This window comes from Mercenaria mercenaria, chromosome 4 (genome assembly GCF_021730395.1).
Source record: "Mercenaria mercenaria strain notata chromosome 4, MADL_Memer_1, whole genome shotgun sequence".
In the NCBI taxonomy this organism is placed as follows: Eukaryota; Metazoa; Mollusca; class Bivalvia; order Venerida; family Veneridae; genus Mercenaria; species Mercenaria mercenaria.
The window spans coordinates 61,085,739-61,157,827 of NC_069364.1; the positions used below are offsets into that span (position 1 = coordinate 61,085,739).

The following is a 72,089-nucleotide window of genomic DNA, read 5'->3' on the forward strand; positions in this document are numbered from 1 at the left end:
CGCTGGAACTTTTGAAAAGTGTACATACCTTGAAATCTTACTTCTGGACAATAACCATTTAAATACTATGGATGCACAGTTTCCAGTATCACTAAAGGTACTACACCTTTCTCGCAACAAATTTAGTTGTGAATGTGCTTTGGCATCTTTCGTAGACTACCTTAAGTTACTGAAAACAGATAACATTACATGTGCTGTAAATGGCAATGACGTTGACATTAAATCAGCTGGTATTAAACCCTGTGTAAGCAATACACTTTTGCATGTTCTTATTGAAAGTCTAGTTCCTTTTGCAAGTGTTTTACTGCTAGCTGGAATAATATCTGTGTTGATATTTCGGTATCGATATGAAATTGAAGTAATAGCATTCTACAAATGGAACATACGTTTTCGTTGTTGCTGCAGAAAACGAAAGTCTGAACCTGTGAATTATAAGTATGACGCCTTCGTTTGTTTTGCGGAAGAGGATATTAACTATGTAAGAAGCACACTTGTCCCACTTCTTGAGCCTAAGTTTAAGTTGTGTATTTACTACAGGGATTTTCCAGTAGGTGAAGACATTGCAGAGGCCATTTTGGATGTCATAGAATCCAGTGCTGTCACTCTCGTAGTTCTGTCTCAATCTTTTATCCAGAGTCGATGGGGGACATTTGAATTCAGAAATGCACATCATCACAGCATGCGGAGTCACGATAAAAAGCTCTTAATTATTGTCCTTGAAAATTCAGTTTTGGAGATGAAATTAGACCTTACACTACGAAGTATCTTGTATTGTAAGACCTATCTCACGAAAGATGACAAACTATTTGAACAGAAACTTTTGCATGCCATGCCAGACCATGCGTTTGAAGACCAATCCCGTGTAAATTTCGAAAACGAACAATTGATAAATTGACCGAAATCACAGAGTTATCAGCATTGGTCGTGTTTAATTCATCTTTCTGAAATAGTCTGAATTTTTCAGTTTGAACTATCACTTTTCAGTCAAATCTATAAGACTGTCCTGTTGAAGTACAGAGCCTTATGTAGCTAATAACCACAAACTGAATTTGATTATACATATGAAGTATATTACAATTTAATCGTTTGTATATTTCAAAATGACTGTAAATAAAACTTACCCAAAAGAAATGTGTACTTGTGATCGTATTTGCATATTGAAGATTCTATATTTTCAGAAAGATTTATTTTAAAAGATATTGAAAGCTCAGATTGATTTAAAGAGAACTTAAAGAATTTCAACACAGTTGCACTAGGTATAAGTAGAATAAGAGATATATAAAAAGATTCTTTTTTGCCACTAAATAAACCATAAAAAACACTACGCCACCATAAAGATTATTTAAGTAAATAAAGATAGTTTCAAGATACAAATATTTCGTAATATACTTAAACACCCGAAAAATTTTGGCGAAAATTACTGAGTGCCAAGGCAAAACTTGAGTCTTATTTTTGCAATACAAAACTACAGCTCAGTTTGTTCTATTTCACAGTGAAAATCCTCTAATTTATAAAAAAATATGATCAAGAAACACCATAATGGTAGTGTCTTTTACAAATAAGCAAGTCCTGAGTGTATAAACAGTGTTATTAAAATATGTCAAATATTGATGTCTGGCAAGCTCATAAAAGTTTCGTATCATTTGAAAGTGTATTGTCTACTGAAAAAAATATAAATTACATGACAAAATATGTTATAGAACTTTATTTTTAATTTATAGTTTTCAATGATAGATCTACTTCAACAGAAATCCAGTCAGTTATTACAGTGTATGATTTATAATTTCGCAGTCAAAAACATGTCCGTAGTGATTCGTGCATAATATTATGGTAATCTTATTTACTAACGCCTGTTCAGCAGGCACAACTCTTTCAAATGATACCAAAAAAACATTGGGTCACCAGGCATTGAAATGTTATCTATTTGTGGATCGGATACCTTAAGGTTGTTCGCTGGGTTCCTAAGATAATTTCAAAGTATGAGATATGACTGATATTACGTAAGACATTAGAGCTAATAAGACGTATTTCATTTTATGCATGGCCTTTCATAGATTCTACTTGATGTCACGATGTAACAAAATTAGATGAAGCTAATTCATTTTATTCAAAACTGGTCGTTAAGACTATACTTTCATAAAGAATTGTAAACAACTTAATTGCATATGCATATATATTTTAAATAGGCATTCAGCCTTTTTATTGAAATTCCACGTACGTCTATAGTAGTCGCAACTTGACCGCGATGGTTGACCTTAGGCTGATTATTCATATCAATTATTTCATTGTAGAAATCAAGGGTGCTTAGGGTAGCCGTGTATATTTATATGGAATTAGTTTGTATACAGTGCAGTATCAAAGTATATACACTTACATTTGATCAGTTAAAACTTTCCAATACACTAATTTATATTTACACAAATTTATATTTCCTTTTTCTCGTGCAACATGTGTTTTACGTACACTCCTTTTCAATAATAGGTTGTGCCTTATTATGTATTATAATGCAAAGGTCAACCATCGGGGTCAAGTTGCGTCCACTATAGCATCTTTAAAACTGACACGCGGTCGAGTTTTCGCAAGTAAAATGGTTTTCTTTTATTTTTACTGCAGTGATATAAAATACAGACGATGCTGAAGTGATAATTAAGTGACATGTCTTTTCGATGACGTCCGTCTGTAGGAAAACCCCGTTTCGGACATATCTGCTAGCAGTTTAAGAGCGGATGCAGTGGTCCAGTGGTAACACTGTCTGACGACGAACTTAGGGTGTCGTGAGTTCTAGCCCCCGCTTCTCCAACTAAAAATTACTAACATTGCAAGAGTCCCGTGTACTAGTGCTTTACACCTGGCACACTAAAGGACTATGGAAGCTTCTGGAATTGGAGTGTCTTCTTCTGTGTCTTGTACCATCCTGCCATTAATAACGTTTAACTCTAATTTTGTTTACGATTCTTGAACAAACAAAAAAAATAACAGCGCTCTTCTAGTAAAAAGAAAATTTGAAAACTATAATTCTAAATATAACTTCTAAACTGTTTTCTGCTCTAAAAAAGAGTAAAATTTTACTGGAAAGATATGAAAAGATGGCTTTGTATAACCGCCCTCAAATTTTACAAAGAAAATTTGAAAACTATAATTTTAAATATAATTTCTAAACTGTTTCTGTACTAAAAGAATAAAATTTTACTGGAAAGATATGCTCCAGATGTAAAACTGAAGACATTTCAGAATCGAAATCACTTAATTCACGTACTTTAAATCGATTATTAGGCATGCAGAATAATTCTCTCGATGTCTACGCACTCTCCAAAACCCATTTCATCCATTAAAGGATATATTAGAATTAAAATAATATACAGCAGAACCAGGTTTGAATATATTCAAATTCTGATCGGTTCTATGTGGCATAGAATTATTCAATAGGGTTATGTCATCGTGAAATTATTCTGCAGTTTTAAATATGTATTTAAAGAAAAATTGGGAAAAGCCTTATTATGAGAAAGGTGAATGAATTAGGATATAAGCAATATACTTACAGGATATGATACGAATATACTGCTTGCATAATTTAAGTCCTTGAGCAGACTATAAATATCTTGATTCTGTTTACACGGATCGCGTTTTCTTAACAATTTCAGAGTACCAAGACTAGGGTATTTTTAGAAAAAAATGTACAAAGCGTAAGAAAATAAAACAAACCATTTTGTAATGACATAGTTTAATTTCTATACAAAAGTGTATTTCGAAAATCACATCAGAAATGCTGAAATTTGTAAATATAGTTTAGAAATTTTCAGTCAAATAAACACTGAAGTTTAGATATTATTCAAATAAACATTTTAACATGTTCAACAACATTATTTGTACATTTAATGTTTATAATAAATTTTTATGTTCAAATCCAATAACACATATGTTTACACACAGCTACATTTTGGTAAAAATATCACAGTTTTACAAAGTGCTTCAGCATGTACAATGAATATTGTTCATATAAAACTATCACAGTTTAACACAACATACTAGAAAAAGAAAATAAATATAACATCATTTTTGATAATCCCAGATTCAAAAATTCAAAACAGAACTTTGAGAGACAGACTCTGTGTTAATAAATTTCTTTTAATGCAAGAACAGTATAAAGGAAATAATATTATTAAGGGAAGCTAGCTTGATTTACACTTCGAAATAGCGAGCATAGAAACGCTATGATAAAATAAAACTAAAAGCATGTTTCCTTAAGGAATAACAAATAGATGATAATAAATTGTACTATCTTTGAGTAGTTGATTTATAAGTTTTGTAAAAGCAAACAATTTCATTTCAGTTTAAACCATAAAACCATTATAGATAAAATATTAATCAGTCAACTTAGACCTCATATAAAAAAAAGTAAAAACTGCATAACTCTCAGAAGATACAAATGTGCAAGTTAAATTTTAATTGACAAAATATACGATTTACATAAACAAGGATTTACATGAACCTTAAATTTTAAATCAAACATATTTCTGTTACAAGAATATACTTTATAACCATGTTGTTATATCAACAAAAAATGTTGACATTTTGGCAGGATATCACTATCACAGTACAAAGCACTTGGGTGATAACAAATAGGTCACAAGACATAACAACAATACTTTGATGGTAAATATTCATGTTTACAAAATACTGTTCAATATTAATACAATAAAAGTTTAACAACAGCTTTACATAAAATGTAATCCATACAGTTACATGATCTGAATTATATCTTGCACAATCTCTTAAAACACATCTATTTTTGTTCATTTTTCACTGTTTTGATCACTGATATTTAAGAAATTTTTAGTCTTTGTAATACAGGTGCCCCTTTAATTGGCGACGAGACGGCAGTAGTTTTTAGTCTTATATTGTCTAAAATGTAATTAACTCTCTGTCCCCTCATTCTGGGATCTGGGTGTGGTCCTCTCATGGGATGGGAGGAGACTCCCCTGGGTGGGGCATAATCTGGCAGTACTCCACGTACATTGTAACTCCACTGCATATCTGGTGTCTGTAGAAAAGAAAGCAGGTTTAGAGTTGATAAGGGAAAGCTGATGAAAAAATGCAAGCATTTACTGCACATGTAATTAATTTTGGCAAATAAATCAGCAATTATTCACATACCCAAGGATATAATAAGACATATTTAGCTTGCCTAAAGCAATATGCTCTCCTATTCTGATATGGACATTTATCTCTAAAACATACTTTCAAAAGCAAAAATTTGCAAAGTGTTTCAGCAATGATACAGTCTAAGGAAAATGTAAAATGTCCAACCTGTATAATAAGTTTTCCAGTATATATTTTTCCATACACAGATGGACAGAAACCAACTCTTACAAGTGTTCCATTACTACCTAGAGGAAGTAACTCTCCTGTTGCTGGGGAAATGGTGAATTCTGGATCACTTCCAGCAGAGAAATATGCATTGTATTGTAAAGGATACCTGGAAATATAAGTATGTTTATGTCATTGTTTTGTTAGATTAAACAGTTCCTATCATTTCTGTTGATTTAAGTTTTGTAAGAAAAGAATGTTAGACACTTTTGATATAATTCTCTAATATAATTACACTGACATTAATACCACCTCTGTCAATACTACCGAACAAGTTATTTGTTTGTTTGTTTTGGGTTTAACTCCATTTTTCAACAAAATTTCAGTTATGTAACGGCAGGCAGTTAACCTAACCAGGATCCATGCTGTTCAATATTTGTTTTATCTAATTGCAAATAGCTTTGAAAGCGAACAGCATGGATCCTGACCAGACCACGCAGATGCGCAGGCTGGTCTAGATCCATGCTGGTCGCAAATGCACCAAGTTGGTTTTCTCATGGTGCGGCTCATTTATAAATTAGAATTTCAAACAGAAAGAAAAAGGTATAAAACTCACTTAGTTTGACTAGTGAGCCGGAAACCAACAGATGACTCCTTGCCAAGCCCAGTTGCCTCAATATCTATAAGATCATCTACCGGAGGTTCCAGTGCCAGGAACCGGATTGGAAACTTCCAAACTCCACCCTGTGAGGCCTTCACTTCTAAGGTCACCCCATAGCTGAAAGTTAAAATAGAATTAATTGTTTCTGATACCTAGCTACTTCTTGCACTAGTATGTTTTTGTATTGTTTTAAATAATCTTTGTGGTTGAAGCCTAAAAGCAATTTCCTGTGGGCTTCATCTGTGCAAACAATTTTGAGAACTGAAAAAAATTCTTCATTGGTAATGTGACTGTTTCTAATGATTTCTTCCATTTACAAAAATTATTTACACGAATTTCCTTTTGCTTTATAAGTGACAATATTTATGATATATTCACTTATGCCGTAACTGGCCTAACAACATATAAAATTTTCAAATTGATAATAACTGAAAATTAATATACTGTTTCCTACAATAAAGCTTATCATCTTTACTGAATTAAAAAAAATAGAAACAGAATATTTATTTTGAACAAAATTTGTCAATGAATATTACTGAAATCACAGAATTTTAATAGAATATGCATTTTTTTGCCATATTTAGGCATTTATGATTGTTTTAAGACATGGACCACAAAAAAATTTGACCATAGGTCCAGCTTTTTTTGCTGTTGTTAACAGCTACACTCATAACGAAAATTTAAAATCTGTAAATTTGTTTGAATATCAGTTAAAAACATAAGTCACCTGTTATGTCAAAAATGCTTTCATATATGTCAGATATTTCCTTAAAAAAAAGAATAAATTCTAAAACGATGTGTTCAGTTTTATATACAACAGCTTCAGACTTTTGGTCATTTTTGAGCTAAAGCTAATTTTCTTATATGAGCCGTACCATGAGAAAACCAACATAGCAAATTTGCGACCAGCATGGATCAAGACCAGCCTGCACATAGTGCAGTCTGGTCAGGATCCATACTGTTCACTTTCAAAACCTATTGCAATTAAAGAAACCGATAGCGAACAGCACGGACCCTGACCAGACTGCGCGGATCCATGCTGGTCGCAAATGCACTATGTCGGTTTTCTCATGGTGCAGCTCATATCAAATGCTACAAATGTAAACCACCAATAAATGAAATCACTTACTCCATAGTTCTGAATGGATTGAAGATCACATTGAATACAAGCACCACAAGTCCAGATGCTGTGTCTCGGTGCTGGCGTACCAACTTGAGGGCAACAGAGTTCTGAAGATTCTCCTTGGTCTCGGGGTCCTTGTACGACAGCTCATATGTAAACTCTTCAGCTACTGCTAGTGCTGCAAGTGAAAATACAACCCATTTATTCTAACAGGACACAGAAATTATTGCAAGTTGTAGCATGACCTTAGTTGGCTTAATATTCATATTTTATATAAAACTACAAAATCAAATTTCATGAGTCATGCAATAAACACTCCTTGTCAGAATTTCCCAAAATAGCCATGCTTTTTGGAAGAAAACTTACTTTCTCCAACCACAATTCCATCTGGTAATTTTGGTGACTCATTCTTTGGAGTGATGGATCGTGTATAGATTGACCTCTGTGGACCTGAAGTTACAGGGGCAACTCCAGCCAATGTGACCTCTAACCTCTCCTCCAGTCTGTCCCTGGCCTTACACTCAATAACAGCCCCATATGACTCCTTGATGGGTCTTGATTCAGGGATACCCTGGATAGGAAACACCCAGCGCACTTCACTGACCCCTTCACTGCCTGTCCTAGACAACTGGTACCTAAACAGATAAATAATTTACTGAAATTAGTAATAAGTAATATACATATTCAAGAGTTCTTAAGAAAAACAAGGTCACTGGGGAAGAAATATGGTGCTTAACAGCAGAAACAAATGTTAAACTTTTCAATTCTATGATAAAATTAGGATTATATTAAAACTAGCATATACAGTGTTACATACCCTTGTGTATCTCTGGGAGCATACTGCCATTTCTCACCATCTTCTCTTGTCACAATCACTGTGCAGATAGCCTCGTACATTTTCATCTCTGTTGGAGCAAAGCATACCGGGATATCTAGGGTAGATTTTGGGCCCACACGAATCCCTCCTTTACGTTTAAGCAGCAGACAGAATGGAGAATTTTCTTCTGATGGACTACCTTCTAACGTTTCTTCAAGGGTGGAGTTCTTGTCTGAAATGTAACAAATAAATTAACAGACTTAACAGACAATCAAAACTACAAGCCAAAGACATTAATATAAAGCCACTGTCAGCAGTGATTGTTTTTAATGATATTACAAGTCACTTTGGTAGAACCACACATTTGGCAAATTTTCAAATGAACTTAAAAAGGGTTCAACATCATGCATCTAACATATGGTATTAAAATTTCTCCCCCGATGACAACAATAATGAAAAGCAGTCCATGGAGCTTTTTAAGAAACTATATAGACAGGTACCAGAATGTAAGAATGCAAATGTCATAAAGAAGTACAAACCTCTAAGCATAACTTCACAGAGTACAGCTTGGTCCATGGGGTTTCTAAATGGTATGATCAGAGTTGTGTTTGAGCCCGCAACAGTAAACACACTCACAGGGTCTTGGGTTTGTGGTAACAGTCCAGTGCCAGATGCCACAAACACCCACTCTCCCAACTGCAGAAAGAAACAAATAGTGTCAAATTATTTGGATACATAGACTTAACCTTGAGCCTCATAAAAGCATCATACCTGTACTCTTTGTTTTTGTCTATTTTGCCTTGATAACAAATCAGAAAGATAGCCAGAACAGTAGACTTCACTCGGTGGTTGTGCACACATTTGAAGCAGAGGTTTGGTTAAGAATATTGCATCAGAAACTAATTTCTCTTAGACCTACTTACTATACTTATAGTTTATCCTTTACCCTGCTAAATTTCTAAAATGGACTGGTCTATAATTCAATTTGGGCATTATCATTCATTATTCAAAGAAGTGTTCACTAAAAATTTACTGACTGAATACCGGTAGCGAACAGTGCCAAGGCAGAGTCACATAAAGCCAGCAGGCTAAAGGTTTAACTATGTCAAAAATGGTTAAACAAAACATACCTTAATGTCAAGGAATGGCTGATACAGTAGTATAATAATTATATATATTACCTGTTCACTCAGGAAGCAAATCTTTGACAGATGGTCTCCCTCTCCAAGTGCTGAAGGCATAAAATGCAACGGTATCTCAAGTCGTGAGTTTGGTGCCAGGATGATTGGTCGCTCATTGTCGCGTTCCAGGGAGAAATTGTTTGTATTGGATACCGAGGGGATAAGTTCTAGGGTCTCATCTGTTGGGTTATCAAGTAATATATTCTGCTTTGTCCACCTGTAAATAAATGAAAATTTCTTTACTCAGCAGCACTCTGGATATGCCAAGCAAAACATACACTTTGGATAGACAAGGTATTGCCACTAAGACATCAATCTATATTATGACTAGAATGCAGTTCACCAAGTTCATTGAATCTGAAATACATGTTGAAAATGTTTTACAATTAGACATTTATTCATACCAGTGCCGAGACAAGCACTTTTCATACTATAAGACATGTTTTATTTTATATGTTCTGTACCTGCCAAGTTCACACTGCATGTGTGGAAGTGTAGTCTGAGTCGGTGATTCTGCCATTAACTTCAGCAAATACCAGAACTCTCCTACCATCTCATGGTAAAATATCAAACTGAAACATAATCAAACAAAAATTGTTTTTTTAAAAAATACCAAATTTAAACAACTCAATGATTATAAATGTATGTTATTTTATTGGTGTGAGTTGCAGTTTTAAAGACACAATTTAGGAATGTTATACAGTCAATTCAATTTATCAAATCAGTATGATAAACATGTCACTATAACAGTGAGGAAAAGTAGTCAACAGCAGAAATATTCACTGTAATAAATAGGCTTAAATGAAATTTTGTTTTATTTATATCATGTTATCTGAAAAAAGCTCGTAACTCCCAAGATAAACTGGGATCTGTAGTACTGTAAATACTGTTTAAATGCAGGCCTCTGTGACTAAGTGGCTAAAATTGCTCCTCAAAGCTGTGGGTTAAAAACCTCAAATGTGGAGTAGAGTTGTATCATGTGAGAAAGCCATCTACAGGATTAAATAAAGGTCAGTGGTTCCACACAGGTGCCCGTCCCAGCCTAGCATATTGCCTGGAGGGGCTCCTTAGGGTCTTCCTTCCTCATCAAATGGTGGAAAGTGGCCATAAAACCTATAATTTTGTCAGTGTGATGTTAAACTAAACAAAGCAAAAAAAAGAAGTGCTTACCTGCCCTTGGTTTGTCCAATCACAGCTGGAGCATACTGTAATGTATAAACATCTTTGGAGCCAGCTGGAAGTGTGATAGATGGGGCACCAGACAGGTCACGCCCAGCTATTGTAGCTTCCAGAGTGACCTCGTGCTGTGTGGGGTTTCTCACTATCACCTCCAATAACTGCTTCTTCTGTAAGCCAGAAAACAGCATTTCATAAACTAACTTAACTAGGCATTATTAACCGCAGATAATACAAATTTACTATTGAGCAACATAATAAAGAAAGCTGCATCTGCCTATAGTCATCAAGTGCTCAAGTCCCATCAATACAACTGAACTAATACTGTTGTCTATACATCACAGTCTAATTTAACTCTGCTGTGAACATGTACACTGTCTGTCACCTGATTTGTTAGGTACTGAGAATTCATTTTATGTCTTTGCAATGAACTTCTGTAGTTTTAACAAAGGTAGCTGTTACAGAGAGATATGAATCTGCTGAAGATTCACTAAATTAAAATTTTAATATCTGTTTTCCTGGATTTAATTTCCTAAATTGACACTAACATGAAATAAAAAAAAACAACAACAGCAGTCCTCTTTGTAAAAGAGCACTTACAAGATTTTGCAGAGCTGTAAAAAATAGTAAATTTTGATTACATTACCTGACAAGAACAAGTGACCTCTAGGACACGTTCTGGTGGCGATGGTTTGACATGTATCTCTAGGGAGTACCACACCCTGTAACCATAGAACTGTCTCGTCTCCTCATCCTCGTCTGGCATCTCATCACCATCACTATCTACCTCACTGTAACAGACAATCACAATTTATTACACCATCCAATTCATATAGTCCGGAAGGTTCAGGGGGCAGTTTTAGAATACAACACTGACAGTGGTCAAAATTTCATGTTTATGCTCACTGCTTGAATTTTGAAACTGGTATAACTTTGGCCTATAATTATTATATAATTTTAGAAAAGACTAGATATTTTAACGCACAGGTTTTTACCTTGAATGCATAATTCTTATACCATGCAAAATATATTCAGGCTACTACTTCAACATTATTCAGTCAATATAATTGTTTCTGTTGCAAGTATAGAGTTCACCTGTTCAGTATCAAAGAAGCATTTTCATTTCACTGGTCACGTAAGCTTTGAATGTATACCATACAAATCATACTTACACTACTGGATTTTTGCCAGCTACGAAAGCAATAACCCCCTTGAATACTCCACGTCTTACAGGGGCTACTGTCATTTTGTACATTGTTTGTTGCCCTGGTAACACACTTATAGACTGGTTACCACTCACTATTGATAGGTCAGATTCAACCTGAAAATAGTGACAATAAAAATCTAATATCTGACTTTCTAAATTCTGACTTTTCCCTTAACTTGATCTTTTTTGACGTTACTTAAACTAAGATGACAACCCAACTAAGTTGATATAAATGAAGTTCATATTTTATCTTTAAACCACAAAGAAGCCGACAAGTTGTTGTGGTAATATTATGAACCAACAAAAATCTAAATTGTAACAGTCAACTACTTAAAGTAATATAAGTATTCAACTGCTATGAGCTCTAAACATTTTGTAAAAATATTTTCCATGTGAAGTGCAAAGTTCTAGCCAGCCTTTACCTTGTAGCATAATTTCTTTCTAGTCACATTTGGAATCTTCAAATCATATGTTAACCTAAAAAATACATGAATCATTCAAACTTTTAATGTATGTAAACACATAATACACAATTACTTAACATCTATAGGTATTTAACCCTTACCCTGCTATATTTCTATAATGGACTGGTCCATCTTTCAATTTGGGCAGTACCACTTATCATTCAAAGGGGGTTTTCACTGAAAATTTACTGACTGAATAGCGAACAGTGCAGACCATGATCAGACTGCACGGATGTGCAGGCTGATCTTGGTCTGCACTGGTCGCAAAGGCAGAATCATCTGCCGCCAGCAGGCTAAGGGTTAATAGTTAAACATTGTCTGAAAAAAGCCTCCATTTTGTTTTCAATATAATAAAAATTATTTTTCTGTTAAAAATAATTCAATTTATTTTTGGAGAAATTGTCATCTGTCTGCAATTGACGATCATTATCAGCTGCTATGTATTCAAATATGTAATCAAATAAAAATTTTCACGGTATTCAGTATCAAATATAGAAAGTCAACATACGTTTTCTTGACCTGTGACTTGAGCACTACATGTTCTAGAGCCAAGGGTTTCTCTGCTGTTCCACTCAAGTGGAACACATGTTCAGTACCATCCTCCCTGTTTGTCAAAACAAGCTTGCCCTGAAGGATAATAAATTAAACAATTTCATATCAGAGTATACACGCTTTTGATTATTTCTTATAAAGAAAATTGTATCTCCTACATTGTTTTATCAATTCATACATAAAACTGTGAATACTTTTTACTGTAACATTTTTATATGAACCTATAGTTGACGAAATACAGTCTTACTGCAAAAAACTGTTTGGAAAAAAAATGAAATTAATTTTTTCAGCTAAAACACTTCGATATAGTTAACAAAAAATTTATGTTGCAAACTTCATAATGATTTCTTTATGGTGTCATCATTGGTTCTTCATTAGATACATACAGTGACAGGGTTTTCATTCTGTGGCCTGAAAACAAGTGGATATTTTGAAGTCTGGTAAGCTTTTGCTAGGATACTTGATGGACCATGGAACCCATTTCCTGTTATATGTGCCTGAAGTGGCCAGTCATGGTTGGTCATGTTTACCTGAAATTTACATCAATATTTCTATTAAAATTTCTGCCTATTTGTTTTCAAGTGAATAAAAAAAAAGCAAGACATTAAAACAATGTAATTGTTATTTGTATTATCAAACTGACCTGATGTTTTAAAGGCTATAACTATTTGCAATCACTTTTTATCTGATGGTGACTTTGGTCAAGTCGTAATTACTTGAAAATGCCTTCTATGATTTTTTTCACAATTGAGAGAGCCAGTTGCTGAAGGCAGTTTTTTTTAAATTAAGTAGAAGTGAATATGCATATTTAATAGAACTGAGATTCTAGTATTACATTACCAGTGGTATTTCCTGTGTAACATTCTGGTGTACAGGTGATGTGAAGTTTATTTCTGCAGTGCTTCCCTCTGGGTTAACTGTACATTCTATCCTGAACACTCGTACATCATCCGTACCTCGCAATATTATTTCAACTGGGTAGTGACCAGGATCCTCAGCGTAAAATTTCACTGGAATCTCAATCTTTCCATGCCTATTTGGTGAGGCTGTAATCCGTAAAATTTTGTAATAAATTTTTCAACACTATTTTATATGGTACAACTCAGTTAAAGGCAAGATATACTAATTTGAATAACTACTAGCAGAGGTAGTGGTGTTCACTGTTAACTTTCTTCATTACTTTGTATGATAATCAAAACTTTACAACTTTAAACATATTGTATGCTATTCATGTAATTGTCTATGTATACATTATACAGGTACATGCTAAATTGAAGTTCTAAAAACAAGCCTCGTTAATGCTAAAACAATTACTCTCAAACTGGATATTTTTATAAATTATACCAGCACAAAATTAAATGGCATTGGTCAATGTACATTTAATAACAATAAATGGTATAATACTCCAGTATATGAAAGTTTTATATAAGTTTTGGAAATGCGTGTAACTCTTATGGGGAAAATTGTTCTATGAATTTTAATTTGGCACATAATTGTACACAGGACTACAGCCTTGAACATTGACTTGAATAAGGTTGGATTAATAACCTGTTATGTAAGCAAGTTTTCAAGCAAGTAAGTACATTTTTTTCTGTTAAAAATATTACTGATAATTTCCAATATGAGCAAAATAATGTAAATTTTCCAAGAGAAGTTATACATTATATCTGTTTACCTATATAGACATTCTTGCCAGTTGGAGCACTCTGTGACCTTTCACCTGATGGGGGAATAAACAATTTATCTGGCAGTTTGAAATGACTGGAGTCAACCTCAACTTTGTAAGTCTGGCCTCTAGGTCCACGTTCCTGAAAAATCATGTTATCAGTTTTCATACATCTTTATGGACTAACATTAATTAGCAACATTTGTGAATAAAAATTTAAACTTCCACCAAAATCATACTTTTTTTATCAAGTTCATCCACCTCTTAAAAACATAAGTGCCATAATAATTTTATATGTATATGTGATTTGAATATAAACACAGTGTGCAACAATACCAAAATACCCTTGTTTTATGCATTTGAGAGTTTCATGCAGTCTATACCTCTATGATTAAATTCTGTACATCGGTGAATTTACCACTGACTTACCTTTATTCACAGTCATGTATTGATAAAACCTATGATATTAGTTTGGCATTAAGATTTGAATGCATACATCATCTTAACCTTTAGCCTTCTGGTGGCAAGTGAGTTTGCCTTTGCAACCAGTAGTGCAGACCAAGATCAGATCATGGTCTGCACTGTTAGCTACTCAGTCAGTAAATTTTTGGTGAAAAACCCTTGAAATAATAAATGGTATTGCCCAAACTGAATGTTGGTACAGTCCATTTTAGAAATTTAGCAGACTAAAAGTTAAGATATATAACCATTCACAAAACAATTCTCACATATTTTATGAAAATGTGTGCATGTATCAAGATGGCTTTAATTATTTGTACATAGGATAGAACTAAGAAAAACTTTACAAACACATCTAAATCATGGTGTGCATGCAACAGTTAATTTAATAAGGGGGGATGATGGCCCTAAGATTCACAGCTGTATTGAAAAATTTTGGTAGGGGATCACCCAAGAAATATTGTTTCGAAATCATTTTGAAATTGTACCAAAGGTTTATTGGAAGATCAAGCCATATAGAGAAAACTAGTCCCACCCCTTAGTGGTCACACTTTTTGGAAAAATCAGGATAACTTGCAGAAATTAGACAGAGCATTACCCATCAAACATTGCTGTCAAATTATTTTAAAACTGGATCAGTGGCTTCAGTGATTTTTTAAGATTTCCAAATAAGGAAAACAAGCCCCACCAGAAGGTAATCATGTTCTTTAACAGAACATAATTCCATGAAGGAATCTGGTCATAAAAACGACACTGCTATGACATCATTTCCAAATTGATTAAGTAGTTTTGTGAGGAGAACATATTTAAAGTTCTTCTTACTGGTTGCTATGGCAACTGGAACTCTGTATGAATGACCTATTTTTTGAAGAAAATGGAAAGGGAGCCGGGGAAGAAATAACTCTGTGAAGTTTGGTTGAAGTTGGCTTGGTGGTTTAGGAGATGTTCTTGTGGATGACAGACACAGACTGAGAGCAACTGATTGTTAAAGCTCCCCATGAGCACTTAATGCTTAGGTGAGCTAAAAATCTTTAAGTAATTTAAAACAGGTATTGTACTATAAAGTAATACATCTCACATCTGCATGACAATGATCACTTCTAATAAAATAGCAGCCTTACTTTAGCTTTCTTGATTGCTGTTTGTGGGTCACTAGATAATTTTGTGATAGTTTGTGCAGCCACATTGCTACAGTGCAGTGTTCCCGTGGCAACACGACGTGTAAACTCAACATCTGTCATGCGCTGCAAATAACACAACATACAACACATGTGCACTACCTACACCATATAATATATGTGCTAAAACATGTAAATAAGGGTGCAACACACAAGACCTAAAGCAACAACATGGACCAAGTAACAACATCAACAACAAAACTGACACAATGATTTTGATTAAATAAATATAAATGCATCAGAAAATTTTAAGGCCAAGTAACTTTTTAATCAAGTCTCAATGCCATCAAGTAAAATATTTCAGTTAACAGATAAGCCTTTTTACAAGTGACCCGAGTGTTTATATTCACACTTTTAACAACAGTTAATTTTTTTTAAAAAGTTAAATTCCAAGATTTTCTATTAAGAAAAGTCTTCTCATTCAATTTAGTAACGCTGAACGTTGGAAGAAATTAATGAAGGCTTAAAGTAAACTTTTTAATATAGTTGTTGCAGAAAAGTAAATATTCTATTTGACAGAAAACTGTCATGTATCTACTGGCAGCTATATTCTCTCACAGGAACAATGTACATACCTGCTGTGAAGCTAGTAGGAGGGCTTTTTCTCGAGCCTGATTAGTAAATGGTACAGTCAGATATTCCTGTAACTCCTGTCCAGCCTCACACTTCCAGTACACCACACGTTCGTCTCCTCCAAACAGTCCCTTTCCTGTACCTATAATATAAGTAAATGTTACACTGTACAATAAACTACTTCTAATTAAAGATTAATTCAGAGCACATTAGCTATGTTTTCAAGTCTGTAACACTTACTCTCCAACATTTAAATGTTTTTAGCCTTTTTCTGACCAAAATAAAAAACAACCTTGGTGGGAGCAACAAAAACAAAAATATTTAGAAGTGAGTCATATACAACTAGAATGCCTGGACAGCATGTTAGTGGAGTTTTTTTCTTTGTGTCCGAGGTTATTTTATAATATATCTATGCATGACAAAGTTTCAGTTTCAGTTCAGTCACAAATGTAACAGACTAATGGACTAATGGACAAATGGACAGATGGAAACAGCACAAACCTATAATCTCAAAAACTGGTTTTCAATCAGTCAGGCACTAATAAGCAGATTGAACATTATGCACTAAAATAATTATCATTGTTTTAACCACTTAAAGATTCTTGTAAAGGAAAAGTTTCCATCTCAAATATATACTACAGATCAAACAAACCAAAAACAAAATCAGGCCATTTTTTAACATTTTACCTGCTGCAGCAGCACTGCTTATCCTAACACTGTGTGTTGTCTTCACAAACGGTACAACATCTGGGAGTGGCATGGTTGACTTTGCCTCTATAGAGTACAAGAACTCGCCTACTTCCTCATTTAAGAAGATCACAGAGCACTGGCGCTCTCCAACATTGAAGGGCAGGAAGTGGATCTCTACTGTTGTACTGGAATAAGCATCCAGGTAAACACTGGATACTGGACTGTAGAAGGCACTCATCATGTTTTCATCATCTGAAAATAAATTTAGTGAATTCTGAGTTGATATGTCAAGCAAACATTTCTGATAATAAACTACTAATACAACATGCTCTATCGTCCTTATGAAGTATTTTTTACATATATATAATCTCCAATATGTGACTTTTAGAATAACTGCATACAACAGTTCTGTAAAGTTACATATTGACCATACTGTAACATAGTACTTTATCTAAAATAGAAATATACAGTAAAACTTTGTTTTGCTTGAACTTGGACAATTCGAACATCGGCCTTTGCTCCAACTCATCGTCAGGTTGTGACAAAAACTACGTATAATGTAAACCCTTTGATGGCTTGAGCTACTGATTACTCAAAACAAATTTTGCCGGTCCCACAGAGTTCGGGCAAAGGAAGTTTGACTGTATATGCTTCTTAACAATTTCAAGTAAAGAAACATTTAAAGATGTATTATGCTCATCTTTCACTAAAAATTCTATCATTTGACATTGAATTAATCTTAAAAATTCTCATCAAATATGCTGATATCACAGAACATATAAACTGCGTATGTAGAACTAATATCAAAATAACAAAATCTGTTAAAAACACTTCAATCCACTTTTTTATGGCATAACATTCACATACTGTGTTTACATATATATTTATTAGTGTGTAGAATTTCAAATCAAACACACAGTACTGTTTATACACTGTTTATATTTACATAGATCCAGTGTAGTCACTGTTCACATCTTTTTACATTAAATTTGGATAAATACAGCTTTTAACTTATAATCTAAAGTAATTCATAGTTTTGTTTCTTTTTTTCTCATGATATTTACCCTCTTTCTGCATCTGTAGTGTATCAGAGATCTTTGGAGGTGGAGAAGGTGGGGTTTCTGGTCGTACAATACCTGAATCAATCTTTGACCTAATTCTTTTTCTCTTTTTCTCCTTGCGTTTAAGTATCGCAGCACTCTTGCCAGGATCCAGCAGGGCTCCACTGGCCTCTACAAGAACAATCCTGAACTCTCCAGCCTCTGAGAATGGGTTTGTGACATCAAGGTTGATCTTCTCAAGCTCATAGCATGGTGACTCACACTTTATCACTTTCTGCAAATATCAAATATACATCTTTATAACACACTACTTCCATTTACAAGTTGCCAGCATGTTTACATATTCAAAGACCATATATGGATTTATGACATCATATAAATGCCGAATATTCCAGAGGGCACAATGCTTGTTTGGCTACAACTTTTTACATGCATACTGTATGTCATCATGAGATTAATGCATTGTACCTGATGTAACCCAAGGACAGGCTGTGTTGTGACTTACTTTTCCAACAGCTATTTCGGGCTGATGACTTTATTGTTTCAGAAATCTATGACCTCAGATATATGCAACATTGGATCAATTAAAACTATGTGAAACAAGCAAAAATCAAAACTATAAATATAAGATATAAATCACAGTCACAATTTCAATTTGTGTTGAAATACATGGTTATAAATAAAATACACATGGAGGCCTTCATTCACTTTATACATGCCAATATACATTCTATACCCACAGGTATTCTCTTAAACTGCAATTTTATTCTTAAATAAAATAGCTGAAGAAAAATCCAGTCAGCATTTATACCGTTACCTCATCAAATTTGAATGCCAAAAACTCTTAGCAGTTTTGTTTGCATGAGGAACAGAACAAATTACAGGGAATTTCACCTTAAACAGAAACTATACATCTGAAAAGAATTTAAGGAATCTTTGAAAGTGTTCCCACTTTAATAATGTGAAAGAATATTCAAAATATTATTAAAATTTACCCTGCTAAATTTCTAAAATGGACTTGCCTATCATTCAATTTGGGCAGAACCACTTATTATTCAAAGGGGTATACACTGAAAATTTACTGACTGAATAGTGAACAATGCAGACCATGATCTTGGTCTGCACTGGTTGCAAAGGCAAAATCACTTGACACCAGCTGGCTAAAGGTTAAAAAAACCTACACATATATCTACTTAAACCAGAGCACAAAGTTACAAAGGAAATCTTAAACAAACTAACACAACCAAATTATAATAAAATGATCTAGGAAATTTAAAACAGAATGAGTCATAAACAATCAGTTAGCAAAATACAACTGAAAAACAATCACTACATATTTTCCACCAGTTTTGCTAAAACATGTCCTGGATAATCTCTAATCTGCTTTATGAAGAATAACGTACATTCTATATATGTTTTGTGGACTTGGTACAAAAGGCTGTTGGATATTTTTTGCCAGAAGGAAAATAATTCCTTTTTTTTTTTTCAGGCGGAAAAAATATTATGTTGTAGGTATTTGTTTCTTTTTTTCTTTTTTTTCTGTTGGGTTTAATGTTTCACTGACACAATCAAGTCAAAGCAAACTTTCCAGCTTCTGATGGTAGAGGAAGACCCCAGGTGCATCTCCTGGCATTATTTTAGACATGGGCTGACACTGGATAAAAACACTGACATGACTTCCTCACATGAAAAATTCTACAAACCAAGCTAGGTTTCAACCCCACAACCCTGTTAGACAAGTAATTCAAAGTCAGTTCCCTTAACTACTCAGCCACAAAAGCCCTGTCTCTTTTTTGCTATTCTGATACATTTTCAAACACAGCAGAATGCACAGTGCACTAGGAATTTTGTATACTCCACATATTTTTAAAATCTGCTGTTTCATGAATAAAAACTGGTGGAAAATAACACATATATAAAATACCCTAGCACATAGAACAAAGGTTTACCTCTGGATCTTTAAATTTCTGAAATTCATGTGATAGCAGTGCAAAAAACAAGGTGCAACAAGACAACGGCATAAGCCTGACCAGCCACTACATACAGTAAATCTTCACAAAGAGCACTCAACAAAAATATATCTTTTTTTTATTTCTTTATTAGGACTTCTGATTTCTTCATCAACAAATTTTGAAACAAGAGTGCCAGAATGTCATAATATACGCCCGTCACAGCAAATTAGCAAATAGCACCTGTATTTGCAAATGGAATTTTAATTTTGTGGTTGTTTAGTAATTACTGTAAATCTTTTGTTTTTCTAAGTCCACAAAAAAACTCCTTACCAGGTAGAGATACCTTAAAATACACCTAAAATTTGAAAGTAACATCTATGTTGTACCACAGAAAAGTGGTCTTGGTTTTTCCCCACGGTCAATTATAAAAAAGTTACAATATAAGTTATTTATAGTAACAACTAAGGGTAGTCAATCTTTAAAAAAAACAAAATCCAAAATAAAAATTGTAAGTCCACATAAAAATCCTTACCAGGTAGAGATAGGTCAAAATTCACCTCAAAATTGGATGTGACATGCATGTTGTACTACAGAAAAGTGGTCTTGATTTTTCCCTACGACTAGTAATGAAAAAGTTACAATATAAGCTATTTATAGTAACAAAGGGAAGTAATTCTAAAGAAGGGACCTGTGCATGACACTCCGTCTCATGATGGTGTACAATTGTGCCAAGTTACATCAAAATCCCTCCATGCATGAAGAAGAAATGCTCCGGACAAAGTCATTCTTGTATCTGACCTTTGGCCTCTGTCACCTTGACCTTAGACCTAGAGACCTGGTTCTTGCCCATGACACTCCGTCTCGTGGTGGTAAACATTTGTGCCAAGTTATATCAAAATTCCTCCATGCATGAAGAAGAAATGCTCCGGACAAAGTTTTCATTCTTGTATCCTTTGACCTCTAAGTGTGACCTTGACCTCAGATCTAAGGACCTGGTTCTTGCGCAAGACACTCTGTCTCATAATGGTTAACAATTGTGCAAAGTTACATCAAAATCCCTCTATGCATGAAGAAGATATGTTCTGGACAAAGTCATTCTTGAATTTGACCTTTGGCCTCTAAGTGTGACATTGACCTTAGCCCTAGGGACCTGGTTCTTGCACAAGACACTCCGTCTGATGATGGTGAACAACTGTGCCAAGATTCATCAAAATCCCTCTATGCATGAAGAAGATATGCTCCTGATAAGTCTGCAGACGCCGCCCGCCCATCTGCCCACCAGGGGCGTTCCCATAATACGTCCCGTTTTTCAAACAGGCGTATAAAATGTATAAACGATTCCAAACAATTTCGACAGACAGAGCTACATAAAACACAGTAAGTCTTGTAGAGAAAATGTAACTATGAGAGGTGCATTGTGCAAGAATTTCAGCAAGCTAAGATATAAGAAATACTGTATAAGTGGAAAAGTTTGGCGACGTGGAAAAGTTCACCCAAACACATTTTTATAGTCAAGTAAAGATAAACAAACTCGGCTTTGCCACTTCAGTTTTCAGCCATTCATGAATATTCCCAATGGCAAAGTCTCTGGAATAGGCAAAAGACCTTTTTTTTACCCACAAATATATCCACTTATACAGTATTTTGCAGATAGACATTCAAGAAAAACAGAACTAGTATTTCTGTGAAATCATCTGAAAGTACTATATACTTCAAACAAAAAGCTTCTTAAACAATTTTAGTGTAATTCCTTAATAATAAATGAAGCTGTAGAAAAATTCTCACCTTAGGAGCAATGTTTTCAACCTGGGTGCAGAGACTGAAGGTGAGGGTTGATCCCACAGCTGACCCTTGTCTGCGCCCAACCAGAACAAGAATGGCCTCAGAAGGTCTCAGGAAGCGGCTGGTGAACTCAACACTTAGAGGCAGGGTAGACTTGGGTGGTATTGACACAAAGTCACCTTTTGGTACTCGGAAGTCTCTCGCATCATGACCCGCTAGCAGGACCTGGTATACTAAAGGCTTTCCACTTGGATTGCTCAACTTCACCTGAAGTAATAATGAATTGTCTTAGACAGTAATTATTCTTATAACATATAAACAAATACTGAAATCTTGTTTTCTTTTATATCTGTATTTAGATAAAGTTTTTATTTTGATTAAAACAATATCAGTATTGAAAAGTGGAGCGCAGTATGCAAATTGAAATTTGTCAGCTCATAAAATGGCTAGGAAATGTTGCTAGTTTCTATACAGCATACCATCTTTTTGGGAACCAGCCTTTCTGAATTTTTGACTATGAATATAAATAACTGATCCATTGATTAATGAAGCTGAGGCAGGGTAAATTACTAAATTTTCAAAGGAAAGGTCTTACCTGTCTGGATACAGTATTATGCAGTGGTCCTGAGAATTCAACAGTAGCTTTTGGTAGATACTGCGGCAGTCTCTGGTACAGATTTGCACACAGTAGAAGCAGGGCTATAGGGTTTGGATCTGTGATGTCTATAGCCTGGATGTCATAGTCTATACCAGCATATCTCATTGCATTTGTCACTTTGAGAGCATTGTGTAAACACTGCTCAGCTGTCGCAGGTCGTGTATACATGTCCTCAAGATGTGTTTTTATCTATTTATAAATAAAATGCCATATCATATTGAATATATATCTGACATAAAGAATTTTTTCATTACAAATTTTATATTGGCTACACTGAAACTAAGAACAGATTTTAGAGAACTCCTGAATTATTTTATGTATTTAAAGCCACTGAATAAATATCTTGTGGTATATGCTATCCTACATAAAGCCGAACTGGGCCAGGCTAATGATACCAAATAGAGGAAATTTGTTACAGATCTGATTCTGTTGCATTTTTCTTTGACTGCTTTTGAAATAAGACAAAAATATAGCTAGCCTGCAGAAGTATCATAACTAAGATTGGTAATTTGCACTGGAGCTGATAGATACTGGTCTAGAATGTGTACATACCAAGAAAGGCATATGAGCTCCAAGCACAGCACCCAGTACCAGACCATCTAGTAGGTCAAAATCATAGTTCACTATCCATCGAGCAGGAGGTATCCCACCTACAACATAAATACCAGTACAGACATTATTTTCATGTATACAAACTGTAATTCACAAACAATTAACTGACTGTTTCATAGAGTGACTTACATGCCAGGGACCAATAACAGCTTTCCTACAATTTGTGTAACTATTTACCTATGGCACAACTACTTCAAAGTATGAATGTTTATCAAACTAGAAGCAAGGACTTGTTTGTATCTTTTTTGCAAAGTATCTAACATATTTTTAATAAAGCAAATTTGCTGCCATGGTTTCTGACAACCTCCAATTATGGAACATATGAAAGGTAAATGATTCTACACAATGCTCTTATTAAATTTACTAATTAAAGATCAACTGGACTGGACATGCCATTCTCATATGAAAACGTAATAAGATAATGTGATAAACCAACCTTTCTCACAGTTGAGCCAGACTTTCTGCCTGTAATGTTCATAGTGATGATTGAGCCAGGCCAGTATGATCCTCTCACCCATGTTGTAGATGTTACTACTGAATGGATCAGGGTTTATCTCTGGCATACTGATGTTCTTGTCAGGGGATGGGGTGTTCTTCAGGGTTCTTGGTGTGACCTTGGCCAGTACAAGAGTCTGCAAATAATAAAACATAATGAGAAGCTGAAATTTAATTTAAGCATTATCATCAAACTTGCATTTGGATTTCTTCCATAAAATTGGACTTCCGGATACAACACTGATAAATGAAAACAGAGTTGTTCTCTGATGTAGTAGTTGTATGACATCAAGGGCATCATTTCATGTACAAAATAAGAAAGCTTTGCAATCTTAGAACATAACTTGATCAGTAGATAACTCCTTGATATTCCTTGTCTTACTGAATTATCTCAAAATATATTTGAATGAAATGTGTTCAATAAGCAATGTCACTAAGAACAAATTTTGCAAAGCAACCATAGACTGTGTCCATTTAAATAAGAATATACATTTTCTTATGATGGTATAATATCGGACAGAGCACCTTGAGTATTTGCAGCAGTATATCTGTCCATGCTCGTTTAGACACGGCCTCAAACACATCGTCCTCCAGCTCCTCCTCAATAGGAAATTGTGCTGCCTGTTCAAAATTTCCTTTTCGTTCCAGCTCTAACCGGAACTCAGCCTGTATCTGCTTCCATAGATGGTAATCACGAGGATCCATTAGGTATTCAGGCTTCACTGAGGCCACACATGCTCCCTGACATCTATAATGATAATATCATAATTACAATCTGGTACATTAGAACATGCTTACATTTTCTTAAACAAGCATTGTTGTGTACAGCATGTATTCCACTACAAATAAGAAGGTGCAGATATAAGATGCCAAGTGATTCCAATGTTTTCCATTCAATACGCTGATACAGAGCACGATAAAAATGTATCTACTGGTTCATAACTGTAAAATAGCGGAACAAGTTTAAAGTTGTTGGCTATTAGTATGTAGATTAAAATTCTATCTTAAACCCACAATATAATGTATTTCATTTCATGACAGATTCTCAATACATACAATGTATTCAGTTATCATTTCAACACCAAAAGTAAACCTACTTCAAGAATGTGAGCAGTGTGGAGTGCTGCCAGAACACTTGCTTTACCCTCTCTATAGGGTCCGAGGGTAGGTGACCGTTGAGTGGTATCCCAGGTACAGATCTGCCAGCCAGGTTACTGATCATGTCATAAATTGTCTTGAACTCTTTCTTCAGGTTGTTTGTGTCCCAGCTTCCAGCCTTAGCACCCTTCTCCTCCTCCACTGGTTTACGACTGATTCCTCTGTAAATATTGAATATTAAATTGCCATTGACAGTGTTGGCATGGTTTATTACAACAGATTCCTCTGTAAACATTCCACATATATTATGCCATTAATTTGACAGTGTTGACATGGTTTAGCAAAATATCAGACCTGCAATAGGGCTAACCAGGGATAGAAATTACTGATGAACTTGAATGTAAAACAAATACATATGGGTTAACAAGATGCACAGACTTCCAAAGTGCCATGCTAAAAATAGAATAACTGGTTATTGGATGTAATCATACAACATAATTACATAAATGAAAATTCAAAACCTGCTTATGCCTTTTGTTGGAATACATTGTTGTAAGTTAATTTACATATTTGCAGCATGCAAAACCAGGCGTATACAGTGTGTTTTTCAGCACTACTAACCTGCCTAGTAAGCTCATGAATGTGCAAATACTTTATCATGCCGTCTGTGCAATAATGTATGTATAAATTGTGTTTATCCTAATATGTGTTACTGAAGCGTTCTAACAATAAAACATATATATCATACTACAACTGTAGCTGTGATGTAATATAAAACAACACCCAGTATGCATTATACATATGGAATAATCAACATACATATCTATTTACAACACTTTGTCTATGACAACCAATAAATCAATTAACTGAAGACAGTTTAAGCAAGTCTTCAGAAAACTGAAATCACAGCAGCTGCTAAACCTAAATTACAAATGAAAGTAACTAGTTTCATGTATTTTCTCTTTGCTCTGCAATTTTTGAAACTGTTAGTTCTTTACTTTGTGATCATACAGATCTATGTCATATATACATGCAAGTACAACATCAATTTTTTTTCCTCTGAAAATAAAACTTAACAGCTAAATCAACAACTGTAAAAAAAAATTAACATTAAAACATTTTCCAAATACTCTTGTTCTAAATTTAAGGCTTTTAAGGTGATGAATGTAACTGGTATTAACACTTTTTGAATCTGTAGTTAGTTGGGCCATTCATTGGCAGTAAGTTTGGGTTTTTTTGCTCATAAATTACAGAATTTCATCATTGCCTCAGCATGAAACTGTTGTGAAGAGGAAATACAATATTTTTTTCTCTGACGTGATGAAATCTGGGGTTGCATTCACCCCTCGAAATACTAAAATATAATATAATAGTAGTCTGTTCTCATATATCAGGTAGGGCGGCCAGTAACTACCTAAGCATAAAATATGCAGACTACAATGTGTAACACAACAGCAGAATTAACAACAAGCAATTAACATTATGTACATGATGTTTACCTTCCTTCTTGTGTGCCACACAAACCCCTGACAAATCATAAAAATGTGGTATACACTTAGTTGCATTGAGAAAAAAAAATCAATATTTGTCAAAATACATGTAATCGAGTTCAGTTGTTGAAGAACACAAGCAATGCCAGAACTTTAATAAATCAGTGAGATATTTAAGATAAAAAGAGAGATAAATTAGTGAAACACTTTAAAAGATCTTGAACAGGTCCAAGGTACACATAGCATTAGACATATATACTGATCAGTCTTAATTTTTTTGTGATTTTGTAATTATTATACTATTAATGTACCCAGCTGATAATGCTCCCAAAAATTCAAATATGATGCACTTACATCCTGAGTGAATGAGGTATAGTGATGGGGAACGGTCCCCCAGGCCAACCCTGAGCTGAGAACCATCTCTGTACAGCCAGCAGCACCTCCATATGGAAGATTCCTTCTTCTGAATCCTCGTCTGGAAACATGGCTGACCCCAGTGACCTTGAGGCAAGGTCATTCTGTCGAGACAACACTTGGTGATCTGAACCTGATGGTGGCTTATTCTTGGCTCCATCTCTATTTATTGGCGTGCTGCCATCTGTTGAATCTATGTGTAGAAAAACACAAATCTATTTAGTATCAAAAAGAACATTCTACAAAATTTTAGTCAAAGAAGTCCTTTCTGTACTGACTGTTACATATTTAAGTATAAAATTAAAATTAAATTCAATAAACATTTAAATGTAAAATGTTTGAAGAAATTCATCAGAAATATTTGCTATAATAATTGCCTCTTTCAAATGCTTTGAAAACTGTTATCAATGGTACAGTCTTTGTCATCTTAAATAATAACGTTTCTTTAAACTGAAATCTTACCAGTTGTGCTCTCAGATGACTCATAACTGGAGGATGAGACCTGGAAGTTGGAGCTTGTTGCACTTGTGCTGGGTCTGCTTGTCTGGTTTGGGGTCTGGCAAGGAATAAATACTGCTTCACCCAAGTGGTCCAAACTCTCTTTAGAAACGGTTTTCTGACCTTTTGGTGTTGAACCCTGTGAAATAAGAATACACTAAGTAATACATCACAACAATATTTTCATTGGACTGAAATAATACTTTTCAGCTATAAACTCATAGTCAGAGTAATCCAAACTAGAGCTATCACTAAAGGTGATGAATGTACCCACCGCATGCACTGACACAGTACATTGCAATTTGACGCACACAAGACTGCATAATTATGCGGACTGTATATATTTAGACTGTATGTATACAGAATAGTAACAAAAAACAAAGTCCCATAACTATGCAGAATATTTATCTAAAAGAATGTAACATGCACCATGCACAACTAGGGTTGGTACTGATCACTTGTGTGAAGTTTCATTAAATTGTGTGCAAGGGTTTGGTAGATTAGGCACACACAAGATTGCATATGCAGACTGTATGTACATAGTATGTTAACAAGAAACAAAGTCCCATAACTCTGCAATTTTTGTCGCTGAAAGAACCTAACATGCCCCATGCACAACTACTGTTGGTACTGATCACTTGTGTGAAGTTTCATTAAATTGTGTCAAGGGGATGAGGAGAGATGGTGCGCACAAGATTGTGTCTATGTATATAGTATAGTAACAAAAACACAAAGTCCCATAACTCTGCAAATTTTTTTTCTAAAAGAACCTAACATGCCCCATGCACAACTACTATTGGTACTGATCACTTGTGTGAAGTTTCATTAAATTGTGTCAAGGGGATGAGGAGAGATGGTGCGCACAAGATTGTGTCTATGTATATAGTATAGTAACAAAAAAACAAAGTCCCATAACTCTGCAATTTTTTTTCTAAAAGAACCTAACATGCCCCATGCACAACTACTGTTGGTACTGATCACTTGTGTGAAGTTTCATTAAATTCTGTCAAGGGGATAAGGAGAGATGGTGCGCACAAGATTGCTTCTACGGACAGACGGACAGACGGACAGACAGACAGACAGACAACCTGAAACCAGTATACCCCCCCTTACAACTTTGTTGTCGGGGGGTACAATTATCTCTGTTACAATATAGTCACAGTAATCCAAGTTATCTCTGTTACAATATAGTCAGAGTCATCCAAGTTATCTCTGTTACAATATAGTCAGATTAATCCAAGTTAACTCTGTTATAACATTATCATATCAATCCAAGTCAACTCTGTTACAACATTGTCATATCAATCCAAGTTAACTCTGTTATAACATTGTCAGATTAAACCAAGTTAGCTCTGTTGCAATATTGTCAGATTAATCCATGTTAATTCTGTTATAACATTATCATATCAATCCAAGTTAACTCTGTTACAACATTGTCATATCAATCCAAGTTAACTCTGTTGCAATATTGTCAGATTAAACCAAGTTAACTCTGTTGCAATATTGTCAGATTAATCCAAGTTAACTCTGTTATATCAGATTGACAATCCAAACTGACTCTGTTACAACATTGTCAGATTAATCCAAGTTAACTCTGTTGCAATATTGCCAGATTAATCCAAGTTAACTCTGTTATAAAGTGGACCAGCTCATCATAAGGAGTCTTACAATATTCTCAAAACATATATTGCATACTAATACACTATCTGGACAAGACTATTGTCAGTTGATGTAATCTAACTGGTACATGGGTACCCAGAAGTTTAAATGCTTTACCTGTTCACAGACAATCTGGTGGTCAGTCCTGTGCAGAGCCAGAAAAGGATAGCATGTTAACAGGCAGTTATCAGCTGTCGCTGTCACCATCAGCTTGAATGGTTTCTTACAGCCTTCAAAAGTGAAAATGATGTTCTCGGCAAATGAGACTGGTTTAGGGCTAGCAAATGTCACCTTACATGGCAGGCTGAATGGTTCTATTTGACCTTCATCACCACAACACGGCTTAACCTCTGAAAGAAAAAGTAACACATTTTATAAAAGATTGACAATCTGGTCTCGGCTAAAACTTGTACTGAAATGAAATAAAGAATCCAAGTAACTTGTCAATGATTGAAATAAGTCTCCTTAATATTATCAATTTTAAAAATTAAAATCATTACAAAACATCAATAGATTTGACACATCTGGAAGGATACCTTAACTTTGCTCTTTCAAAAACAGAAGAGTCAACGATATAATTTTTTTTTAAATGGAAAAATATACATAAACATGAGGTAAGGAAGATGTATAATAAGTTATTTTTAAAGTTTCAAGTAAACAATCACTGACCTTGACTTTCTGGAAAAGTGACCTTGAGAGGTGAGATTTTAGTGCCATCTTCACACTCAACTTCTGGTGTCTCCACAATAATCTTTGTTTGACTGAAACAGATAAGGTCAAGAATGACATTTTGTCTATAAATTCTAGCAAATATAATTATCAAATGTCATGCTAAAAGAATTAATTTGAATTCTACTACTAAGATCAAACAATATTTTGAAATCATTAGCTAACATGTCATTTGCAAATTATGTATAATGTAATCTTACTCACGGTTCTGAAATAGCCAATGATACTGATGATGGTGCAACTTTAAACTTTGTTTATTTCTCTCAGTACATAAAAATATTGTCAAAGAATTCTGAAAATTCAGTTTATATCACATTTTACGAACACAACTTACTTTCTAAACTGAGCTGCAAACATGGTGAACTCTGAGCTGACCTCCGTTAATAAAGGAACTGGTGTGAGCACTATGGCCAGAGGATCAAACCAGAGTTTAGGAGCTTTGAGTTCCGCAACCACTTGTAGGTACTGGTAGGGTTTCTCATAGTTGTCATTGAGGATAACTGGAAGCAGGACCTCATACCTGCCTGGCTCCTCTGTTAGTGTAAATATAAAGAATAACTATATAACATGGAATGCTATTTTTATTCATTACCTATTTTATGCATGTTAAAAAAGACAATTTAGGACATTATTGTTGTTGTTGATCATATGAAAAGAAACTGGAAATTGAATTTAGTTGAGAAATAACACTTTCAGTAATTTACAGATCAATTTCTCAAACTTTCAAATTATTTGCTTTTAGTCTTATTTGAAAATACAGCCTAGTATAATCAAAGGCATATTTTCTTCAAGAGAAAAAAAGAAATTCAAATCAATTACAAAAACAGAAATCTGCAGTATCTTTAACATATGTTTCTTTTCAGCATTACTACTAATCAATTTTGATATAAAGAAAAATTCTTACTAGGACAGAACATGACAGCAACATGCTGTGTCTCCCCTGGTTTCAGATCACCCTCAATGCCCTTTGTCTCTTCCCCAGTGGGGTTTGTAAAGGGTGCTCCAGAGGGGTGAATGAATTTGAAAAATCCTTCTGTAATAGCTGGATTGTTACTCCTCAAGTCAATTCCCCATTTGATATCATTGTCACTGTTGTTGACAAATATGGTGCCCTGAAAGGTATAGGAATACAAAATAAAGTATGGTGATCCATCAGAGGAAGTCTGGTGATCTATGTAAGAAATAAGTTGTTACTAATGTACATTACCCTTTTTATTACATGACTGTATTCTATTGTTTCTCTGATTGGCTGAAAACAGTTCGAAAAGTAATGAGTACATATCATATCAACTTATCTTGGGTTATAAATAGTACGAAAATAAAAATAGATCAAAGTAGGTGCTTGGAAAACCAATATCAACCTGATTTGGTCTAAATTTATTCCTTATTTCTTTATTAAAGATACAATTGTAATAACAAGACTGACTATAAATTTATTCATGTAATAAAACAATTATTGACTTTTTCATAGGTTGATATCAGGATTTACGCCTTCGGCTTGGTGAATGTAACTCTTTTCGGGTTGATAAATCCTGATATCAACCTATGAAAAAGGCGATAATTGTATAATGTTTTTCAGTGAAATGCTGAAATATATCAGTGAAATAAAATTTATGGTTTCACTGTTTCAAATCATTTTTATTTTTCATTGCTACGAAACTACACTTGAATGCAAAAGAATATGAATCATAAATATTCAGAAAATCTCTGTGGATGATAAATTTTAATTTAGAAATCAATTATATCAGCTGTAAACAAAAATCTTACTTTTGACTGCATCTGTCCGGACTGTACTGATGTATCGTAGAAAGATGCTGGTGCAAACATTTCTATCTTGTTGGTGGACAGCTGGAGAGGTTGACGTAGAGCTGTAGCAATCACGTGCTTCCTGGGTGTGATCACTGTGTATGGCTGTGGCTTTGGGTTTATGATGTGCTGGAGGCTGTTCTTGTTTGATGGGGCAGGAGTTGGTGGGAACGGGGTTGGAGCAGGAGAGGGAGCCCCTGTATGGTTGATAATTGTTGGCAGTTCAAAGTCATAGGCAGCTACCTGTTTAAGGAGAAAAATATATAAAAAAATGTAACAAAAAGAAAATTTTAACAATATTTAACATTTATCAGATATACAACTTGAATCAATGTACATAAAATAAAAACATGTAAAAAAAATCTTCAATATGACAAAACAGCAAGTTAATTTGTCCTAGGTAGACTTGTGTGAAATTTTATTGATCTAGCGATAGCGAACTGTTTACAACAGAACAAACAGTTATTGTTTGACTTCTAATTTCAGCTCCACACACAAACACACAAACCCAGCCCCTGTAAATGCTCTTAAAATTACAAATAATAATTTTATTACATTAACTGAGAGATGAATTGCCCAGTGGCAATACATTAAGACTTTACAAGATGCATACTTTAGAACATATGTTGTATATGTTTCAGCCTTACCTCAGTAGGCATAAAGATAAGTTCTCCCTCCACTGTTTCCTCTGGTTGTAGTGTAATAGAGAACATGCCAGGATTGAGCACTTGGAATGTGTAATCCTCTGCCAAAAAATAGCAAAATTAAAACTTTATTTCCAGAACAGATTTAACTGGAAAGATTCTAGTTCACAGGCATATCAAGAAATACTTTTCAGTTTGTTATTGTACTTAAAGTTACCAACAATACAATGTAACAAAGTACTTATAAACAAAAGTAATTTCATATTCATTATAAAACCGTAATCTACAGTATTTATTTGATATACTCTATTTGTTTAACAGATGAAAAGCTGACAAAAATGAATACATACCCTGTGTTTGGTATCCTGGGAAATTGAGGTTAAAGTCTTTATATCTTGACAAATCAAACTCCAACTTGGCTTTTGTCAACATCTGTTGAAAGAAAAAACTGCAAGTTTTGCAAGCTATTCATTCATAAACTTTTAAAATATATATGTGCATTTATGATATTATGTATTACAGACAGTAATAATTCTTATAATGAGGACGCAAAATATAACGACCATTTTTGAGTAAAAAATTATTCTGCAAAAAAAAAAAAGTCTGCATTTTAAAATGGATAAAAGAACTATCTAACTGAATCATTTCATTGTTAAAATCCTGACAAGCAATAAATATATTCAGTATTGTGAAACTAACAACAAAATAATTTCAAATTGGTGTGTAATACATCATGTATGAATCTCGCAACCAAGTATTTTCAAGGCAAATTCTTTATAAGCATATTTGAGCTGAGCCATGAGAAAACCAACATAGTGGGTTTGCGACCTGCATGGATCCAGACCAGCCTGGGCATCCACGCAGTCTGGTCAGGATCCATGCTGTTCGCTAACAGTTTCTCTAACTGTAATAGGATCTGAAAGCGAACAGCATGGATCCTGACCAGACTGCGCGAATGCACAGGCTGGTCTGGATCCATGCTGGTCGCAAACCCACTATGTTGGTTTTCTCATGGCACGGCTCATTTTACTTTCGCGGTAGAAAAATTTATCAAGTATTACAAAAAAGATATATATTTACCCTGTTTGTAAGTTTGAAAGTCAATGTTGATCCTGAGCCACAGTACACACCACCGAAGTTAAAGCTCGGCTGAAAATATATAAATTATTGTCACTGACAATTGCCTTTGATTGACTGCAAGAAAACATCTACAACAAGAATGATGTCAACACTGTATATCACACAGTCCCCTCAAAATGCTTTATAGAGGAATATAAAAAGTAAACAAGAGGGTAATGATGACCCTGAATCACTCACCTGAGTAACAGAGCCACATGTTTAAAATGGCAAACTGATGCTAAAATATTACAAAGTAGGTCAGTAGGTCATATTCATGGTCACTGAAAGTCAGTTTTAAGATCGGTGTGCAAAACTGTACATGTCATCCAAATTTCAAGGCTGTATCTTAAAAAACAAGAAAGTAGGTCAGTAGGTCAAGGTCACAGTCGGGTGACCCCTAATCACTTGGGTTTATCAGGTTATTATAATTAAACAGTCTAGGAAATATGATATGATAATTTTTGAAGTATTTATTCCTATATAACTCATATAGCAAGTGACCCCCAGAGCGGGGCCTCTTTTCACCCCAGGGGAATCATTTGAACAATCTTGTTAGAAATCCACTAGGCAATGCTACACACCAAATATCAAAGGCCTAGGCCTTGAACTTTCAGACAAGAAGATTTTTTTCCCCCAGTATAAGTCTATGTTAAATTTGGGACCCCCAGGGCAGGGCCTCTTTTCACCCCAGGGGCATAGTTTGAACAATTTTGGTAGAGGACCACAAGGCAATGCAACAGACCAAATATCAAAGGCCTAGGTCTTGTGGTTTTAGACAAGAAGATTTTTAAAGTTTTTTCCTATATGTCTACGTAAAGCTTGGGACCCCCGGGGTGGGGCCTCTTTGACCATGGAGCACAATCTGAACATCTTCTAGGGATCTAGATAGCAGCCAATACAAGCTCATCTGGTTTGGACAGAATAATTTTCCTTCGGTACATGGCACCAAGTCGCATGAATTCAATCTTTGAATATTGAAGGGACATCAAGTCATTCCTGTGAAGTTGAGTTATTTGTCGGGTTCAAGAAGATTTTTTAGAAAGTTGTTGACGGCGATGACATTGACGGTCACAATAGTCACCAGAGCTTTGGCAGGTGCTAAATAAAAGAGGTTACTAAATATGAAGGAATTCTTGAGAAGGAGAGGCACCAAGTCCATTAATGATGAAAATACCGAGTTGATACACAGGAATGAGGATTGGATGTAAATGCAAACAGATCCATGATTTGAGTATTTAAAATGATGAATATTTTGCAATGAGAAGATATTGAGAGTTATAAATAGATGGGCAGTTATGTAAATATGATGAAGCATTTGAGGACAGCAACATCTTGTAAAGCTCTCATATCCTTTGCTAGGCTGTAAAAAGTACTAAAAAATAAAGTAGCGACAAGGAATCATTAAAAGAAATGGACACCAAGTTCCATTAATTGTATGAAAACTGACCAGGGTTGACTACCGGAATGATGATGATGAAATGGATGGAAATGCATGTCGATAATAGACTTTTAACTTTGTATTTCATTATGTGAACTATTGACAACTGAGGATGAATTGACAGATGTATTTTCTGTGCAAAATTTACTTTATATAGGATGAAGATTTGTGCGCCATCTGTAAAGTTATATGTTTTTGTTTGTTCATGTAAAAACTTGTGTAAAGTGCTAGAATTAAAGTACCAGGTCAATATCAACTGTTGGTGGTTCCACTGTCCCTCCCATTCTCAGCTCTAGATTCTTTCCTCCTTTGATGGCAACTTGTACTCTAGTATCGAACTTGAGTATGGCATCTGGTGTCAGCTTGACCTGTAGCTCAGCATGACCTCCAACAGGTACCACACCATGTAAGGGGCTCACCTGTAACCCTGGGAAGGGGTTAGGATCATTCACCTAAAAGTTAAATATACATTACAATTAATATTTTTCATTGTATATTCAATATGGGAATGTTTATAATGTAAACATAGCCAGAAATATTTTCAGTATTGCCTTTAAAGGTCATTAGAAGACTAGTTAGTAACTAACAACTTTATTTATGTCGCTAAACACCTACCATGTGGGCATGAATGACTATTTGGTTAATATTAACAATCATTAAAATGAAAATACATTACCCTAAAAACTCAATTAAAGTCATCTTACAACTTTCTAGCTTTATATGGTGGATTATTTAATGCAAAGGGCACACCTGAGTAGAACCACCAACCTTTTGTTAACTAGCTAGATTGATTCCTTATGTAAGAATTTTACATCCCTTGATGAATTTCAACTCAATTGTGGTAAGGGGCAACAGTTTCAAAGTAAGACACCTTAACTTCTCAGCCAATGATGCCCTTGGCAAAGCTGATTCACAGCAACTGCAGATAACATAAAGTATAAACTCACCTGGAAATATGCATGATTATGTCCAATGTTGGCCAGAAGAACATTGCGGGTCGTGCATAGATTCACTGGTACCTGTCCAAACATGATCCGTCTTTCCACAAACTGTACATTTGTTTGACCAAGCTGAAAATCGTTTTAAGAAATAACTAAAATGAGGAATTTTACACAGATACAGTATACAGAGGCTATTTGTTTGTTGTAGCTTAGGCCACATGTGAAAATGTAATACATTTACAAGTGATAGATATTTTGACCTTAAATGTAAAACAAACAAATTTTCTTTCACTCATTTTGTCTATACTTAATACTGTTCAATTTGAAATTAGGAGATATATTTCACTCTATATTTCAATAATTCCCCGAAAATAAAAACCTGTAGTAAAATTTTTACTGCAAAGCTGGGACTAAAATGCATAAAACTTGTCAGACATTTTGGATAAATTTCTTAGTCCAAAGTGCATACAACACAGAAATTTGTACTTTTATGAACTTAAGATATTGATCAGTATGGACAAATTTATGAAGGTGATGATATTTACAAGAAATATCTCTATGAAATATTACCTCTGCCTTGCATTTCAGCTGTAGCGTGCTGCCACTGTGAATCATCAGTGAGAAGGAACCATCCTCTGGTGCAAGGAAGGAGGGGTGCCAGACCACTTCACAGTCAAGGTCCTTAAATGGGTCAACAACTCCTGTAGCAGGCCGGATAGAAAATGCTGTCCCTTTCTCTCCTAGGTTAGGGGCCCAGGTAAACTCAGCAGGATAGTTTAGCTTGTTGTACAAAGTGATAATGCCTCGGAAACCTGAAGACAAAAAGACATTTTAATGTTTATTTTCTGTATACAACAAGAGAAAAAGTAAACCTGGATGGGACAGATAACAAATGCAAAGCAGAAATACCAAACTTAGACAATACTGTGAAATCAGATATATTTGTGGGGGACTTATTTCATGGATTTTGTGGTTATGTCAGTCACGAAATATAATCCCAACAAACAAATGAAATTCCAGTAACATTATCTGCAACATTTAAAATCCATGAATCCATGTCCCAATGAAATAGCCATTTTTGCTAAAATCATGAAATTTTATGGCCAGAAAATTAAATGATGTCAAAGTATGTTAAGTTCAAGACCTATGATGGACCAAATTTGACTGATTTCATTACTAGTTAACAACCAGGATGATGTCATTGTGTTTAGTTATACTACAAAACTTTGTTATTTTGATTTGTTTTACAAGTGGTTTTTTATTTTTCAACATAAATTTTACAGGGATGGGCAAGCACCTGGGTAGAACCACCAGTCTAACATCATAAGCCAAGTGGATGGCTTCCTCACAAGAAAGACCCTTACACCACAAGTCAGGTTTTTAACCCACAGCAGTGAGTGTAAGAATATCGAAGTCAGCAACCTTAACCTCTCAGCCACAGAGGCCCCATTACAATCAATAAGAAACAGAAATGTTTACAGGAATCAAGTTAAAAATCTTACCAGCATCACTGGGTAGACCAAATGAAGGTTTCAAGACAAGTTCATCAGTTGACAGTTGTAGAGCTACCGGTACAACCTCAGCTAACACTGTCACATGATGCTTGTGGTAATTGTTCACTGTGTAACTCACTGACCTACAACCAGTCAAAACATATAATATACCTCCACTACTTCACAATGCATACTTCATTAATATAAGGCACATCCTTTTATCAAATATACATTGCCTTTATATAATGAATATATTCAAATACAATAAATTTATTAATCAAAAATGCTTGAGCAAATATTTCTGTCTTACCATGCCATATTGACCTTTATTGAACATATCTAATTGTGTTGTGCTCATGAGAATTAGATTTTTGTTTACGTCTTCCAAAACTATTCATGGTTATTTTTTAACTAAAAGAGAAGGAGAATATTAAGAGGATAAAAAACTTGTGTACCTCTGAAACTTTTGTTTCTGGTTTGATTCAAAGATAATTGGAATGTTTGCTTTTGACTTCGGTGGAACAACCTGAGATAGTGGACTACTTTGTCTCAACTCTCTACAGTCAATCTGAAATATTTATATACAAGCTATGTACACACCTTTGACAAATCTTGTAATAGTTTTATATACATATATTTCCAAATGTGATGGATAATAGTTTCTTTTTAGTTCATATTATCTTTTAACAAGTTAAGTGCGTGATATAGTTTTAGCAGTGTATGAGCACAATGAAGCATATATTGCACGAAATCAGAAAAAAAAATCATTGGAAAATATAAAGCTATATGTTTTTTTTAAGAAAGCACAAAATATATTAACATTTGAATCCGGTGTATTCAATGGCAGAATTATTGAAAACTTAAAGACTAAACTTTAACAAAATACACAAAACAGATCAGGGACCATATTCATCCACATTATAAGTGTGAAACTTAAACTCAGACTTTGAAATGCTAAAATTACCTTTTGCCCTATATGTGTAAATCTTGTACAGGTTTTAATGAAACTTGGTTTGAATACGGCATATACTAAAACACAAGGCTGTGCAAAGTTTCAGTAGTGTAGATTTATTACAAAGGAAGTTATGGCAATATGAATTTAAGTCTAAGTTTAAATTTCAGAGAAAGATTTCAGATAATCTTTCTACTAGGGATGTGCGTTTTTGATAAAGCAACTCTGGTTTTAGTCCAACCATTCCTTTTTAGCATTAGTGATAGAAATATGATATTAAGTCATACCTCTGCTACTACAAGCACATTCTGATCCAGGTTATTGACAATCTCTAGGTGCTTTGTAGAAATTGACCTCAAACATACTGACCCAAAGTCAAGTACTGCAGGACCTGAAAATACAGTTGAAAATGTACAATAAAACTGAAAAATATGCATTTTAGTAAGTGTTACAGAGTTAACGATCTATTCGAATCCATAGACTTCTCATATCAAAAATAAAAAAGATTTGAATTCTTGCAAGATAATGTAATTAACCTGATAAAAAAAACATTATTTAGCAATCTCCACTGAAGTTGTATAATACAGAAAACACAAAAAAGTCATCAATATCTGTTAAGAAATCCTAAACCTGTGTCTTTCAAGAATTCATATACAGGTCATAATTATAGCAGATATTTCAACCTGTTGAGTAAAAGAAAATTTTATGGTTACCAATGACAACTTGATGCTGTTCTTGTGGTGTCAGAAATTTGGAGCAGTCAATTTTCTCTTTGGGTGTGGTAGGTACAGCATTTAAACCATCTTTAACCTATAATATATATATTCAAAGTAGTGGATCTATTATGACAATCAGCATTTCCCCATTTGATTATGTCTTCTCCATGTGTGATTTTGGCCTTCTCTGTTGTTAAGGAAGAAAATGGCCGAAGGTATCAAAACAGCATATGAGCCGCACCATGTGAAAACCAACATAGTGCGTTTGTGACCAGAATGGATCCAGACCAGCCTGCGCATCCTTGCAGTCTGGTCAGGATCCATGCTGTCCGCTGACGGTTTCTCTAATTGCAATAGACTTTGAAAGCGAACAGCATGGATCCTGACCAGACTGCGCACATGCGCAGGCTGGTCTGGATCCATGCTGGTCGCAAACGCACTATGCTGGTTTTCTCATGGTGTGGCTCATACAGGAATATGTAATAAATGACAAATGCCGACTATCATTACTGATCCACTACCTGAAGTACCATCAATTCACAATACAAATACAGAAATGTGTAATTCTGTGACAGTAATCACAGCTTTTTTCTATAGCAGGGACCATTTACAGGTGCCTGCCTTTCAGAAAATTTCTCTTCAAATTCATGCAGTTTTCCCCTAAAATTTACTTAAAATTGTGAATTTTATTTCCCTTTGTCCAAATGCCGAGATATTTCTTCCCAACATGACAGCCACAGGCCCCTTTCCCTGTTTGTGAAAAAAACTGTGTATTTTACAAATGGTGTAAATATAGAAAAGGGAGGTAAGTTGAATAATTCAATTCATCAATGATTACTTTATGTTTACTTTATAGCTGAAGGTATAATATATACCATTCATTGTTAATCCATTTGATATTTTTATGGATCCCAATCTTCATAAAGAAATTTAATCTATTCTCTGACTAACATTTTCCAATTATAACACAGCATACTTACAGGTTGACTTGTAACAGACTTCATGGTGGCTGACAGACTTTTACTGCTCAGTAATTTGAAGTCTTGATTTGGAGGTGGAGGTGCTGTAAAATATACATAAAACTAGCTCAATATCAAGTAAATTTGCCAAAGAAAAAAACATGTTTGATCTAGAAATTATGACAGAAGCAATGGTAATTTAGGTTTTGGTAAAATATTGAACAAAGCAAAAATTTATGCTTTCTTTTCTATTTTAAATGCTATGATGATTAATATATACACACAATGACAATAAGTTGTTAGACAATGAGCACTATGGCTAAAACTACATAATTAGCAAAACTCTGGTGTTTTCCATTATACACAGTGAACACTGAAAATAAATACATGCTATACCCAATGAATATTAAGTCATAGAAACATGTTGATCTATGTACTTTATAAGTCACAGAAAAATGCTGATTGCTGTACTTGGTAAGTCAAAGAAGCATGTTGATCTATGAACTTGAAGCATTAGCCTCCGAGGCATTTGTTCCACAAATGTTTTCAACTAGAAATTTTGTAGGTGATATCATAAAACCTTGAGGTATAATTATTTCATAAACAGAGGATCTCACATTAGTATCTTTTTGTATTGAATCTTAGAAACTTGTTGAAACAAGAGGACCATGATGGTCCTGAATCGCTCACCTATCTCCACATGACCCAGTGTTCAACTGAGTATGACATCGTTATTTCTATTATTTGACATAGTGACCTAGTTTTTGAGCACATGTGACCTAGATATCATCAAGATAAAAAATTCTGACCAATTTTCATGAAGATCCATTGAAAAACATGGCCTCTAGAGAGGTCACAAGGTTTTTCTATTATTTGACCTAATGACCTAGTTTTTGAAGGCATGTGACCCACTTTTAAACTTGACCTAGATATCATCAAGGTGAACATTCTCACCAATTTTCATGAAGATCTCGTGAAAAATATGGCCTCTAGAGAGGTCACAAGGTTTTTCTATTTTTCGACCTACTGACCTAGTTTTTGACCGCACATGACCCAGTTACGACCCTGACCTAGATATCATCAAGCTGAACATTCTGACCAATATTCATGAAGATCTCATGAAAAATATGGCCTCTACAGAGGTCACAAGGTTTTTCTATTTTTAGATCTACTGACCTAGTTTTTAACCCCACGTGACCCAGTTTCGAACTTGACCTAGATATCTTCAAGGTAAACATTCTGACCAATTTTCATGAAGATCCATTGAAAAATATCGCCTCTAGAGAGGTCACAAGGTTTTCCTATTTTTAGACCTACTGACCTAGTTTTTGACCGCACATGACCCAGTTTCAAACTCGACCTAGATATCATCAAGGTGAACATTCTGACCAATTTTCATGAAGATCCATTGAGAAATATGGCCACTAGAGAGGTCACAAGGTTTTTCTATTTTTAGATCTACTGACCTAGTTTTTGACCCCATATGACCCAGTTTCGAACTTGACCTAGATATCATCACGGTGAACATTCTGACCAATATTCATGAAGATCTCATGAAAAATATGGCCTCTAGAGAGGTCACAAGGTTTTTCTATTTTTAGACCTACTGACCTAGTTTTTAACCCCACGTGACCCAGTTTCAAACTTGACCTAGATATCATCAAGATGAACATTCTGACCAATTTTCATGAAGATGCATTGAGAAATATGGCCTCTAGAGAGGTCATAAGGTTTTTCTATTTTTAGACCTAATGACCTAGTTTTTGACCCTACGTGACCCAGTTTCAAACTTGACCTAGATATCATCAAGATAAACATTCTGACCAATATTCATGAAGATCTCATGAAAAATATGGCCTCTAGAGAGGTCACAAGGTTTTTCTATTTTTAGACCTACTGACCTAGTTTTTGACCCCACGTGACCCAGTTTCGAACTTGACCTAGATATCATCAAGGTGAACATTCTGACCAATTTTCATGAAGATCTTGTGAAATATATGGCCTCTAGAGAGGTCACAAGGTTTTTCTATTTTTAGACCGACTGACCTAGTTTTTGACGGCACATGACCCAGTTTCGAACTTGACCTAGATATCATCAAGATGAACATTCTGACCAACTTTCATAAAGATCCCATGAAAAATGTGACCTCTAGAGAGGTCACAAGCAAAAGTTTACGGACGCACGGACGCACTGACGGACGACGGACGACGGACACCGCGCGATCACAAAAGCTCACCTTGTCACTTTGTGACAGGTGAGCTAAAAATAAAGAAATGAGGCTTCTCTGAGCATTTTATGATTTGAGCCACACCATGACAAATCAAATTCCAAAAATGTTTTCTTTATTTAACCTTTAGCCTGCTGGTGGCAAGTGATTCTGCCTTTGCTACCAGCGCAGACCAAGACCAACCTGCACTGTTCACTATACAGTCAGTAAATTTTCAGTGAACACCTCTTTGAATATTTGAATAATAAATGGTACTGCCCAAACTGAATGATGGACCAGCCCATTTTAGAAATTTAGAAGGGTAAAGGTTAAATATATGTCAACATCATTTCTTTGGAATTTTATATAAATAATATGACATGGCTTTATTTTACCGCCACAATGTCAAACATGTATGTGATAATGTTGAAAAATCTTTAAATTCTGTAATCAGCTGTTTAGCAACAGCAAGCAGTGATAAAAAGGTACTGGGAAATCTTTTAACTCAAGTCTTCATAACATTTCACAGTTATGGTCAGAATGACTAAGTCACGGTGACACAGAAATAAATTCATGAACGTTAAATTTTTTTAAGAAATGTGACACAACCATAGACTCCATAAAAATTAGCACACACACCCCCACATGAATGATAACTGTTTCATAGTATTCAGTAAATGTTTCAGTTCAAAGTTTGTTCAAATTAATTCATATATGAAAACTTTTTGTGAAAGCATGGCCAGATTATAAGCTAATCTTCTTTATGACTGTCTCTATGAAGCAGATACGACTATATACATATATCTTACAGTCACTTACCATCACTGATCATATCTGACACTGAATAATCATAACATTTTCTCACGTTAAAAGTATATATAGAAAAGTATATCAATTATCAAGAATGTAGGTGGAAAATGATGAGCAATATACTTAAAAAAAACAAAATTACTTGAAACTGTAAAAAGGTGATACGTTATAATATGTCACTGACTAAACCTACTTCTATAATGTAAGTTCAGAATATATTTGCAATAACTACATGTATATTGATAAGCTAAACTGTAAATTTATAAGTAAATCATTTCACCAAACATAAAAAATCCATTTAATCCCATTATTCAACTAAATTCAATTTGATCAGAAAAAATTCTAATGTAAATGATGAAGGGTTTGGAATTTCAAGTATACCTTTAGGATCAGGTTTGATCTCTTCAAGAAGAAGTTTCTTTGGGCTTATCCCTGCTGCTGGTTTAATACCAATATCTGTAGATGTGTTTGTCTCCTTAAACTCCCTATTATGTAATGAAATTTTGTAAAGCATTTTTTTAAAATCAAGAAACATTAAATTACAGATAAAATTCCTAGTTTTGAACTTATTTCAACAAATTTCAAAATAAAGTCAAGTCAATGAATTTCAAAATCAGTATTTCTTTACCAATGATAATTATATTTATTTATTCTTAAATCAATGACATCTATACATATATAAAAACTTAATTTCATCCATTCAAAAATTCACAAAACTGATAATTTTTTTTAAAAATACGCGAAAATCTTCAAATCACCAGTGTTTTATAATATGTTACCGATATCTGAAAATGATCATTTTCAAAAATACACGTCCTACCTTATTTTTCAAAAATACACGTCCTACCTTTTTTTAAAAAATACGCGAAAATCTTCAAATCACTAGTGTTTTATAATATGTTACCGATATCTGAAAATGATCATTTTCCAAAATACACATCCTACCTTCTTTTCTTCTTGTTCATTCTTCTCTCTTTCATTTCTCTGATCAACTGAACATAGCTGTCACGATGTCGCCATTTCTTCACATCATCATCATCAATATGAGCGTAGTCTGGGTCAATGTATGTGTGACGCTTTGTACGTGTAAATATTGTCCTTAAATTATTAAGTAAATATCCTTCAATATCGACATAAAAACTTTCCAACAGAATTAAGCCTCTTCAAATAGTTTAAAAAATAAAAGTGCCTAAATGTTAGAATGAAAATACATAAAATATATTTATCTGGTAAAAAATACCAAAACATTTCATCTAAGAAAATTGTACAATATTAAAGTTCAACTAAAGTTACATGTTTAAACAAGAATTTCCATACAGAACCAAGTGTGCTACTATTTTTCTTGTTGCATTCTATATTTCCAAATTATCTTTTTATAGATTTGATTCATTTTTGTACTGCTTTAAGTCTTTTCTGGCATGCAACAAAAGAAGAACAATATAATCTCTGAGACTCAGTGCTCCTTGTTTTAAAAACATGAAAGAAATATAACTAAAATTATATCTTTTTTTTAACACAAAAGAAATCCTTTCAAACTTAAGTGTTTGACTAGAAGGTGTAACAGTTATATTTCACTTCCTATTTTCTGTGATCTGTCTAACACATGCTGCATTTAGTGTGGATTAAATTATTTAAAATATCAAAAGCAACCTTTCTGTACTAATATTTTAATATAAAATTCTTATTTTTAAAATGTAGCATTTGCTAAAATGGAACAGAAAACAAAATAAGCAAAGTATAGGAATGATCAATCTCTTAAATATAAGGTGCAGAAATAAGCATGCTTCAATTACCGGAATGCCCAAACCTACATGTGTGTAAAAACAGATGTGCCTTATTCAGTAAGATTGCTTGAATGTATAATTAATCGCATTCTGTCAATCATTCATTTAGGTATGCTTCAAAACAGCTAGCACAATAGTTGCAAACAGTCACACAGATACTTCAGTTTATAAATGTAACATTGTGTGTATGGGCCGATGGCCAAATTTACATTGATACAAGAGGGTCATGATGACCCTGGATCACTCACCTGAGTAATATGAGCTAATGTTTCAAATGTCAAACTGATGATAAAATATTAGGAAGTCGGTAGGTCACATTTATGGTCAATGAAATTCAGTTTTACGCTTTGTGTGCAAAACTGTGTATGTCATCAAAATTTCAAGGCTGTATCTTAAAAAACCATTTTTTACCTATATAACTAACTCACATAACTAAGTGACCCCAGGGTGGAGCCTCTTTTAACCCCAGGGGCATAATTTGAACAATTTTGGTAGAGGACTACTAGACAATGCATCATACCAAATATCAAAAGCCTATGTCGTATGATTTCAGACAAGAAGATTTTTAAAGCTTTTTTCTATATAAGTCTATATAAAACTTGGGACCCCCAGGGCAGGGCCTCTTTTCACCCGAGGGGTACAATTTGAACAATTTTGGTTGAGGACCATAAGACAATGCTACAAACCAAATATCAAAGGTCTAAGTGTTGTGGTTTCAGACAAGAAGATTTTTAAACTGTTTTTCCTATATAAGTCTATGTAAAACCTGGGACCCCCGGGGCAGGGCCATATTTGACCCTAGGGGGATAATTTGAACAATCTTGGTAGAGGACCACTAGATGATGCTACATACCAAATATCAAAGCCCTTGGCCATGTGGTTTTGTACAAGAAGATTTTCAAAGTTTTCCCTATATAGGTCTATATAAACCATGTGACCCCCGAGGCGGGGCCATATTTGATCCTAGGGGGATAATTTGAACAATCTTGGTAGAGGACCACTAGATGATGCTACATACCAAATATCAAAGCTCTAGGCCATGTGGTTTTGTACAAGAAGATTTTCAAAGTTTTCCCTAATAAGTCTATATAAACCATGTGACCCCGGGGTGGGGCCATATTGACCCTAGGGGGATAATTTGAACAATCTTGGTAGAGGACCACTAGATGATGCTACATACCAAATATCAAAGCCCTAGGCCATGTGGTTTTGTACAAGAAGATTTTCAAAGTTTTCCCTATATAAGTCTATATAAACCATGTGACCCCCAGGGCGGGGCCATATTTGACCCTAGAGGGATAATTTGAACAATTTTGGTAGAGGACCACTAGATGTTGCTACACACCAAATATCAAAGCCCTAGGCCCTGTGGTTTTGGACAAGAAGATTTTTAAAGCTTTTCCTTTCGGTTGCCATGGCAACCAGAGTTCTGCATGGAATTCAACTCTTTGAATAACTTTGAAAGGGGGCCACCCAAGGATCATTCCTGTGAAGTTTGGTGTAATTCTGCCCAGTGGTTTTCAAGAAGAAGATTTTTTTAGAAATTGTTGACGGACAACGCACGACAGACGACGCACGACGGACATCATGCGGTCACAATAGCTCACCTTGTCACTTTGTGACAGGTGAGCTAAAAACATCTCATCTATATTAAGAAAGCGTACATTAAATTTCTGCAGTTGGTCAGAGAAGCAAGAAATCACAAGATTCTAACTTCTTTTTGCATCATTACTGTGGCCACAAGTCAAAACAACTATTACCAAATAGCACAGTGTGAACTGATAAAGACAGCAGAAATGCTTACGGCTATGTTGGCATTGTTTAAAGTAAATCAGGAGTTGCAAATTTTATCTATTCTATACAAGTCCTTGGTTTTATAATTATTATCTTTCAGAACATGACTTAAACAAAATGCCGTAACAAACACCATCTCCAAAAGTCAACAAACAGTTGCAAATGTAAACAAAACAGCCCAAAATAATTCAAACAAGTGTTTTTGTGCATAACATTACCCATGACTTGGTACAGCAGTTATCTTATCGGAGGATTTTTTGTATTTATTGAGCAAGGTAACAAGGCAGCAAGGACAGCGTAACTGACTCATCCGCAAGTGGTCAGGCCAGACAAAATCATCATAACTACATTTAGATACAAACAGAACTCAAAATGAACATTTCTGTAAAGTTGTGTGTTAAAAGTTTGGAGTTAAAACTTAATCATAAACTTGGTTTAAGGAGAAAAGAACATTATAAAGAAAATTTTACAATAGCATTATATCAAAGGATAGTTTAATGTTTTACAATCTATTCTTCATCAGCTCTTTAAAAATAGTACTCGTAAGTTATTTTACAAAAGGAGTGAATGAAACTCACTTGTATTCATCTTTTCTATCACTGGGTCTAATACTATGTGCCCTGTCATTGGGAAAGGCGACCTTGGTGCTCCAGTCTTCCTCTGCTGTGGACTTGGCAAGCTTGTTGTGTAACTTTGCCGTCCTCCCTCCAGCTACGGCATTCCGTGGTTCATCACCCAGTGAGGAGAATGTTGTATCAACAAACATACCCACTTCATTACTGATGTATGGTGTCAGTCCTGAAATATGGGAATTAACACAAGCTGTTACACACATAACTTGCATATATACAGAATATACCAAGTATAAGCTCACCTCACCTGGATCAACATCTATTATCAAAGACCTTATATCAATATATGGTCTATGTAATGTTGTAATTATATACGAACATTTCCGACCCTTATAGAGATTTGTATTTTAAATGTCTGACCAAAGACAGAATTATTTGATACTACATTTATTCACTACAGAAGATACAAGTTAACTGCTTTACAATATGATACAAGCATGTATACACTCTAAGAACAGGCATGCTATATGCTAGTGCGATGCAAGAGGAAGGAGTTACATTTCATGAATGAGTGACCATTACAGATTACATCTTGAAGAAAAATCTTGCAATTTCATTACAATGTGTCCTGTGAGACACATTTCCCTTCAATTTCATGATCAGTCACTTGCATTAAAAGTCTATAACAAGTTTTGCAAAACAAAGTCTATTTGCAAATACAAGTCATCAAAGATTAGTCGTAAAAAAAAAATTGTTTGTTTCCGGTATACCGACCTACCCTAAATTTTTGGCCTGACCCTAAATGTTTTTGTGGCCTTGGAGAATATTTTTTTTAACTTTTTAACAAAAAGTTGCAAAACTGCACTTTTTATGCTTTAAACATGGCCAGTGATGTTAGAAATCAACTTATTGATGCTCTAAAGGCATAACCCCCTTATTTGTATTCATTTTTTGACATGAAAATAATTTCTGAAAAGTCTCCCTTAATAAACACCTCCACCCCCCCAACCCCAAAAAATTTTCGACCTACCTACCCTAATTTTTTAAGCATGTTACCGGAAACAAAGTTGGTTTTTTTTAGGCCTTATAATTAGTAGCAGAAAAGTAAATTAACCTGTTTGTGTAAAGGCATTTCTTTTACCAGAAAACACATGAAATTAAATCAAACCTGCGTTGTATTTTGGGTTTCTGTATTTGGTAATTGGATCACTGCGGCCGAGGAAGTGTATTGGCAAGGTGTGTATAATTTGTAGATGGGCTAATGTAGGATTGCGATTGTCTGCCACATGGCCAATAACATCTATCATTTGTTGTGGCTTGAAGAAACCTGTAATTGAAATCAAATATGTAACCAATTCTTTTTACAAACTTATATTTTATAAGAAAGAAACACGTTTGTATATTTCAAACTGAATTTTAAGCAAAAGTGCTCTTTTACTTACTCTCGACTTCTTTAAAATTCTTTGTTACAGTTTATGTTTGGATAACATGCAACTGTAAATCTAGTGTACAATATCAAAGACTTATAAGCTTGTAGAGAAAGGACAACTTACATTTATGATAAATAAGCCAGTTTTAATTTTCAAACAAGGCAGTCTGAAAGACAGCTAAATCCCCCGCCACTGCTATGGATAGTGAAAGGGTAAACCTTTGATTTTAGCTGTGACCTTGACCTTGAACTGACATGGCTGACTCATGAATTCTGCACAACTTCTTGATGAGGTGATCATTTGACCAAAGTTTCATGAAAATCCTTCAAGGGGTTTAGGAGATAAAGAGCTGAAACCTTTGACCTTCAGTTGTGACCTTGACCTTGAGTTGACATGGCTGACTCATGAGTTCTTGATGAGGTGATCATTTGACCCAAGTTTGATGAAAATCCTCCAAGGGGTGAAGGAGATACAGAGTGGACACCAAATGGAAGGCTCAAACCTTCGACCCTTAGTTGTGACCTTGACCTTGAGCTGGCATGGTTGACTCATAATTCTGCACATCGTTCTGATGAGGGTAATCATTTGACCCAAGTTTTATAAAATTCCTTCAAGGGGTTTAGGAGTATATAGAGCGACACGAAATGGAAGGCTCAAACCTTGACCTTCAGTTGTGCCTTGACCTTGAGCCACATGGCTGACTCATAAGTTCTGCACATCGCCTTGATGAGGTGATCATTTGACCCAAGTTTGATGAAAATCCTTCCAAGGGGTTTAGGAGATATAGAGCGGACACCAAATGGAAGGCTCAAACCTTTGACCCTAAGTTGTGACCTTGACCTTGAGCCGGCATGACTGACTCATGGGTTCTGCACATCGTCTTGATGAGGTGAACATTTGACCCAAGTTTTATAAAATTCCTTCAAGGGGTTTAAGAGATATAGAGCAGACACAAAATGGAAGGCTCAAACCTTTGACATTGAGTTGTGACCTTGACCTTGAGCCGGCATAGCTGACTCATGGGTTCTGCACATCGTCTTGATGAGGTGATCATTTGACCCAAGTTTTATAAAATTCCTTCAAGGGGTTTAGGAGATATAGAGCGGACACAAAATGGCAGGCTCAAACCTTTGACTTTGAGTTGTGACCTTGACCTTGAACCGACAAGGCTGACTCATGGGTTCTGCACATCGTCTTGATGACGTGATCATTTGACCCAAGTTTCATGAAAATCCTTCATGGGGTTTAGGAGATATGGACTGGACACGATTTTATTACGGACGGAAGGACGGACGGAAGAAGACCATTCCTATAATCCCTCCGCCACGGCGGGGGATTAACAAGTACTTGTGCAAAAATAATAAGAATATTTTAATTTTTCTTGTACACTGTTTATTACTTTTACCATCTTGGCATTGTCACAACAAGAATTATGTTTTGTGAACTTGGATTTGAAGTAAAACTAACACAATGTTAATGCCAAAAGGCCATTGAGCTTTTGATCATTGAGCAAGATACCAAGCGCCCCTCCTGGTAATGTTTCAGACAGAATCACCAACCTTCTATAAGCTAGTTAGCTGGCTTCTTCACAGGAAAGTACAGTGAGGGTCAAGAGAATCGAAGTTAGTAACCTAATCACTGACTCAGCCACAGACTTCCCAACAATGAAAATTAAGTTAATTAGAACAGTTGCTATAATACTATGTAAAATCATTATATAACAAGAAACTAATATCTTTAAAACGCTAACCTGCTTGATTGGGAGCAAAAGAGAATATAACATCTTGTGTATCTAGTGGTTGTATCTTGCCATTTGGAGGATGTGCAATAAAATGAGCAATACGTCTGAACTGGTAGGTGATAGGTAAAACATCTGAGCTGTTCTTCAAAGTGCACAATATATCAGCATGTTCCCCAACAGGTACCTCGCCGAAGTCGTACTTCGATGCCGGGGAGATATCAAGCAGCACAGGTAAAGCTGTACCTGTCAGGGCTACCTCAACCACTTTATCACCTATAAATATCAAATAATTTTCATATCAACCTGTTTGCCTTCCTCCATATTTTCATGTTACTGATTTCAATGATTTCTCACACTGCATATCAAAAACATTTCATTAACGTCATATACCAATTAATGCAAACAATAATATAATATCTTTGTTTGTGAACTGCTAAAGTAAACTTGATTTTGTCTGACTTTAGAATGTCTGAAAAAAACTGTATCTTTAAGCCTTTCTTTATAGCTCATATTTTAGAAATATGGTGTCAACTACATGTAAAGAAGCTTATGAAAGTAAAATGTTTTGACAAGATGTCTTGGTTTTTGAATTTACATAATAATAAATATTATAACTTTCAGACAGACATCAAGACAGGGAAGTTCCGGTGGAAAAATACGCACTCCACATACCTGAGTTTTCAAAGCCTTCCTTAGAACCAATGATCTGAAGTTTCATAAACAAAGCAAAATCTTTTCTTGGAGGAGGAGCTATCTTGTTCTTGAAGCCAGATTTAGCGGAATTCCACCTAAAAAGCACATTTCTTAAATTCCTAATATTACAAAAGATACTTTAAGTACAATCCAATCAATTTTTAAATTCATACAAAAGAAATAACAACCATTAGCGGCATTTTAGACAGACTTCAAATATTTTATGCTAGAACAAATAAAAAACAAAATCAAGAAATCAAATAATCATTAAATTATTATCTACAAAGAGGTGCAATTACCTTGGACTAAACCTGAAGAAAACTGGTATTTTCTCATATGGCTGAAGGATTCCCTGGTTTGGTATGGCTGTAACAAGGGAGGTAAGCTCATTTGTGTCCCCTTGAACCTTGCTAGTGTCCCCTTGTTCTGCCAGAGCTTTCATTGTATTCCTTGTCAGATCAATACCCTACAAATAAAACAAAAAAAACTTTAAAAAAAAAAAAATTCTTCACAAGTATTTTTCATAAATTTTATACATTTACAATTACATAAATTCTGGAAAGTGCTTACCAAAAGTAAATTCCTGGCAGTTTCAGTATGTTAGATTTAGTTCTTTAGAACAGAATGAAATTACCAAAACCAATTTTAAAGTTTATAAAAAGTAAGTTGTGTGTTTACATACCATCTCCTGGGCCACAGCATCTTCATCTAAGATAGCTACAAAGTTAATAGGTTCTGGGCCATTGTTGAACAATAAGGCACATTCAGTCCTATCAGACCCGTAGTAAGTGTGACCAAATGGTATACAGTTGATAGGATCCTGTGTCTCCAAAGAGAGGACCTGCAATGCCTGCTCCACCAGGTTGGCCCGCACAGTGAGTAGTTTAGATTCTTTATCTTCAAGCTTCACCCTGTAAAATTTTGAAATATATTTACATGTTAAGACTGTTGTAGCAGAAATGCCAATACATTAATAAATTCCATACATCATTAAAAGCAAATTATGTGTCATACTTTTAAGAAACTGCTTAAACGTTTATGTCCTTTTAAACATATATGACTACAGTATACTTCAGCAATATGTCATGTGAACATATCTCAAATGATGACAGAATATGGCAGGAAATTCTAGAGAACATGTTTAATTCATGTGACTTCATACTTACACCAGTATTGTAGCATAATATATTTTTTAATGATTTGGAATATGATTTTCCTCAGACCTTACACTAGCATTATAACTTATTGTGAAATTGTTAATATTCATGTGGACTAATTTTCATGGATTTTGTGGTTGCACCAGTCCATGAAGTTTAATCTTAACGGACAAATAAAATTCCCATTTACTGCATCTTTAACATTTAAAATCCACAAAATTTAATTCATGTCCCAGCAAAACAGCCATATCTTTAAAACTATGAAATTTTATTGCCACGAAATTAAATGAATTCACAGCAGTTTCACATCATCTTTATCAGCAACTCATGCCCTAGATATGTGACAAACTCACTTGACAATTTCTTCTATCTTTCCTGGATATTTGGTAACAAATTCAACCTAAAAATGAAAAACAATTACATGTGATCAACCAATGCACACTTTCAGAAAAAATGCTGATACATTTAAAACATTCTTACTATAAGATGCTATTATCTGCATTACTAAAATTCATTCAACATTTTCTAGGACTAATTTTCACCAACTTTATGAATCATATCCAACATGCTGCCTATTTTGCCAAATAAAAATTGAACAGCCTTAATTCAAACTGTCCTAAAACTTACCTTTATCAGTTGTACACTCTTTGGGGGTACTGAACCACTTGTTGGCATAATTGCAATCGGCTGATTCCCTGCATACTTGATCTTGAATTCTCCTGCCTTTGAGCCATGGTTGACAAGTGATATTTCTCTGGCTATAGTTTTACTGTTAGCAACAACATTTCCAAAATCCACTGACTGGTCCACCTCTAGCTTTGGTTTGGTAGGATAACTGTAAAGTGTAAACATACTTCACATTACAATAATATGGAATTTAAAATAAATGGGAAATAATAACCAATAAATTAACAAAAAAAAACACATTTGCTGTATATCTATCAAAAATAATCTTTAACAAACTGAACAACAGCAAAAGTGATTTCCCAACAAGTAAAAGGTGAAAATCTAGGAAAATGTGAAACTTTTTAAAATCTGACAATTCAAAGGTCATTTAGAATGCATGTTACTTACGCAGCAATAGGTATCTCAACAACCTCTCCATCAACTGTTACAACAATTCTGTCTTTGAATTCTCCTTCCTCGGTGCTTGTGTACTCAACTATTGCTGGCACACTTAAACCAGAAGCAACAGGTTTATCTGGATTCTTGACCTTTAATTTAAATTTCTGGAAAAAAAAAAAAACACACACAAAAAAATTTTATATTGGAAATACATTTAGTAATTATATAACTACCAGTTTTCAATCCACTAAGAAATAATTGGGGAAATAAATTTCAAGGAATTAATGTTGCTGGCCATGATAAAATTTTTATCAACATCAGATATTTCCTCCCCTATTTTGGTCTTTCGAGCATTTGACGCCAGTGCAGATATTGCCCGTAAGTAAAACTAAATAACTCAATTTTAATATTTCCTAGGATCACTTCAAATTAGTTGGACTACTATAGATGGTACCTTGTATATTAAGTATCTGAATGTGACAGTGAAAATGTGATTCATACTTGTTTTAAACCCCCACTTAATTGTTTTCAGACATTAAACATCTCAGTGTCTTTTACTTTAAAATAGGGCCATAAGATAAGATAAGATTTATTTTAATTGTCTTGCCGACACAAAATAAATCTTATCTTATCTTAGGGCCCTAAAGTAAAAGACACGGAAATGTTTAATGTCTGAAAACAAGTGGGGTTTAAAACAAGTTAGTTGATGATAAACATTCATAAAGCTTGAAGTGATGGGATGGCTATATTTTTTATTATACAAACTTACGATGATTAAGAAATTTCAAATAAAAAAGTAGGTTACAAACCTTTGTTTTAGGGGCATAAAATCTTATGCTTTTGCTGCCTTTACTGATGTTGTAAACCGTAACATTCAGTTGTTCTACAGTGTCTGGCACAGTGTCATAAAAATCAACACTTGCAGGACTAATTCGAATCCCTGCAACGTCTTTATCCATTACTGAAGGAAAAGATATGATATCCTAATAAAAAGTCATTGGCAAATTTCCATTCACTACTTGCATATCATTTAAAAGTATGGTATAATTATCACACTACGTCCACCATATTGTTTGGGAAGTTGTTGCCCGGAGTCCAGCTAGCTGCAAAATTTTGATCGCCAATACGAAATCAAAGCATTACCACCAACAAACAAAATAACGATGGAACAGTGCTAAAAACATTCTAATATCACTCTAAATGCAAATATTCACCAATTAACTATTTGTAATTATCAAAAATATCTATTCAAATGATTTAATGAAATGCGAAAATATTGGTTAGTGGTATAACAGCTAGCTTTGTTTGGAGTTGCTAAGATACAGACGCCATATTTGTATACTAGCAAAAATAATCAAACTGAAATTAAAACGCTTGTAAACAGCAGAATGGGAGTCGATTATTACAATATCTTACAGTTGACGCGTTCAGCAACTGATGCAGATATCAAGAAACAGTAAGTAGTGGTTGAAATTATTTGTATATATTTGAATATGCGATTTTATCGCTAAATCTACGATCGAAATTTCAACATCAAAAATTAAACGTATACCAGGTCAACAGATCCACAGTGAAGTGTTGTATAGTCACAGAATCAAAATAGTACTGAGGACCAAAATTGATGTTTAAGTCATTTTTCAAAGAATAAGTCTTTTATTCCTTTGCTTTGAAGTCAAGTTCCCGTACTGGCCCAGAAGACCCTCAAGGAGCGTAGAGCCCAGGCAAAGGTGATGAGGATATGCCAGTAGGTGTCAGTACAATAATGGAAGAAGAAGACTTACGGTACATCATCAGCTTGTCATTACATTTTCAAATTATGATATTGTCTCAGGCGCCGCACATAGAAGTAGATTATTCAAGTAGTACCACAAATACATAATATTGTAGAACAATTCTGTTGTATTATACACAGAGATGGTTATAAAGAGGCTGTGTTTAACTCTAGGTAGAAGTTTTTCATTCAGATGATTGTGTGACAGTCTGCAACTGCTTTTTTTGGGGTGGGGGGTGGGGGGGGGGACATGAATTCATCTACTATATAAACTTTGTAATTTGTTTGTTCTCTGATTTCAGTTATCGTAAATTGTCTCTGAAGTTCCATCCAGACAAGAATCCAGGAGATCAGGCAACAGCTGATAAGTTCAAACAGGTTGCTGAGGCTTATGATGTATTGTCAGACTGTGAGTATAATCTAGGAATCAAATTGCTACCAGTTTTAAGTTTTTTTATAACTGATAGACAAAGGAGTTTCACATTTTACTAATCTGTTTTCTTATTCAGTTTATAGTTTATCAATAATATCCCTAACATCAGTTTGTAATACCTGCTCAGTACTGTTTTATGGCACACATTGCTATGGACTTCCATTCGGCTGGTCTAGTGTCAGTCCTGGTCCAGACTTTCAAATTTCTGAGATGTCCTTGAAACTTCCCCCCAAACTTTGAGGTCAGTCCTGGTTCCTCCCAGGAATGGGGGCTCCATGTCATGATGTGTATGGTCTATACCTAACGTTAAAGAACCAGACTGTCTGTTCACAAATAGCTATGCAAAATTAGTTGGACTTGTCAGAATATATCAAATTTCTCACTATTCTTGGGGCTTTCTCTTGCTCAGCCTCTCTGGTCATCTCGCTTTGTATCTGCATAGTTGAATTATAGAGATAAATTTCATGCACTATGTGGCCGTGTTTGTTTGTATTTAAAGCTTATTTGAACATATGCATGTTTATTATGAAAAATATATATTAAATAAAACAAATTTAGTATTACTAATACACTTACTTGTGTAAAAAATAGTATTGCTTTACTTATTCAGAGTTACAAAATTTAGAATGTTGTGTTAGCCTGCAAACACATACAACATCAGCATTTTTAATTGTAGCCCTTAAATTTGTAATATATTAGGGTGACTTTGCATTGTAACTACCCACTCTACAAGGATCAGAAATTAAGATGTTTACAAATTACCATTTCAGCAAGAAAACGTGCAGTTTATGACCAGTTTGGAGAGGAAGGTTTGAAGAATGGTGTACCCAGTGGTACAGTAGAAACAGGGGCTTGGACACAAGGCTACACATTCCACGGAAATGCTGACAAGGTCTTCAGGGATTTCTTTGGAGGAGACAATCCTTTCCAAGGTATATACAGAATATTTTAGTATGAAAAACATTACATTAGAAGTAAAAGGTAGTGGCACTGGTGTATTGTAAGAGTGGAATATATATGAAAATATTTATTACTCTTAAAAGTTAACGTCATTTTGAACAGTGTCTAAATAAGTGTTAAAATATTGACATATATTTAGAACATGATAATATTTCTAAATGATAAATTTGCATATTTTTTTTATTGTATTGAAAATCTTTCCTTCAGAATTCTATGACAGGGTAGATGGAGATCTGAGTATGTCATTTGGAGGTTTAGCTGGGCGCGGCAGAAAGAAGCAGGACCCACCAATTGAACGAGACCTCTATCTTTCTCTGGAAGAAGTTTATCATGGATGTACAAAGAAAATGAAGATATCCAGAAGAGTATGTTTCTTTTTGCTTATTAAATCAATGATTTTAATTATTTAAATGCAAAATATTACTTTAAAGATAACCAGATCTTGTATTGAATATAACATGTTTTTGATAACTGCAGCTGAGTGAGTAAGCCATTTTCAATAGCTCAAAATAAGATTTGCAATAATTATCTAAATTTCTGTTTCATGTTAATTGACATTTCTTGTTTATACGTTATATTATTGTAGCAATTCATTTTGTTGCTTAAAATCATTATTTGTCAAATTGTACCTATGTAAAGAATTGAAGCTGTTGCTAATTTACAGTTTCCCATACTGTCAATGCTCTTTTTTGCATTTCTAGATAGTGTGTATATACAGTACAAATTTATGTTTTTCATTTCCTATTAAAAGAACATAAAATTCTTGCTATAGGTAATGAATGAAGATGGTCACACATCAAGCATTAGAGATAAGATTTTGACGATCACAGTGAAGAAAGGATGGAAACCAAACACAAGAATCACATTCCCAGAGGAAGGAGATCAGGGCCCAAATAATGTACCTGGTAGGGAAATATACCTACAGTGATGGCAATTACACTTTCAATAAATGAGCCGCACCATGAGAAAACCAACATAGTGGGTTTGCGACCGGCATGGATCTAAACCAGACTGCGTATCCGCGCAGTCTGGTCAGGATCCATGCTGTTCGCTAACGGTTTCTCAAATTGCAATAGGCTTTGAAAGCGAACAGCATGAATCCGCACAGGCTGGTCTGGATCCATGCTGGTCGCAAACCCATTATGTTGGTTTTCTCATGGCACGTCTCAAATTTTGCATACTCTAAACATATCTTAACATTCATTTTATAAGGTAGTACAATTATACTTAAGTAAACTCTTATAACCATGAAAAATCCATGCCATATTTGAAATGCAGCAAATATTCTGAACTATTATACTGTTTAATTTTTATATTAAATTGTACTTGTATTTGTTGATGGTTTAAAAGTCATGACCGGTCTTCAAATTAACTGTAACAATTCTGTTTTTACAGCTGACATTGTATTTATTGTAAAAGACAAACAGCACCAGAGATTTCGACGTGATGGTGTCAACCTTATTCACACAGCCAAAGTTCCCCTCGGAAAGGCCCTCACAGGCTGTACAGTAGATATCCTTACACTTGACGAGAGAATGCTACATATACCTATCAATGACATTATCAAGTAAGTACCTATGAATGACATAATTATGAAGTAAGTACATATCAGGGACATTATCAAGTATATATCTTTATCAATTAGGAACCTCCCAGTCACTTTATGGAGTAAGTACTTAATGACTATCAAGTATGTACCTACCACTGGCATTATCAAGTATGTACAATTAAGCAGCTGTGTCTATTTTCCAGGCTATACCAATTTGAGCGATTTCAGAGGCACAACTTTTGCATATTCAACATATTACAGGACAATAATGAGATGTAGAGAAATTTTAGAAACTTGTTTCTAACTCGCTTACAAACTGAAAATCACATTTAACTGAATGAAGAACCAAACAAGACTGAAATGTATGTGTATTAGAAGTAATGAACTTTTTTGTCTGTAATTAACATTGAAAAACAAATTATTAGACAAACCCAAGTAGACAATTGCAGAACATACATTTCTTTGTCTCAGTGGTTTTTATCCAGTTAAGAGCAGTTATCAGAAGGACAATTTGATATAATCTTGTTGTTTTTGTTTGATAGAAAACATTCGTGAAAATGATATCAAAACAGTACTATAAAATCAATAAACCTCATAGGTGTTAAATTTCCTTCATTTTGCCAATTTTGTATGGATATGGATTCATTGTTTTGAATATTTAAATATGATATTAATAGAAATTCAGTTTGTTCGGATAGGATTTTTGTTGATTGACGCAATCTCAAAATCATGGAAATTAGTCAGCCACAAATATTAATGCTGTAACTTTTAACCTTTTCAGACCAGGATACAGAAAATGTGTACCGACAGAAGGAATGCCGCTATCAGCCGACCCAACACAGAAAGGAGATTTGATCATTGAATTTGATATTGAATTCCCTGCCACTTTAACACCAGAAAAGAAAGATTTGGTCAAGGCAGCACTTCTTCATTAGAGACAATATTTTTTATTGAGAATATCTGTGATAGAATGAATGATTTTATGTTAAATGAGTAACTGGGAATTGTTTTCATTGTTTTATGTTCAATAATTTGTAGACATTCTTATGTATATGCATGCTGAAAAAAAAATGAAATACTTAAACCTGTTTCAAGATTTATATGAATAATACATAGAAAAAAACTTGCTCGTGTCTGTCATAATTATTATTTTATATGAAATAATGATTTTCATGAGTTTTAAACAAAATGGAACAAATTTCCAAGTCCAAAAAGGGCCATAATTTGGCCAGAATACTTGACAGAGTTATGTACTCTTGCCTAATGCGATAGGTATTTCAACAACAACACGTATTATGTATAGTTTTTTTATCTCATCAATGTTTCGGCTAACGCCTTCATCAGGATAATACACATACAAATATAAACAACGGACGTGACGTAAAACTGATAACGTAACGTCAAATGGCGGGAAAACGTTAATCAAAATATCAAAATGCAAATACATATAATTATATACATATAATTAGTACAAGGTACTATCCCGGATATGAAAATACCAAAAATTTCCTATAGTAAGATTACATAAACAAGAGGACCATGATGGTCCTGAATCGCTCACCTATCTCCACATGACCCAGTGTTCAACTGAGTATGACATCGTTATTTCTATTATTTGACATAGTGACCTAGTTTTTGAGCACATGTGACCTAGATATCATCAAGATAAAAAATTCTGACCAATTTTCATGAAGATCCATTGAAAAATATGGCCTCTAGAGAGGTCACAAGGTTCTTCTATTATTTGACTAATGACCTAGTTTTTGAAGGCACGTGACCCACTTTTAAACTTGACCTAGATATCATCAAGGTGAACATTCTCACCAATTTTCATGAAGATCTCGTTGAAAAATATGGCCTCTAGAGGGGTCACAAGGTTTTTTTTATTTTTCGACCTACTGACCTAGTTTTTGACCGCACATGACCCAGTTATGAACCTGACCTAGATATCATCAAGCTGAACATTCTCACCAATTTTCATGAAGATCCATTGATAAATATGGCCTCTAGAGAGGTCACAAGGTTTTTTCTATTTTTAGACCTACTGACCTAGTTTTTGACCCACGTGACCAGTTTCGAATCTGACCTAGATATCATCAAGATGAACATTCTGACCAATATTCATGAAGATCTCATGAAAAATATGGCCTCTAGAGAGGTCACAAGGTTTTTCTATTTTTAGATCTACTGACCTAGTTTTTAACCCCACGTGACCCAGTTTCGAACTTGACCTAGATATATTCAAGGTAAACATTCTGACCAATTTTCATGAAGATCCATTGAAAAATATCGCCTCTAGAGAGGTCACAAGGTTTTCCTATTTTTAGACTACTGACCTAGTTTTTGACCGCACATGACCCAGTTTCGAACTTGACCTAGATATCATCAAGGTGAACATTCTGACCAATTTTCATGAAGATCCATTGAGAAATATGGCCACTAGAGAGGTCACAAGGTTTTTCTATTTTTAGATCTACTGACCTAGTTTTTGATCCCACATGACCCAGTTTCGAACTTGACCTAGATATCATCAAGGTGAACATTCTGACCAATATTCATGAAGATCTCATGAAAAATATGGCCTCTAGAGAGGTCACAAGGTTTTTCTATTTTTAGATCTACTGACCTAGTTTTTAACCCCACGTGACCCAGTTTCGAACTTGACCTAGATATTATCAAGATGAACATTCTGACCAATTTTCATGAAGATGCATTGAGAAATATGGCCTCTAGAGAGGTCACAAGGTTTTTCTATTTTTAGACCTAATGACCTAGTTTTTGACCCTACGTGACCCAGTTTCGAACTTGACCTAGATATCATCAAGATAAACATTCTGACCAATATTCATGAAGATCTCATGAAAATATGGCCTCTAGAGAGGTCACAAGGTTTTCCTATTTTTAGACCTACTGACCTAGTTTTTAACCCCACGTGACCCAGTTTCGAACCTGACCTAGATATCATCAAGATGAACATTCTGACCAATTTTCATGAAGATGCATTGAGAAATATGGCCTCTAGAGAGGTCACAAGGTTTTTCTATTTTTAGACCTAATGACCTAGTTTTTGACCCTACGTGACCCAGTTTCGAACTTGACCTAGATATCATCAAGATAAACATTCTGACCAATACTCATGAAGATCTCATGAAAAATATGGCCTCTAGAGAGGTCACAAGGTTTTTCTATTTTTAGACCTACTGACCTAGTTTTTGACCCCACGTGACCCAGTTTCGAACTTGACCTAGATATCATCAAGGTGAACATTCTGACCAATTTTCATGAAGATCTTGTGAAATATATGGCCTCTAGAGAGGTCACAAGGTTTTTCTATTTTTAGACCTACTGACCTAGTTTTTGATGGCACGTGACCCAGTTTCGAACTTGACCTAGATATCATCAAGATGAACATTCTGACCAATTTTCATAAAGATCCCATGAAAAATGTGACCTCTAGAGTGGTCACAAGCAAAAGTTTACGGACGCACGGACGCACGGACGCACGGACGGACGACGGACGACGGACACCGCGCGATCACAAAAGCTCACCTTGTCACTTTGTGACAGGTGAGCTAAAAAGCGGCGATAGGAAAAAACGGAATAGTACCCAGAGTATATGTGTAAATGCACAACTGCACATGCATAATATTCATGAATTCAATCTGTTGTAAATAGCAGTTTTGAATTTAATCCTTCCGGACTTCTTGTTTTTAGTTTATGGATCCAGAAAGTTTCTTTACAGAGACGGTCAATATTATTTTTCACAATATCAATCGGCATAAATGAGAAGTCATTCATACAATGATTATTTGCATTAAAGTGTGTAGCAACATTGGAAGAGAATGCAGAGTCAATGAAATTACATATATCAAATTTGTGGCTGTTCATACGTTTGGAAACAGGTTGCATAGTTTGTCCAACATACTGCATGTTGCACTTTTTGCATGTTATTAAGTACACTACGTTTTTAGTTTGACAGTTCATGTTGTGACGTAAATTGAATGTCTCCTTTGTAACGTGACTCGTAAATGATGTCCCAGTATTAATACGAGGGCAATGTGAACAACAGTTTCTTTTACAACTTTCAGATGCGCAAATGTTCGTACTGTTAGTCGTAAACTCTGAGCTTATCAAAAAGTCTTGCAGATTCTTAGGCCGATTATACGCTACAGTAGGTTTGTACGTATTATGCACAAAATTAACACCTTTGTTATTTGATAACTTCAAAAGATCCCAGTATTTATTAATTGAACGGCCAATATTTGGTAACGACATATACACATATACTCTGGGTACTCTTGCCTAGAGATAGAAACTGTTATGATAAACAAGTGATAAAAGTTTAAAAGCCGTATGTCAAACATTTTACACAAAATATGAACTGGTACAAAAACTCTTAACTTAAAAGAGGCCATAATTCAGACAAAATCGTTGATTGAGTTATGTACTCTTGCCTAAAACTGGACATGATGATTGTATGCAAGCATTGAAAGTTTTAAAGCTTAAAGCTAAAAGGAGACTGGTACAAAAATCTTCGCCTAGGTGTGACGCAGACACCTTTGCTGTTGTGAGTAGGATAGCTCTCCTTATTCTTCAACTAGAGGTGCTTTTGAGAAAAGCGCATGTCTCCCATGACTGCCTAATCATCTGAATAGTGTAACTGGTCTACAATGCTGTACTGGTCTACAATGCTTCGGTAGTGTTGGGAGTAACCAGTCTACAATGCTGCACCGGTAGTTGTAATCATGTTCAAGGGCCATAATTCCGAAGTGCCTTGGCCAATTTGGCTAGTTATCGAACTTGGCTGAGGTCTTATGGTCAAACAAATTTTGTTCAAGTTTGGTGAAGATGGGATGAGAAATGTTTTACTTAAGAGTGCGGACAAGAGTACAAAGGCCGATTTTTCGATAATTCAAAAATAGGCAAACAGGAGTAAATCAATAGGTCTCCCATTTCACTGTGTGGTGGGAGACATAAATAGTCGAGCTACAAATCATCCTACTGGAACATGAAGAAATATGTGTATCTCCTCTTTGGAGTGAAGCACCCTTTAACGTTTAAACTGTAGCTAGTGGTTGCTGAAGAAAATGGTATTATAGTATACTATGTTGAGTACTAAAATGGCAATAAATCAGTGAAATATGATTCACCTGGAACATACAGACAATATGCCCATTTCCTCCTGGGAGTGAAGTTTCGATGAATACCAGCCAGTAGTTGCTGAGGAATACTCTGGACATGAAATAGTACTAGATTATACTATGTTGATTAATTAAAAGGGCAATATCTGTGAAAAAGCATCCAACATGAAGAAAATATGAGCATCATAGGAATACTATGGGCAAGAAGTGTGCTATAGCATACTTCCGTTGAATAATCAAAGGGCAATAAGTCAATGAAAAATCATCTGACCAGAACACGAAGACATTATGCGCATCTCCTCTTGATAGTGATTCACTGAAGCTTATCAAGTTTTGTTAAATTCCAACGTGGTTGCTGAGAAATGTTCCGAATTGTACTATAATATACTATTATTGAATAATCAAAAGGCCATTACTGGGAGAAAATTGGCAAAATTCCAACAAGAGGTTGCTGAGAAATACTGCAGACAAGAATCATACTACAATATACTAATGCTGAATAATCTAATCAAAGGGCAATAACTTAATGAACAAGAGGACCATGATGGTCCTGAATCGCTCACCTATCCCCACATGACCCAGTGTTGAACTGAGTATGACGTCGTTATTTCTATTATTTGACACAGTGACCTAGTTTTTGAGCACATGTGACCTAGATATCATCAAGATAAAAAATTCTGACCAATTTTCATGAAGATCCATTGAAAAATATGACCTCTAAAGAGGTCACAAGGTTTTTCTATTATTTGACCTAATGACCTAGTTTTTGAAGGCACGTGACCCACTTTTGAACTTGACCTAGATATCATCAAGGTGAACATTCTCACCAATTTTCATAAAGATCTCTTAAAAATATGGCCTCTAGAGATGTTACAAGGTTTTTCTATTTTTAGATCTACTGACCTAGTTATTGACCGCACATAAACCAGTTTCGAACTTGACCTAGATATCATCAAGGTGAACATTCTGACTAATTTTCATAAAGATCCCATGAAAAATATGGCCTCTAGAGAGGTCACAAGGTTTTTCTATTTTCAGACCTACTGACCTAGTTTTTGACCGCACGTGACCCAGTTTCAAACTTGACCTAGATATCATCAAGGTGAACAATCTGATCGATTTTCATGAAGATCTCTTGAGAAATATGGCCTCTAGAGAGGTCACAAGGTTTTTCTATTTTCCGACCTACTGACCTAGTTTTTGACCCCATGTGACCCAGTTTCGAACTTGACCTAGATATCATCAAGGTGAACATTCTGACCAATTTTCATGAAAATCCATTGAGAAAGATGGCCTCTAGAGAGGTCACAAGGTTTTTCTATTTTTAGACCTACTGACCTAGTTTTTGACCCCACGTGACCCAGTTTCGAACTTGACCTAGATATCATCAAGGTGAACATTCTGACCAATTTTCATGAAGACCTCATGAAAAATTTGGCCTCTAGAGAGGTCACAAGGTTTTTCTATTTTTAGACCTACTGACCTAGTTTTTGACCCCACGTGACCCAGTTTCGAACTTGACTTAGATATCATCAAGGTGAACATTCTAACCAATTTTCATGAAGATCTCATGAAAAATTTGGCCTCTAGAGAGGTCACAAGGTTTTTCTATTTTTAGACCTACTGACCTAGTTTTTGACCCCACGTGACCCAGTTTCGAACTTGACCTAGATATCATCAAGGTGAACATTCTGACCAATTTTCATGAAGATCTCATGAAAAATTTGGCCTCTAGAGAGGTCACAAGGTTTTTCTATTTTTAGACCTACTGACCTAGTTTTTGACCCCACGTGACCCAGTTTCGAACTTGACCTAGATATCATCAAGGTGAACATTCTGACCAATTTTCATGAAGATCTCATGAAAAATTTGGCCTCTAGAGAGGTCAGAAGGTTTTTCTATTTTTAGACCTACTGACCTAGTTTTTGACCGCACGTGACCCAGTTTCGAACTTGACCTAGACATCATCAAGATGAACATTCTGACCAACTTTCATAAAGATCCCATGAAAAATGTGACCTCTAGAGTGGTCACAAGCAAAAGTTTACGCATGCACGCACGGACGGACGACAGACGCCGCACGATCACAAAAGCTCACCTTGTCACTTTGTGACAGGTGAGCTAAAAATCAACTGCCTGGAAATTGAAGATACTATGCACATCTCTTGATAGTGGAGCTTCCTACGAAGCTTCAAAAATCTAACCAGTGGTTGCTGAGAAATACTCCAGACAAGAATTGTAATATAGTATACTACTGCTGAATAATCAAGTCTTCAGGGAGCATAAAAATACAAAACACATAATATAAATGATAAAAACATTTACTGCTGTCATCAACAGGCACAATAATCAAACAGATTCTTTTACACATTTCAAACAAAACACAAAAATGTAAATAAAGATATCAATCATCATAATATTATTCTGTTGATGGTTTCAATGACTGACAATTGCTCACTAGAGATTCTTGTGTAAACATGTTACATTTTTTGTCCAAATACAATGATAAATGGTTCAATGATAAATCCATTTCATTTTTTACATTATTTTATACCTTACAAAAAACAATTACAAAACTGTACAAAACATAATCTAAAATCACGTGCTAAAAACTAGAAGCATACACAATAACCGGTTACTGGATTACCATGGATGTGTGATGTCAATTTTAACATCATTTTACTGGGCTGTTGTGTTAAAAGTACAACAAATGTATGTTAATGCCAATATTTTATAAGATTAAATATTTTAAATGATGGAGAACTTGTTAGTGTGTTCAGGTATATAACAAACAAGTCAATAAATGGCAATGGTATGTCCTATAATTATGGTTAAAAGCAGTCCTAAGCCTACAATGGTACTCAGGGATACCCACTCATGCTGAGGTTTAGTCATACAACATCATTGCCATTAGATAAATGGACAGTATATAAAATGAGGGCTAAGTGCATAACTAATGTTCTTATTCTTTATTTATGTATACAGTTACAATAGTTTCGGGCTCAGCCCACCAAAAATATTGAACTGTAGTCACTAATAAACACATTAAACAGAAACAAGTTACTTTTTCTCCCCATTGTCTTCCTTTCTGATGCAAAACACATTTCACTTTTTCATGTGAAGACATTTAATATGATTATTGTCAGCTCTGAGGTTAGTGATAAATCTTTTAAATTTCAAGAAGATCCAAACTGTTTCCGACAACACTTCATTCCATTCATCTACAACTTATGTTATAATATTGCTTAACATTAGATTCAGTTCTCTTCAGCATCTTGTTAGTCTTCACATCTCTATTTCATCATTTTGCCTACTTTAAAATAATATCACAGTGGGAACATTTTACACAAGAACTTTGTTCAGTAAAAACAAATGTCCAGAAAAGATGAATAATGAAATACACATCCTCTTTGCATAGGATTTCTTGTTTCAATAATCTCTTGATCAGTCTTTGCGCTCATCATGCAAATCTAATAAATATACCTGAAAAATAAATAAAATAATAAATATAATAACAAGAAGGCCATGAAGGTTCTGTATCACTCACTTGGGTAAAACAGATGACACAGGTTAAACTTGACAATGATACTGTAAAGAAAAACTTTCCATGTTTTATAATTATATACTGGGTAGAAAATGTGGCATCTGGATTGTTAACATGTTCATTCAGAGATTTGACCTTATGACCTTCTGTGTCTTCCAAGACAACCCAGTATCTTACTACTTTAGCTTCTTACTATTTGCATACCACTTAAAATGTGGTTTCTACACTGTTTTCAGGTGTTTTCAAAGTTCAGGTGAGCTAATAAAAGCAATTCATCTCATCAAATACTGTTTAAATTCTATGTGATTTTGCACTTTCAAAGCTAAAGAAAGTTCCCTTTATTTCTTTTTTTCTACTAAGATAAACAAACCAGATGAAAAAGTTTGACGATTCTGTGCAAATTATGCAAACTGAAGGCTACCATAACCCAATTCTATACATCTCCAAAAACAGCACTCTCAGTTTAGTCCCTGGCTTTTCTATCTTATCTGGCTTTGAAACCCGCCTGATTAACTCCAGGGAGATCACAGTTTATTGGGTTGCAAGTTCAATCCAGGCCAGGTGTATTTTCTCTGTAGAAAACATTACCTGAAATCATTCATTCTCCACCTTCGAGTAATGTGGAGAAGCTGACAGTTACTTGTGGAGAACAAGTTAGTAAAGCTACAGAATCCAGGAACACTGGTTAGCTTAACTGCCTGCCGATACATAATTGGAATTCTGCTGAAAAATGATACTAAACCCAAAACAAACAAACAAACAAAACCCATCTTTCCTACAAAATAGTTACTTTTAACTAAAAGAACTTACTAAAAAGAAATGATAGATGTCAGACATTAAATCCCTGTTGCCTCATACATCGTAAATGAGCCTCTATCAACTCCTTGCAGTTTTCTTGGCCTTTTTCTGCAATACTGAAAATATAATTAAGACATAGACATAAATCATTCATTTTCCTGAGACTAAGGCATTCCCTATTATACAAGTAATAGAAAGAGCATTGAAACTCGAGGGTAAATGATTTGTACGAGGGGGCGTAGCCCACGAGTATAAATCGTTTACCCGAGAGTTTTAATGTTCTTTCTGTTTTGTATCATAGCCATCCAAATATGGTACTTGTAGGCGTTCCACATTGCCATATACAGCAGTTAAGTGAGTACTTAAAATCCTTGCTTTACAAATGTGTAAAGCCCAGGTAAAATAAACCAATGTGAGAGCAGAAAACCAATAAAGTACAATTCACTGTCTACTATTCCAGACACGCTGGCATTCTTTCCTATCCAACAGTACGGTAACTAGAGTGCGGGTATTAAATACCTGCACACTTTTAGTTACCGCACCCTGTACTCAGTGTATACGATTTACCTGCACCAAATTTGTTAAGAAAAAACACCGAGCTATGATACAAGCATTATTCTGCCATTAATGTCTCCCAGGCACTGGTGCATTGGTATTAGCTGCATTAAGGTTATAGGATACAATATCTTTAACTAGCACTGTTCCAAAAACTCTTACTCATCCCAATTAGAAACCTAAATTACTTAATCCCCATGTCTCACACTCAGTACTTTTCTAACTCCCACTTCGCAAGGACCATCTGACTCTAGAACTCCCTACCAACCTAGGTCAAATCTAGCCCCAGTCTCAGTATCTTTAGAGAGAGGCTGGCGGTGGTCAATATCTAACTGCATTGCTTCTGTCCTATTTTAACTGTAGCATACTGTCTTTTAGCTTTTATTCTCTTAACATTTGTAACATATCATTTCTTTAACAACTGTTTCTCTGACAGTGCCGCCCAGTGATTGTCTGAAATCGACGGTTGGGTGAAAGATGAAGATGTAGGTGTTATTTATGGGTAATTAATATAAAATAATGCTGATTACTAGTAGCTTATTCTTCATAAAGGGTTTACCTTGATTTATTTCCAGTTAATTGATGAAAATAGTGTCAATATTAAATATATATTATAATAAAGAATTCAGTTGTTGATCTGTTAGATTAGATTCAATGTCTATAAAGAAATAATTGTACTATAGATTCTGTTTTATCCTCAGAATTCTGTGGAATGAAAGTGATTTTGCCTAAATTGCCAGGGAAATTGGAAAAAGTCTAATTTGAACAACATTAATTTTGTTTTTTGCGAGTAGAAATAAGTCTAATATAGATTCTGTTTTCTCCTTAATATTCTGTCGAATGGAAGTGACATTTGTATTGTAAATTGCCAGGGAATATTAAAACAAGAGGGTCATGATGACCCTGGATCGCTCACCTGAGTAATATGAGCTACATGTTTCAAATGTCAAACTGATGATAAAATATTAAGGAAGTCAGTAGGTCACATTCATGGTCAATGAAATTCAGTTTTACGATTTGTGTGCAAAACTGTGTATGTCATCAAAATTTCAAGGCTGTATCTTAAAAAACAAGAAAGCAGGTCAGTAGGTCAAGGTCACAGTCAAGTGACATCATATTACTTGGGGTCATCAGGTAATTATAATTAAATAGTCTTGGAAATAGGATCAGATGTTTTTTTAAGTATTTCTCCTATATAACTCACATAATAACTAAGCGACCCCAGGGCAGGTCCTCTTTTAAAAACAGGGGCATAATTTGAACAATTTTGGTAGAGGACTTCTAGACAATGCATCATACCAAATATCAAAAGCCTAGGTCGTATGGTTTCTGACAAGAAGATTTTTAAAACTTTTTCCTATATAAGTCTATATAAAACTTGGGACCCCCAGGGCAGGGCCTCTTTTCACCTAAGGGGTACAATTTGAACAATTTTGGTAGCGGACCATAAGACAATGCTACAAACCAAAACTCAAAGGTCTAAGGGTTGTAGTTTCATACAAGAAGATTTTTTAACTTTTTTTCCTATGTAAGTCTATGTAAAACTTGTGATTCCCGGGGCGGGGCCATATTTGACCCTAGGGGGATAATTTGAACATTCTTGGTAGAGGACCAATAGATGATGCTACATATCAAATATCAAAGCCCTAGGCCATGTGGTTTTGTAAAGAAGATTTTCAAAGTTTTCCCTATATAAGTCTATATAAACCATGTGACCCCCAGGGCGGGGCCATATTTGACCCTAGGGGAATAATTTGAACAATCTTGGTAGAGGACCAATAGATGATGCTACATACCAAATATCAAAGCCCTAGGCCATGTGGTTTTGTACAAGAAGATTTTCAAAGTTTTCCCTATATAAGTCTATATAAATCATGTGACCCCCGGGGCGGGCCATATTTGACCCTAGGGGGATAATTTGAACAATTTTGGTAGAGGATCACTAGATGATGCTACACACCAGATATCAAAGCCCTAGGTCCTGTGGTTTTGGACAAGAAGATTTTTAAAGTTTTTCCTTTCGGTTGCCATGGCAACCAGAGTTCTACATGGACTTAAATTATTTGAACAATTTTGAAAGGGGGCCACCCATGGATCATTCCTGTGAAGTTTGGTGTAATTCTGCCCAGTGGTTTTCAAGAAGAAGATTTTTTTAGGAAATGTTGACGGACGGACGACGCACGCCGCACGCCGGACATTGAGCGGTCACAAAAGCTCACCATGAGCCTTTGGCTCAGGTGAGCTAAAAAGTCTAATTTCAAGTATATTTGTTTTTCTGTGGGTGTCTCAATTAGTAACAAGAAGTTCCATTTTTTTAAAACAAAAACATTAATTTATATTGATTAGTAATCAGGTGAAAATAAAATGGAAGGAAAAAATAAAGAAATTGAAACTTTTCTTAGACATAATTTGAAGTACATTTTTATCAAACAATATATTGTTTGAGTTCATTTTTAAGAGACATCCAATATATTCCTCTTCCTTATATATTTAGTTGTAAACTGTCTTTTAAAAGACAAAAATTCAGACAGGCAAACACTTCAATTCATTTTTTTTCTTTACTTTCAGGTAAAACAAATTTCTGAAATGATTATTCTAAAAATAAATAATAAATAGAGAAACTCTTGTAATGTTCCAAAGAAATCTTACGCATTACTAAGATGGAAGAAATCAGGGTCTTGCAAAAAATTGAATTTATTTTTATTCCTGAAAGGCCTTGTTGGAACCAAATGTACACAGACTGACCAACTTATTCAATAATGCATACAAATTATACAAAACTGCACAAGAAATCAAAATAACTTATTCTTCGTTTCTAGCATAAGAAGATTATAATGTTTTAGGGGGAGCGGTTGTCTAGTGGATAAGGTGCCGGATGCTCAATTTAGGGGTCGTTGGTTCGAGCCCCACTGGTGTGACGACCGTGACTTTTCATATGACACCAGTACTGGTTTTTCCAGGAAGCAGACTCAAGAGTGGTTCCAATAAGCTTGAAGCTTCTGAATTGAGCTAAAACAAATTAGTATAAACTAATGATGATGCATCCAGAGGTTCAGGATCCAACATGCAGTTCATTGGAAGAAGTTTTTAAAGGTATTTTTAGCTCTAATGGCCTCTAATAGGGGCCAAGCTTTCCTATTTGAACAAATAAGTTTAGGAGAGGAGCTCATGATGATGCTACAGATCAAGTTTGATGAAGATCCATGAAGCACACTTTAAAAGATATTTCTATTAAGCTCTAGCAGCACCTAACCATTTGAACAAGTTAGGGAGAAGACCATGTAATAATGCTACAGATAAAGTTTGCTGAAGAGCCGAATCAAGCGATTCATGAGTAGATCTACATGTCATTGCTGTGTTTGTAGCTCTAGCGACCCTTAAAAGGGGCTAAAAGCCCCCATTTGAACAACTCTTGGAAAAGGCCTTATAATGATGCTAAAATTTAAGTCTCATGAAGATCTATCCAGCAGTCTATGGGAATAAATTGTTTAAAGGTATTTCCATTTTTAGCTCTAGCATCGGATCCCCTATAACATGTGCTCTGAAAGTTTTTTACTTGCAAAACATACATTATCAGTGTTCCCACACCTTTTTTTCTCTGATGGTTTTTTGCAACCCCTATGACTGACCAATTTCAAATTTCAAATTTTGGGGTTTTCTGTGAAAATTGGGGGTTGCAAGCATAAAATATGTAAAATTGTTTGGAATCACAGATATAACGCTTTATTAGCTTCAGCTGAAATTAAAATAAAGAAATAAAGCTATTTCACAGTTAATTAACTTCTTTAGTTATACATAGCATAGCCAAGAAAACAGGGAGAGCCAACTGCTTTAAAATTTCTTGGTTCTAACTTTTTTGGCCGTTCACCTGTTGTCAACACAGTCATGTACTAGCATTATGTTCAGTAAAGTCAGCACCACTTGTGTTTTTTCAGCCATTTTTTCAGATGAAAATAACGGCTTCATGTAAAAACCTATGCTCTACTTTCTGCGTACGCGGGGAATCTACATTTAAAATTAGACATGCGCAATGCGCAGATATAAATAACATCATTACTGGTTTATTTTTTGAGCAAAACAGAATCAACTGCTCGATTTTTTGACAAGGTACCGAAAAATTAAAAGAGTTCATGCAGAAGTCAGCGTATGTGCATTGCAGGTACAAAAAACACTTAGTTATAAAATCTATCTATGTACGTGAATGGGAACTCGGATTATTCTGACTGAACTAAATATCTTATTTTTGCCAAGAAGCGGACTGTGAAGTCTATTTTATGTCATATGTGCCATAGCAACACAAGGGTACCAGCAAGTACCAACTCCCTTTCTGTTTCATATCGCATTTCACCCATAGCTGTCTAGGCTCTACAAAGGCCAAGCGTGTGATCGGGGTTCGAAGGGTCGGTTGCCCCTCCCAAGGGGTCCAGGGGGCAAAGCCCTCTAGAAGTCGGAGACGCCCTCACATAGAAAATTTTGTTTTTTTAACACAAAATAGACCTTGTTTTGAATTGTCTC

At 34.8% G+C, this 72,089-nt stretch overlaps 3 protein-coding genes across 10 annotated transcripts in view; 2 read left to right on the top strand and 1 right to left on the bottom strand.

The window, feature by feature from the left end:
• Window positions 1-1,127, top strand: part of LOC123552910 (toll-like receptor Tollo) — a 2,994-nt gene extending 1,867 nt beyond the window's left edge. Inside the window, exon 1 of the mRNA XM_053542433.1 lies at window positions 1-1,127. This exon is cut by the window's left edge and continues 1,867 nt beyond it. Within this exon, the coding sequence (XP_053398408.1) occupies window positions 1-895 (895 nt within the window). The 3' untranslated portion in view covers window positions 896-1,127.
• Window positions 1,128-3,702: 2,575 nt separating this feature from the next.
• On the bottom strand, window positions 3,703-53,930 carry LOC123551890 (cilia- and flagella-associated protein 47-like). 8 transcript variants are annotated; one of them, XM_053541438.1, is made up of 61 exons: window positions 53,633-53,930; window positions 52,833-52,987; window positions 52,386-52,593; window positions 52,112-52,158; window positions 51,284-51,512; window positions 50,901-51,067; window positions 50,581-50,696; window positions 49,918-50,181; window positions 47,906-48,064; window positions 46,744-46,963; window positions 46,384-46,509; window positions 43,533-43,685; window positions 42,969-43,072; window positions 42,597-42,617; window positions 39,592-39,674; window positions 38,609-38,705; window positions 38,183-38,286; window positions 37,399-37,511; window positions 36,953-37,086; window positions 36,021-36,262; window positions 35,457-35,579; window positions 34,752-34,961; window positions 33,033-33,101; window positions 32,303-32,384; window positions 31,956-32,053; window positions 31,270-31,551; window positions 30,407-30,614; window positions 29,837-30,035; window positions 29,443-29,534; window positions 28,891-29,123; window positions 27,079-27,253; window positions 26,557-26,809; window positions 26,212-26,238; window positions 24,712-24,933; window positions 24,140-24,362; window positions 23,556-23,751; window positions 23,060-23,157; window positions 22,445-22,696; window positions 21,853-22,116; window positions 20,065-20,082; window positions 18,119-18,389; window positions 17,052-17,306; window positions 16,367-16,506; window positions 15,735-15,857; window positions 14,164-14,296; window positions 13,329-13,534; window positions 12,875-13,018; window positions 12,445-12,563; window positions 11,895-11,949; window positions 11,438-11,586; window positions 10,912-11,056; window positions 10,260-10,435; window positions 9,554-9,661; window positions 9,090-9,306; window positions 8,448-8,604; window positions 7,909-8,140; window positions 7,458-7,726; window positions 7,098-7,269; window positions 5,924-6,085; window positions 5,308-5,476; window positions 3,703-5,041 (listed from the first exon to the last, which is right to left on the bottom strand). In XM_053541438.1, the coding sequence occupies exons 1-61, from the start codon at window positions 53,780-53,782 to the stop codon at window positions 4,823-4,825; spliced, it is 9,837 nt and encodes a 3,278-aa protein (XP_053397413.1). In that variant the 5' UTR covers window positions 53,783-53,930; the 3' UTR covers window positions 3,703-4,822. The 8 variants fall into 8 exon arrangements, with proteins under 8 accessions (XP_053397413.1, XP_053397418.1, XP_053397415.1 ...); XM_053541443.1 differs by lacking the exon at window positions 46,384-46,509; XM_053541440.1 differs by lacking the exon at window positions 42,597-42,617.
• Window positions 53,931-54,118: 188 nt separating this feature from the next.
• LOC123553421 (dnaJ homolog subfamily B member 13-like) lies at window positions 54,119-58,662 on the top strand. Its single transcript, XM_045343137.2, has 7 exons — window positions 54,119-54,279; window positions 54,897-55,003; window positions 55,798-55,959; window positions 56,195-56,352; window positions 56,760-56,892; window positions 57,383-57,554; window positions 58,318-58,662. Exons 1-7 carry the CDS (start codon window positions 54,212-54,214, stop codon window positions 58,469-58,471), a joined length of 954 nt encoding a protein of 317 aa, XP_045199072.1. The 5' UTR covers window positions 54,119-54,211; the 3' UTR covers window positions 58,472-58,662.
• Window positions 58,663-72,089: the final 13,427 nt, after the last annotated feature.

Coding starts and splice junctions, on each gene's coding strand:
- LOC123553421 (XM_045343137.2), top strand. CDS start 54,212: ATGGGAGTCGATTATTACAATATCTTACAGTTGACGCGTTCAGCAACT. Junction 56,893..57,382: donor GGGCCCAAATAATGTACCTG/GTAGGGAAATAT, acceptor CTGTTTTTACAG/CTGACATTGTATTTATTGTA. Junction 57,555..58,317: donor CCTATCAATGACATTATCAA/GTAAGTACCTAT, acceptor TAACCTTTTCAG/ACCAGGATACAGAAAATGTG.
- LOC123551890 (XM_053541438.1), bottom strand. CDS start 53,782: ATGGATAAAGACGTTGCAGGGATTCGAATTAGTCCTGCAAGTGTTGAT. Junction 30,615..31,269: donor CCGGACAGATGCAGTCAAAA/GTAAGATTTTTG, acceptor TATACCTTTCAG/GGCACCATATTTGTCAACAA. Junction 16,507..17,051: donor AAGCAGTGCTGCTGCAGCAG/GTAAAATGTTAA, acceptor CTTATATTATAG/GTACAGGAAAGGGACTGTTT.